A 72,089-nucleotide genomic window follows, 5' to 3' on the forward strand; every position below is an offset into this window, starting at 1 on the left:
TAATTCAATACGACATAAAAGCAGCAGCTGGTGGATGAATGATGGTGTAATCAGTGTAATCAGTATTTCTAAAAGTTAACTGACATGTCGGGACATGTTCCAGTTATATAGACAAGCGTGGCATCATTGCATTCCTGAAGCTTTAGTCACCTGACGCTCGCCTTTGCCCCATATTCCCTTCATATGATACCAAAAACCGCACTGTAATACAACAAAAACATCCTGCGTGTGTGTGTCCTCGTTATCATAGGGTGTGATATTGTTGGAATCTGAAATATGAGTCTCAATAGTGAAATGGGCCAATGAGCAACAGGTAGGCTTTGTTAAACGCCATGCTCCTGCTGGTGTCAGTTTGTGCTCATTGTCTCTACTCTCATTCATAAATTATGGAGCGCAAGAAGGCCACAATTCAATGTCTTAATTTCTATAAGGATCATTAACTCCATGAACTCCATTAATTGCATGTATATAGGTCCTTTTTGTGCATGTGTGTGTATTTAGTATTAGTATTTAGTGACTTTCTTTCACCTTTAAAGTTCATACAGGAGAAGATTTAGCATTAATGTTAGCAGTAAAGTTCATATAGGAGAAGATTTAGCAGTAATGTTAGCAGTAAAGTTCATATAGGAGGAGATTTAGCATTAATGTTAGCAGTAAAGTTCATATAGGAGAAGATTTAGCATTAATGTTAGCAGTAAAGTTCATATAGGAGAAGATTTAGCAGTAATGTTAGCATTAAAGTTCATATAGGAGCAGATTTAGCATTAATGTTAGCAGTAAAGCTCATATAGGAGCAGATTTAGCAGTAATGTTAGCAGTAAAGTTCATATAGGAGAAGATTTAGCATGAATGTTAGCAGTAAAGTTCATATAGGAGAAGATTTAGCAGTAATGTTAGCATTAAAGTTCATATAGGAGAAGATTTAGCATTAATGTTAGCATTAAAGTTCATATAGGAGAAGATTTAGCAGTAATGTTAGCAATAAAGTTCATATAGGAGAAGATTTAGCATTAATGTTAGCATTAAAGTTCATATAGGAGAAGATTTAGCAGTAAAGTTAGCAGCAAAGTTCATATAGGAGAAGATTTAGCATTAATGTTAGCAGTAAAGTTCATATAGGAGAAGATTTAGCAGTAATGTTAGCAGTTAAGTTCATATAGGAGCAGATTTAGCATTAATGTTAGCAGTAAAGCTCATATAGCAGAAGATTTAGCAGTAATGTTAGCAGTAAAGTTCATATAAGAGAAGATTTAGCAGTAATGTTAGCAGTAAAGTTCATATAGGAGAAGATTTAGCAGTAACGTTAGCAGTAAAGTTCATATAGGAGAAGATTTAGCAGTAATGTTAGCAGTAAAGTTCATATAGGAGCAGATTTAGCAGTAATGTTAGCAGTAAAGTTCATATAGGAGCAGATTTAGCAGTAATGTTAGCAGTAAAGTTCATACAGGAGCAGATTTAGCAGTAATGTTAGCAGTAAAGTTCATACAGGAGAAGATTTAGCAGTAATGTTAGCAGTTAAGTTCATATAGGAGAAGATTTAGCATTAATGTTAGCAGTAAAGCTCATATAGGAGAAGATTTAGCAGTAATGTTAGCAGTTAAGTTCATATAGGAGCAGATTTAGCAGTAATGTTAGCAGTAAAGTTCATATAGGAGAAGATTTAGCAGTAATGTTAGCAGTAATGTTAGCATTAATGTTAGCAGTAGAGTTCATATAGGAGCAGATTTAGCAGTAATGTAAGCAGTAATGTTAGCATTAATGTTAGCAGTAAAGTTCATATAGGAGAAGATTTAGCAGTAATGTTAGCAGTAATGTTAGCATTAATGTTAGCAGTAGAGTTCATATAGGAGCAGATTTAGCAGTAATGTTAGCAGTAATGTTAGCATTAATGTTAGCAGTAAAGTTCATATAGGAGCAGATTTAGCAGTAATGTTAGCAGTAATGTTAGCATTAATGTTAGCAGTAGAGTTCATATAGGAGCAGATTTAGCAGTAATGTTAGCAGTAATGTTAGCATTAATGTTAACAGTAAAGCTCATATAGGAGAAGATTTAGCATTAATGTTAGCAGTAAAGTTTATATAGGAGAAGATTTAGCAGTAATGTTAGCAGTAAAGCTCATATAGGAGAAGATTTAGCAGTAATGTTAGCAGTAAAGTTCATATAGGAGCAGATTTAGCAGTAATGTTAGCAGTAATGTTAGCAATAATGTTAGCAGTAAAGTTCATATAGGAGCAGATTTAGCAGTAATGTGAGACACTGGTGCATCAGCAGCGGAGAAATCAGCCCTTTCCGGGAACTCTGTCCTTAGGGAATGCAAGGTCAGCAGCTGTTGTGACAGCCTCAGCTTACCGACTCTAGAGCATGCAGTTTTCTGGATCTTTCCTAGGTACTATTGTGCTTGCGAGTAAAAAAAACAGTCGTTGAAACGGATGGTGATATAATTGAGCAGCCTTGTGGCGACGCACTGACTCATCTCCACAGGCATGCGTGCACACTGATGTGGTTTGTGAAGTGAGAGTGACACAGTTAGGCACATGCACCAGCTCCACACACACTTTATAATCTATTTCATAACCCACGTGCAACCTTGAAACTAAGACATAAGAGTATTAGATCAGCGTTTTGGTCCTCCTGATGTTTTTCTCCTTAAAGGTATTCAGCAGACCTGACTGCTGCGTGATGATGATGATGATGATGATGATGATGATGATGATGATGATGGTGGAAGTTACTCGTGTTGTGTAAAAGTATTTGTACTTTTAGGAGGACATTTCAAAGTCCACATTTTCACATTAATATAAGTTTTCATCATTTCGAAATATATATAACTTCTGAAAATGGAGTTTTTATGACTTTTTTATGACTTTTTATGACTTTTACGGTAAATGTTACTGTTACATTCTTTATGCCATTTTTATGACACGCTCTCGTATGAGCAGTTTTATAACATTTATAATATAGTATAAAGAAAATGTTAAATATTTTACATTGGCATTTTTTTTTACATGTTTATGATTTACTACATTATAAAGAAATTAAAATGTAATATGGCTTTTTTAAATGACATTAGAATGATATTATTAAAATATTTAATATTATAATATGGCTTTTTAAATATTTTTATGACATTATAAAAAAATGAAATATTGTAATATTAATGTTTATGATATTTTAATGACATTATTAAAAATATGAAATATTATAATATGGCCTTTTTGATATTTAGGTCTTTTTACTATTTTTATTTAATAATCTTTTTTAAAAACAAACTGCAGAACAATGTTTTTTCGCTTTTAAAGCTAGTTATGTGATGTGCTATTGTTTTATGGTATTATTATCATAATTAAGAACTTATGTACTTATTTACATGAATTGAATGACAACAGATGAACTATTTCATAAACCCCCTGTTTGATGTTTTACAGTGTGAATTTAAATTCCATAATTTCATTTAACATTAGGTTTTATTAAGTTATATACTTTTACAAACTCATCACTGTTTGTTTTTTTAACCGTGACACACTTTTTAAAAGTAGTCCAGTGTGATTATGTGTTCATAGCCTGTTGAAATTGTAACAACCACATCAAACAGCGTCCTTATCTCTTATCTCATAAAAACAAACAAGACAGAGAAGGACAGCTCCAGACCGGATAAGTCATCAGGCGGGCCGGCTCTGTGGTCCACATGAAACTGGACTCACTGACGGTGGCAGTGAGAGGACGACACTGGACAAACTGCTGGACATTACGGACAACGCCAGCCACCCCCTGCACACCGTCATCAGCACCCAGAGGAGCCTGTTCAGTGGAAGGTGCTCCTGCCCAAGTGTAGGACCAACAGGCTCAGGAAGGAGGAGGAATTAAAGAGGACAGAAGGAGTGGGAGCCACTCACTGTGCAATTAATAATCTACTCATACACACCTGGACACGTATCTTCTTTTTGTGCAATAACTTTATCCACCAGTTAAGTGCAATATTTTACTGCTAATGTCATTTATCCACTGTATATAACCAAATGTACATACAGTCATATATATTTTTTCTCTCTACAATTAACTTAGCTGATTTCATTTTTGGGGAATTTTATTTTACTTGTATTCTTATCTCTACTGTATATATATTTAACTAAGAGTTTATTGTTTAGTGTTCGTTGTTTTATTTTCTGTATTTACTAAGTTAAGAGTTTATTGTTGATCTTATACTGTATTTTTTTTTATACCTCGGTGTTTTGTAAGCTGCTGGAAATTCAATTTCCTTGCAGGAGTAATACCAAAGGGATCAACAAAGAGAAGTCTAAAGTAGACCTACCATTTAAACAAACACTAACTACTTTTACTGATTTATTTACTGATTTTTTAACCTCACATGTTTCACCTGGAGGTAAATAAAACACTATATTAATGACAGTAAAGTAGACCTACCATTTAAACAAATATAGCCTACTTTTAATGAGTAAAGTAGTAAAAGTAGTAAAGTAGACCTACTTTTATTGATAAATATACAGATTTTTTAACCCCACATGTTTTACCTGAAGGTAAATAAAACAGTATATAGATGACAGTAAAATAGACCTATTTTAATTGATTTATTTACTTATTTTTTAACCTCACATGTTTCACCTGGAGGTAAATAAAACAGTATATAGATGACATTAAAGTAGACCTATTTTAATTGATTTATTTACTGATTTTTTAACCTCACATGTTTCACCTAAAGGTAAATGAACCCGTATATAAATGACAGTAAAGTAGACCTACTTTTATTGATAAATATAGAGATTTTTTTAACCTCACATGTTTCACCTGGAGGTAAATAAAACAGTATATAAATGACAGTAAAATAGACCTATTTTAATTGATTTATTTACTGATTTTTTAACCTCACATGTTTCACCTGGAGGTAAATAAAACAGTACATAAATGACAGTAAAGTAGACCTATTTTAATTGATTTATTTATTGATTTTTTTTAACTCCACATGTTTCACCTGGAGGTAAATAAAACAGTATATAAATGACAGTAAAGTAGGCCTACTTTAATTGATTTATTTACTGATTTTTTAACCCCACATGTTTCACCTGGAGGTAAATAAAAGAGTATATAGATGACAGTACTTCCACTGGAGGGGGAAACTGTAGTAAAACGTGAACCAGTGGTTTCTGTGAGGAATCCCTGTGTGCTGCTCCGAGGAGGAAACTCTCACCATATATGGGCAATGACGTCACAGCACGTGGTGCGATTCGTGCGAGGTTCCAGACGACAGTATTTCCCGTAAGTGCGGAGGGGCGTGGCGATCATATAGGGCCGCTTTAAGAGTTTACAACCTCACAATTGGTGCCACATGTTGACTCGTAGGTGAGTGAGTCAGGTCGAGAGAGTGGACTGAATCTCGTTTTCCCAAGTTTGGAGGCGATTTGAAAAAAAAGCGAGGAGTGATTTCCTTCCTTGTCCCCCCTCCGAGACGCGCCCGTTTGGACTCTACCGACTTACCGCAATAAGGTGGGTTTACCCAGAGTTTGAATTGACACACGGGAGCCAAGCCGAAAGTTAGTTGCTGGGACTTGAAGAGAGACTCATCTGGGTCCAATTTTTTGTTCATTTAAAAAAAAAAGAAAAGAAAGGATGTATCGAAACTTCGGGAGTCAAGGGAGAGGCAGCCCGGCGTACACAGGCGGCGTCTCTGGGTCCAACACCCAGGGAAACACCTCCACTTCCACCACACAGCAGGAGCAGGTCGGTGTCTCATTCATTCATCTATTAGGCTACAGGTTATTATTATTATTATTACACAGTGATAGGAATCAAATCACAGTATGTAAGTATCTAAAGTATGAATGTAATCTAAACTGTAGAATTAAAATCAAATAAAAAGCAGTGGTAGAAAGTAATTCATTCATTTACTCAGAGGTACTTGAGTAATTCATTTTAATCTTCATTTATTTGGTGACTTTAGCTACTTGTTTCTTAACAGATTAAGATTAATACAAAATATTACCAACAAATGTAACAATATGGTTTTATTAGAAGTATATAAAGTTCATAAAAGTAGCCCCACCTTTATCAGCTGCATCATTAAAGTGATTTTACATGAATCTATCACTCATTATAATCTAATATTCTGAAATGAGCATTTTTGTTTTGCATAATGAGTACTTTTACTTTTTGTACTTTAAGTCCATTATGTACTTTTACTTAAGTGACAGTTTGAATGCAGGACTTTTACTTTAACAGAGTATTTCTACAGTGTGGTGTTACAACTTTGACTTAAGTGAAAGCTCCTTCCAACACTGATGTTATGTTATAATAAAGCAGTAAATCTGTAATACTGTTAATGTCACATATGCATTTTCTGTGTGTGTGTGTAATAACTCAAACTCAATATAAATTAACATAATCATCATCATTTAAACAATTTCCCCTGGGATTATTAAAGTATTTCTGATTCTGATCATAAGTTATGTTTTACTTTAATTATTTAGCATTTTGACCATAGAAACCATGTGTTCTGCTCAACTTTATCCTCATATTTCTTTTTAATCTTATTTTCTCCAGAAGTTCACGATGGCTGGCAGCAGTCAGTTCGTGCCCAGCCTTAACGCCATCACCACCAACCAAGACCTCCAGTGGTTGGTCCAGCCCTCGCTCATGCATCCACCGGCCCCTTCACGGTCTCCAGTGCCTCCCTACCCAACCCTCTCAGGGGCACGGCCGCTGGCACCGCCACCTTCCCATCACCACCACCATCTTCTCAGACCAGGGGTCATAAGAGCGGCTGCAAACACTACCGCTTCAACGAGGCGCAGGAACGATGACCACGTAAGAAAGTTCTCCTTAAATAAGTCTGGAGCTTTACGAACACTGACATAGACACTGGTGATTGTGGATTTCTTGCGTTTCTGCTTTGTCAACCTGAGAGAAAATGAGGGAGTCATATTTTCCCTAGAGGGGGTGCAGATAGAGAGGTGTGGACAGTAGCTCAATCATTTCTGTGTAACTAGTGTGTAATATCCTGTAATACCCTCTGTGTCATTTCCTTTGGACTTACACATCACATGAACCCATTTAGAAATACGGTGAGATTAGATTAAGGATATATGTTATTTGATACACATGAATACGTTCTTTTAAAAACAGACAGGAAACAGAGGCAAACACACACTGTTTATGTTCTTTGATGTTTACTCTGAGTCAATATTGAGTCAGAGAAATGCTCACCTGTGACACACTGTCGCTTTCCTTTTTGTTACGTGTCGAATGAGACATGACAAAGACGTTAAAGTGACCCGGCTAACTTGCAGAAGCATCATCATTATCACGTTTGTCTCCGCCACAGTGTCCTCTTTTGAGGTTTCCTCAGTGGCACAAGAACCCCATCACAGTTTTGTTCTTGGAGTTGTAACCTCATGATACAGGAAGTGGATTGTCATGTGACTCACAGGGGCAAGTCATGTTCGGTGACTCACACCTGAGTCACCGCCGGGGTCCAAGTGTGTGACTCATTGCCCCGAAAGGGCGGGAAATATTTGATCAACTGCAATTATCCAGTAGGGCGCTGGATGAAGTCAGAGTTTGGGTGTTACAAAAGCTCAGACATTTCCAAATCAGTCAGCCGTCATGACTGTGATGACTCATTGCACACACATGGTGGTAGTATTTCTCCGGTGTCATGTAGTCAATGGTGGAACACGTCTCCCTGTACATTTGATATTTTTTATTTTTTTGCCCAAAGCAAGAAGGTTTCACGATCCAATTTTAGACAATACACAGGGTTTAGTGTTTCTCACTGTGTTGGGTTAACTTTGAAGAAAAAAAGAAATGTATTTTAATATTAATTCTTCTCTTTCTCCTCCAAGTTATCCCAGGAAGAGATGGAGAGACGCAGAGTGAGAAGGGAGCGGAATAAACTGGCAGCAGCCAAATGTCGCAATCGGCGTCGGGAGCTGACGGACACTCTGCAAAATGTGAGTGAACATCGTACAAATGCCATATCATTAAAGCTTGAAATAGGAGGTCTCAGGGAGACAGGAGAGAATAATAATCTAATCGTTTTCCCCTGCCTTTCCCCTGGTGTAGGAGACCGACGAGCTGGAGGATGAAAAGTCCCGTTTGCAGAAGGAAATAGCTCAGTTAGAAAAGGAGAAAGACAAGCTGGAGCTGGTCCTGGAGGCTCACCGTCCCATTTGTAAAATAGAGGACTCAGATTCGGATTCCGACCCCAATCCATCAACCTCCTCTTTGGGAGGCATCAAACTGGAGCCGCAGGACTTCAGCAGACCCGGACCCTCGGCCAAACTGCCGGCAAAGATGGAGAAGCCCAAACCGAAGATAACCATCCCCACCAACCCTGTGAAATCGACCGCCTCCGCTGTCACCACTGAATCAGAGTCTCTCCACACCCCGGTCCTCACATCTACTCCGTCTCTCACACCCTTCACCGCTGGTATGGTTTTCACCTATCCCTCTGCCTCTTTAGACAGCAGCTCCTCCATCACGTCCCACGCTTCATCCCATCAGCACTCTCAAGCCCCACAGCCCTGCGGGGTAGCTCACCGCCGCAGCAGCAGCAGCGGAGACCAATCGGATCACTCCCTGCACTCCCCGACCATCCTCACTCTGTGATCGACGGCCGTGTCCTCCCGGCGAAACACTAATGTTCATTTCATCGCGTGCGACAGAAAGGAGGGAAATGAAGAAGATGACGTGCATCCGCTTCATTTCTTCTCTTCGGAAAGTTGATAATATGCTAATTAGTGGCACTAACAGGATATGAATGTTACACTCTTTTTTAATACTGATATAAAGTCTTTATATTTCTGATTTTATCAGCTAGAATGAGTATTTTTGAGGTTTACTATGAAAGCACTGCATGCAGAATTATAGAGTTATACAAGATTTCTAGAAATAACTGATATCTTATAGAAGTAATTCAGTGTGATGTTACATTTAATGACATTGTTACGTCATGCGTAACACTTTATACACTTCCTCACAAAGGGAAATAGAGTACTTATGAACTTTTATATGAATCTTTTAAGAATCCTAATATTGTCTATGCAAATGATTGACCACTAAGGCTGGGCCGTAGGAGTTGATGTAGATTATATAATCACATATTTATTTCTGAGAGTGTAATATATTTTTGCTAATGTTTTTAATTGTCTCTGACAAATGAACTGTAGTGTTGGGCAGTGCCTTACTTTTATATTTTGTCAAAGCTTCACAGACAATAAAGAGCAAAAGTTCAAATACGGTGTGAAATTTGTGATGCCCTGTTATTATTAATATTATTATTATTACTAAAACAAACAACAGGAGGTTTTAATTAGACTGAAATGCATCTTAAAAACACCACATTCATCAGATTAAACTGAGAATGGATCACTGATGTTGTTTCAATGTTGATTAGTTAATTAATAGGAGATTAATCTGCAGCTAGTTTGCATTTAATCAAGCAAAAACGAGAACTGCAGCTTCAACAACGTGAGGATTTGCTTCTGTCACAGTAATCTAAATCTCTTTGTTTTACGACTGTTGGTCGGGGAAAAAACAAGTGATTTAAACACAAAACCTTTACCCTGAGAAATCATAATGGTGATATTTTTCTTTTTTAACATTCTTTAAATGAAATGACTCATCGAGAAGTAATGAAAACAGTCACAACCCTTTTACTGACACTCAGTGAAAGGGTTTGATGGCTGCAACACACACTGGCCACTTCATTTACACACTGATGATGTAATCCAATGCAACATTTACACTGTCACAGAGGTATTCATTTAAATACATGTTTATTATTATTATTAGTGAGGTCGTAGTTTGCAGCCTGGATTATATTGAAAGGTGTTTCTAATATTTCTACCACCAAAATATTAGAAACAGCTGTCAATATGATGCTTTCCAGTGCAACAACAACACCACCCACTATGACCTCAATAATAAACATAAAGAACGTTCAGACAATGTCAACAAAAACTGAAAAAGGTAAGTAAGTTCAGAGCTCTTGTATTGGATTACATTATGCGAGTGTGTATATATGACTGCTCTTTGAGCCTCAACTGTGAACACTTAACATTTTACTCCCATTTCCCAAAAAATGAGGCATATCTCAAGCTAATACATTCATGGCTCAGAGGGCATCGGAGTGCTCTGTAAAATGGGGTTAGAGAGAGAAACAGAGATGGAACGAGAGTGAGATTGAGAGCCAGAGCATGAGGGAGAAGAACATCTGTGTGTGTGTGTGTGTGTGTGTGTGTGTGCTGTCAAAGGACTGTCTGTGCATCACTAAGTGGCTAAAAGCATTACTGCCCTCTTCAGCTCTGCAGACTGCAAATAGGGATCCAAAAATAAAACTGATGAACATCCATAAAGTCATTCTGTGTGACATGACGGGAGCATCAATCAAGAGCAGTCGCTTTGGACGCGAAGGTCAGAACAACAAGTGCGGAAATCAATCCTTCGTTCTGTGTCATGTATATGTGTAAATGCTTGTTTCTGCAAAGTCAAACGCACACAAAGAAAAGGTCAGGAACAGCACAAAGTGTCATATCCACTGTATTTAAAGCTCTTCAATGCACTACGAGCATAGCCCACCAATAAACAGCTAACAACAAAATAAATCTGTTCTAATCCATGTGCATTATCTATGATTTAAACTGAAGTCGGTTAGTAGTTAATACAGATAAATCAAGATAAAGAAGGGTTGAAGTCAAGATTATCCCTAGTGTTACAGGGTAAATACAAAGAATGAGTTACAGACGACAAAGCTGACCGCCGCCAACCTAAACAAACTGAGATATGCTAATTAAACACCAACAACAATGTATTTAAAAAATGTAATACGAGTGAATTCAAACGGTTTGAATAGAATAGAAATCATTAAAACTTGTAGACCTTCCAGTTTGATACAAAGTTTCCAGTTGGGTTTCAGTTTTTTGTTAGAAAAAAAGTGACAGAACTTGTTGAGTTCAGCTCTGAGTGAGGTCCGAGGACATCTAGGACTATCACGTCTGATCCAGAACCTTAACACGCGTGGCGCCGGCTCCGCTCAGACTCTACTAGCACGTGTACGTAATGCACAGCAGTCCCACCCACAGTAAACCTGAAGGGCCTTCACATCAGACTGGTTAACAGGCCTGAAGAAATTGTGACAATCATCATGCATATATGGCACTCCAATCCTGTCCTGAGGAAGAGAGTGCATAAAATATTACACATTATTGGGCATCTAGCAAAAAGTAAATATCAAATAGTTTCTTTTCCCACCCCCCTCTTTTATCACAACTCATCTATTTCAGTGCTATCGGAGATTCAGTGGACTAAATATGGCTCAAAACTGGATTGAGATGAATCTTTAGATCTGTGATTTAAGAGATCCACGGTAACGCTGTCCAGTGCAATAGAAAACAAGGCTTCTACCAGTGTAGGCTAGTCCAGTGCATGGGATAAATTTATATATGTGACCCACTTTTTTGGTCCCATTTCTTTTTTCTTTTCTTTTTTTCAACAACAGACCACTGAAAAAGGAGAATTTCCCCCCAAACGGAGGAGTCATTAGAAAAAACACTGTAAAATTTAGATACATGATCATCTGGCAAACATCTATTAAATGTCTTTGTAAAGTCCTGAAAATGTCCATATTGGAGGATTCTTTGTCAAGTCGAAACCTAGTGGCACACAAATCTTAGCAGCATTCAGAAGGCCCTAATGCTTTTTGCACCAAATTGATTTGTCTGACAAGTTTCTGTGTCTCCATTCTGTCAATCACATCACCCCCTAGTCTACAGAGTCCTTATTTGAGTCGGAGAAGCCCTGCTTACTGACATAAAACCTGCATCAGTCATCAGGTGAGCACACCAGGTGGAGCTGGTCCGGGCTTCCCACGCTGCCTGTGCTTGAGCTCCCGTCCCCCAGGTCCCGGGCCACCATGCAGGGCAGGTTGAGCTCGGTGGACCCTCCGGGGCTGGAGTCGCTCCTGCTCACACACTCCTCCTCCAGGACCAGACACAGCTCCTTCAGGTCCAAATTCTCCTTCACAAGCCCGTCCTGCATGCGCTCCAGGTCGGCGAGCTTTTTCAAGTAACCGCCCAGGTCCTCCCGCATCACTTTGGCCGCGTGGTGCCCGAACAGCTGCCATTCCCTGGCCAGCTTCTTCACTTTGAGCCGGTCGTCGTCCAGGAAGCAGCACAGGTCCCGCAGCTCCACGTTTTCCTCCTGCAGGCGCTGATTGATGACTTTCAGTTCCCTGATTTCCAGGAGGTGTCCCTGCAGCTGTTTGTTCACCTCTTTTATCAGCCGTCCTCGCTGGATGAGCGCGGATATCTTCTCCGTCTCCTCTTTACGCAGCCGGCTCACCAGCTCCTCTTTGGAGCACGACAGCAAATCCTCGTCAGACATCTTTGACAGCTCTCTATTTATGATCTCACCCTCGCTACCCATTTTATATATTTTTTAAAAACCTAAAGGGTACCTGAGAATCTATTGGGCTGAAAACACTGAGATGTAAACTGGGTGCTTTAATGTCTCAACGCGGAGCCATCACGTCCCCTTCCTCTGCATACGGTGTTTTCCAGATGTCATAAGCGATCAAAACAGCACCGGAGGCCAAAATCATGGCATGAGCATGTGATTTCTGTATGGCTTTCTTCAAGGCGTTGTCTGTTCGGTCCTGATTTGTGCTGAACCCGGTGCCTGCTCTCCGCGGAAGATGCCTTAATGAGGTCGTGTGTGAAAAACGCACCGCAAACCCCCATTAATGTCAATCTGTCATCCTCTCAGCAGCAGGCGGTGTTCTCCAAAGGCCTCCTGGAATTCAACTGTCCTTATTTTACCTCCTCTAGTATTTAAAAAAAAAGAAAAGGCAACAGCCGTGCTCTTCTGCCGGCCACTGTACGTACAAAGGGCCCGGTTGATCCACGGAGGCTTAATCCAGCAGCCTCGGATGCACACCCTGCAGATGTTGTGTTTTTTACGTCGCTGGCATCGTCGCACCAGGCTGTGCTCCGCTCGCCTCGGCTGAATGAACTCGCTTCCGTGGCTGGAGTACCGTTATGAGTCCGCACACGATGCAGCAGGGTTTTTAAAAAAAATGTTTCTATAAACGATTCATTCTCTAGGTTAAAAAACAGCAACAAGTAAATGAATAAAAAACTAAACAACCTCGCCTTCTATCCGCTCAAAATAAATGCACCACCTCTGCTCATCCTCTGGGGCTGGACGTTACCACAACAATGTCCGCCTCCTCCGCCACTTTCACGGCTGTGACTCCGTTAAGCAGCGAGGTGCGTCAAGCTGCGGCGCTGCAGGGAGTCCGTCTTTGCAGCCTTTCAAAATAAAAGCACGGACTTGGGAATTTTTTAATGAAAGAATTGAGAACGAAAGCTGTTGAATTCAACTAAGACAGAGAATCATCACATCTGGCATTTGTTTTTTTAACTTTTATTGATGGAGACTTTCTCGGGTTTCAGTGCGATCACGTTCCTCCATAACATTGATTTTATTTTTGAGTGATTTTCCACCCGGAAATGTCCCTTTTTATGAATGCTGCAGCTTGGACACGTCGGTTAGATAGTAATGAGACACATTTGTGGTTTCCTCTGAGGTTTACAGTGGCACTGATGGCACAGGAAACGACAACACGAGTGGAGCAGCTCAGTGGTACAGCTGAAGCAACTAAGTATCCCATCTATATTATGGGAAAACACCAAGATAGTGGGGGTGCAGGTCTCCCCCGTGTGCCCAGTGTGCATGCAACTCGTGCGCCCCTATTTGGATTGAAGAAAACACACTTTTCTTTATCATGCTGTGAAATAAAAACATGTAAAATTCTCAAAGGAAATGAGACGGAAAGGCAGTTTCCTCTGTTCATTTGAATAGTCTCATCCTGACAAACTAAAGGCCACATATTTACCCTTTGTTACACAAACACATCAATAGGTGGGACATGACTTTGGAGTTAACTACAAAGAAAGATGTACAGTGGCCTACAATGCGGAGTATCATGACTGACTCCTGGTTGTACTCACTGGCGGAAAGTGTGACTGCAGCCTTTTTTCCACGGGTTTATGCTGAGGCATTCAGCCACATCCTTCCGCCCTCTGTCCCACCTCCATTGTTTCACTGAGGCCATAACAATGCTGGGTGTTAACCGTGCAAGAGGGAGCCGGGGCTGGAATCAGGGTGTCATGTGGGGTTAGAAGCGAGAGTGTCGGTGTGCAGCGACACAGATCCGACAAAAAAAGACATGTTGACCGAGTGGTTTTCCCTTATGTTGTGATTTTTGAAGGACACATGCAGAAGCACAGGCGGGGAGGGCGAGGACAGGGATTTGCAGGGATTTATTTAGATTAATCGCCGGAGGAGAAGAGAGCAGATTGTGTGCACGCAGCAGGCAAAGCGCGGAGAGCACACGGAGGCCTCTCCGGGCTGATGTTGGACAAATAAAGAGCACAAATGAAAGGGCAGAGATCAACAATTGGTTTTTATTGTTATTGTTATTGTTATTGTTACATAATCGTCCATTGTAGTTTGATCTTCTGGCCATTTATGGATTTCTCACTTAAATGAATTGTCCTGGTTCAATATTCAACATTCATTTGATATTCAGGATAAAAACTATTATGAATTTAAACCATTTGATTGAATTATGTCAAACGACTTTTACTAATATTCATCATGTATCACAGGGCTTTTTCTTGAAAAATATATTTTTTAATGATTTTTTATGATCTATTATGCTGCCTTGTCTTTTGACCTGGGGATGTCAATAATATTTATAATAATATAAAATAATTAATATTAATATTCCTCATGTAGCACAAGGCTTGTTTTTATATAATATATTTTTATGATTTTTTAAAGATTTTTTATGGTTTTTAAAATATTTTTTTATGATTTCTTTAAAGTTTTTTTTAATGATTCATTTAAAGATTTATTCATGTTTTTTTTTTTTTTTTACAAAACTCAAATCCATTATGCTTCCTTATCTCTTGACCCGGGGATGTCAAACCACTTGCAACATAAAGACTATTATTCCTCAATTATCACAAACGCTTTAATTATTTTTTTTTTTTAATGATTTATTCAGATTTTTTGCAAAACTTAAATCTATTACCTACATGATACATGAGGAATAATAGTCTTTACGTTGCACAAGTGGTTTGACATCCCCAGGTCAAAAGATAAGGAAGCATTATAGATTTAAATTTGCAAAAAAATCATAAAAAATATATTAATCAAGAACAAGCCTTGTGATGCACAAAGAATATTAGTTTGTATGTTGCACAAGTGGTTTGACCTAATTCAATGAAATGGTTTACATGCATAATAGTTTTTATTCTGAATATCAAACTGACTTCATGGTGATCGGATTTGGGTCTGTAGCCCACTGTGATATACTGCAGGTCCCAGTTATGGAGTCCTTTGGGTTTATTCTCCTCTTGTATTTGAAGCCACTGTCACTGTACGGTGGTCTACAGCCGTAACTACAGGACCGGAAACTGACCTCACTCAGAGTCAGCCAGAATCAGAATGCGCCCTCGGTTGTGACCTTTTATACAGTCTGTGGTTGTGACCAGTGGTGGATTAAGGTGGTCCTGGGCCCCTAGGCTACTGTTAGTTTGGGCCCCCCACAGTATTAATCATGCTTTATCAGAAAGACCCCCCACTAGAACAGATGAAGAGTCCGCAACCTTGAAAAATCCTGTTAATTTAGACATTTTCTTTAGCAGATCTTGCTCCATCTGTTCTTTTCAGCCGTTGTGCTTTTCTTATTCGCGCATTTCCTTTCTGACATTTTGCTGCGGTACTGTCTAGTGACAGTGAGTGAGGTGTCATTTGACAACAAAAGTGACCTCATGAACCCGGCCACATGATGGCAGTTGATTGGGTAAATGTGTCCCATATGTATCCAATCAGCGACTTCATTTTTAAAAGTGTTTCTAAGGACCCCAATAGGAGGCAAGTTTTTTCCCCCAACATTGTAGTAAATTAAAAAAAGAAAATAATCTGGCCAATCCGGGGCCCCTGCACACCTGGGCCCCCTGGGCTGCAGCCTAGGCCAGCCTGTGCATGAATCCGCCTCTGGTTGTGACTCTGTTTTTTGTTTTAAACATGTGGCAGCTGACTATGTGAGGAAGGCCACAAAAAAACTCTCAGCTGCAAGTTTGGGCACAATGAAGACAAGCTAATAAAACAAAACAACCCGAGGTAAACCTTGGGCATACACTTGTATCAATTCAGCAAATATGTAAAAATAATAATAAATATATATATAAAACAAGTTATCACGCTGTCGTAGGCCCACTAATGGTGTTCTGACAAATGACTATATGCACTATCCCTAATTAAAATCAATTTAATTTCATTGAAACCTACATAACGGTGTCCATTAGGCGACTGCTTTTATCTTAGATTGATGTTCAGTTTTTAATTTTGTCTACACTGCAGTTTTGTCTGCACCCCGGGGCTAAATTCACTGGGTCAGAGAAAAAAATGCACTCTCTTTACACTTTATAGTTTAACACAAATGGCCTATTACTGTTAGCTGTGATTTATTAGTGTCGGCACTGTGCCACAGTTTAACTATAAAGGATGGGGGGGGGGGGGGGGGGGAGAGAGAGAGAGAGAGAGAGAGAGAGAGGGATGGAGAGAGAGAGACGGAGGGAGAGAGAGGGAGGGAGGGAGAGAGAGCGAGATGGGGGGGAGAGAGAGAGAGAGAGAGGGAGAAAGAGAGGGAGCGAGAGAGAGGGAGAGAGAGAGAGAGGGAGGGAGGGAGAGAGAGCGAGATGGGGGGGAGAGAGAGAGAGAGAGAGGGAGGGAGAGAGAGCGAGATGGGGGGGAGAGAGAGAGAGAGAGAGGGAGAAAGAGAGGGAGCGAGAGAGAGGGAGAGAGAGAGAGAGGGAGGGAGAGGGAGAGAGAGAGAGAGAGAGAGGGAGAACGAGAGAGAGAGAGAGGGAGGGAGGGAGGGAGAGAGAGAGGGATGGAGAGAGAGAGACGGAGGGAGAGAGAGGGAGGGAGGGTGAGAGAGAGAGAGAGAGAGAGGGAGAGAGAGAGAGGGAGAGGGAGAGGGAGAGAGGAAGAGAGAGAGAGGGAGGGAGAGAGAGAGGGGAGAGAGAGGGAGAGAGAGAGAGAGAGAGAGAGAGGGAGAGAGAGAGAGAGAGAGGAGCGAGACAGAGAGAGGGAGAGAGAGAGGGGAGAGAGAGGGAGGGAGAGAGAGAGGGAGGCTGAACAGTTGAACACAGCACCGTTGCTACGCTGTTGCTATGATAGAACTTTGGAACGTTCTTTTTTTAGATGTAGCGACAAAAAGTGTAAAAAGAACGCATCAATAAGAACGTTGATGAGATAAAAGAAGCAAAAATGACTCTACCGCTATGGTAGTTTCAGAATAAAAGCACCATATCTACAATTAAGGCTGCTTGACAAAAAAGAAAAGAAAAGAAAAGCTTTATCGGCATGCATGGTTAACAACTTTGTTTCCAAAGCAGAACCATCAACAGTAAAACATATTACATTTACTAATGTTCAACACAAACCAGCACTGTTCCCAGTAGACCACACATACCAAAACAATAATATAAATAATGACAATAACTATAGTGTTCACCAAATGGGTTCACTTCTTACTTACTACTGAGCTCAGGTGAATTCATTCTCATTGTGCAGTAGCAATATTGTCCCTCAATGCCTTAGTGTGTTTTTAAAATATTGTATATATTGTTCCTGTTATTCTTATTTTTTATATTTCCCTGTGTTTATATCATATTATATATTCATATTTTTTTCTAGAATTCCTCAAATGTATTTTTTCTTACTGATGCTTCTTCTATGTTTGCTTTCCACTTTGCTGCTATAAAAAGGAATTTCCCCTTTGTGGGACTAATAAAGGAATATCTTATCTTATCTTACAGCCATAAGAACATCCAGACCTCTCAGATCCTCTGGGACAGGTCTGCTCTGTGTCCCCAGAGTCAGGACTAAACATGGAGAGGCAGCGTTCAGTTTTAATGCTCCACAAATCTGGAACCAACTTCCAGAAAATTGCAGGTCTGCTGCAACTCTCAGTTCTTTTAAATCAAGACTGAAGACTTTTCTATTTGTTGCTGCTTTTCAATAAATTGCACCATAACTTCTGTAACAATCTTTTATATGTTTTAAATTACCTTTTATATGTTTTAAATATTTTCTATGGCTTTTTTGCATTTACAAATAAACTTGCCTATAGGCCTAAATTAAGTATAATAAAATGATGAGTGAATGGTCAAATTTATAGTTTGTCAGTAATGATAATGATAACGATAATGAGTAGTTCCAAGCCTTGTCTTTTTTGAGTGATCGATCAATCCCACAAATAATAATAATAATTATTGAGCTATAGGCTTTTTTGTAATTTTAAAATGTGTGCCTGGGTGCAGGTTTTGGTTTACTACATATACAGCATCTTTTATTTGTACTGTATGTGACATTTCCTCTGAGCTGCACTTAAATAATATGTGATGGTATTAATAATAATAATTATAATAAATGTTATTCATAAAGCACTTTTAATTGTTAAAAGCAACCCCAAAGTGCTACATTTAAAATGATGATTTCGTATAAAACATGAGATGAAGCCTGTTGTCAAACATCAAGAACATTACAGTAAACATTAAATTCAATTTCAACACATCCAGAGGTAAACATGTTATGAAAAACGTTTAAAAAAGAATTGTAGTAAAAATAAAATAGGTATAATGCAATAAGATAATAATATAATATTTTTCTAATATATGTTTAGTCCGTATAATATTTGTTGTTTGTATATCTGGAGTTTTGTAACAAAAATAATGATTAATAATTATTAAAGTATTTCTGATTCTAGCGTTTGTTTTGAAAGGATGGCTAACATCTTCCTGTGTCTAACCGTCTTCCTGTGACGACACAAACCGGAAGTTCCTGGCTGCTGCTGTTGACACTGAGCAGCACAGCAACGATCCAGTTTGGTGGATATTGGTGTTTTAAACCTCGTGTTTTCATCACCAGACCATCCCTTCGTGACACTTTGTTTTATTTAATGTTTTATTTTGTGATTTTTGGTTAAGTTTAACCTTTAATGGAGGAAGTGAGAGGATTTACGTTCAGCCAATAGAGTTTAACGTTACACTTTACATTTCCGCTTCGGGACAACATTCAAAACAAGGTAAAATGTGCGTCTGAGCTCCTCTGACAGCTGCTTGTTGACGTATTTAAGGTAAACAGTGTAATGTGACTTGTTTACCTTCCTGCAGATGACGATGGAGCTGGACGTGTTCGTGGGTAACACCACCATCATGGACGAGGAGGTGTACCAGCTCTGGTTGGATGGATACACAGGTGGGGACGAGTCCCCGCAGATTTAAGGCTCACAATAAAGTGGAGCAGGGAAGAGGTCTTCAACAGGGGGTCCGGGGTCCCCAGGGGGTCCTCATAGTTACTGCAGGGGGTCCTCAGAGTTACTGAAGGGGGTCCTCAGAGTTACTGAAGGGGGTCCTCCAAATTGTTTGATAATATACAAAAATATGTCGAAAAATTAGGCATCAGCTTTTAGCCGATGACCGACAAGGACTGCCGATATTTGGAGCCGATATTTCTACTTTTGCTCCCTCAATTTACATCATAAAATTACACAGTGATGATAACAAATCATATGAGTCTCAATTTTAAAAAACTTAACATTTATTGAACTTAAAAAGGCGTCTCCAGCAACGCAGAGCTGCCTGTGGACGCCTGTCTGTAAATAATGCTGGAAAAATAATCGGCGAACGCAGCTGCGTACATCGGGCATACGATACACCTAAAAGACGCAAATATCGGCTGTTAATATCGGTCTATCACTATAATAAAATATACATTAACATGAATGCACTGTATTATTAGCAACAATACATTTGTGAATAAATAAATACATTAACAACCGTGATGATAGGCTTACTGGCACTAAGGTAGACAAGCACAGATACAACTGAGCTGAAGGACTCAATGTGCCTTCATAATGTATGTTTAACATTAACAAATGATGTATAAATATATGAATATGTCAATGATCATGGTAATATCTTAGTATTGTATGCACTGTAAAAAGCTGTGTGTACAGGCTTTAGGTCCCCCTAGCTGTTAGGACCAGTGTAATATGCAACTCAATTTACTATATTATGTGTGGTAGGGGGTCCCTGGTTCGCCTCTCTTTCAGTTAAGGGGTCCTCGGCGTAGAAAAGCGTTGAAGACCCCTGCTGAAGGGGTTGTGCAAACTTGATGGTGGTGGTAGCTGGGTTACTTATTTTAAAGAGCCTCTGCATTGGCACACCAGGGTGAGCAGCTTCTCTCTTTTTTTCGCTTCTCAAATAATGATTTATTTACAGTTAACGATGCGGTGAAGGTCCGAATGGACGGGGGAGTGATGGAGGAGTGTGAGGCGAGTGCAGACGTTCTGCTGAGTGACACCATGGACCAGTACAGGACTTTCCAGATGTGTGAGCGTCTGCTGCACAGTCCATCCAAACTCGCCAACCAGCTGCTGTTCCAGATCCCACCACATCGACAAGCCATGCTCATCGAGAGGTGCAGTAATGACGCTGTCTTTAGTTCTCCTTCATCCATCTTTCCACTGTCTGATCTGACGGTATCTGACACATCTCAACATCTAATCAATGTATTTTACGCCCCCTTCCTTGAACGAGCTTATCCTCCTCTCCAGGCAGATGTTATGTATTTGTTAAAGATGAGAATGTATTTTTACAAGTTCCCTCTTTTGCCTCTGTGTTGCCTTGTTCAGATACTACGCCTTTGATGATGTATTTGTCCGCGAGGTCCTCGGGAAGAAACTCTCCAAAGGAACCAAGAAAGACTTGGACGATATCAGTGCCAAGACGGGTGTGACATTGAAGAGCTGCAGACGACAGGTAAGAGCACACAGGGCGCTGCAGGGATGATGTATTTTTGAAGGTCACCCCGGAAGTTAGCATCGCCCCGGGTTTGCTCATCAAAAAGTCAACGGGATTTTCTCCAGTGGATTTTGGATCATTGCAAAAAACATAAGCTGTGTGGATATTTACACGTTTTGTTCAGCAAAGTAATCTCCATAAATGAACGCCACATTTATGATGGTTAGGCTACAAACAAACTACACCACCCACGAGCTTCCAGCTGGTTCAGTTTGAACGGCGTGATGGCGTTTTGTAGTCTCATTTAGCCACTTGTAGGAAACCACCATGTTAAAGACAAGCACATAAGTTTCAAAATTCACCAGTTGTGTTTTTACTGATGTATTTTATCTCGTAAAGCGAAACATTAACATCTATTAAGGTAGACTTTGAGACGAGGGACCCGTAAGTCACCTCTGGGTTTTAGGACTCATTCCCGCAGCAGTCTACAGGGTCGAATACCCGGAATTTGCATGCGAGTCGATCGAGCGGATGTTTCACTGGCTGTTTTTTTCACCCAGGGGGCCTTTTTTCTCGCCTGAGAGAAGCCCGGTTGCTGATTGGATATAACTCTCAGCGGGATGTGGCGTGTAGTAGTACAGACGCCACAAAAACACGGGGAAGTAGAGTAGACAGTTTTATCCAGTGGTGTAGTTGAACGCAGTGCAAAAAATGATCTGTGCATGCAAATCTTTAAACAAACTTGTTTGTGCATCCGCCGGGTTAGATTCTGACCTGTGGTCCTTTGCTGCGTGCTCCAATATTCTCACACACACACACACACACACACACACACACACACACACACACACACACACACACACACACACACACACACACACACACACACACACACACACACACACACACACACACACACACACACACACACACACACACACACACACACACACACACACACACACACACACACACACACACACACACACAGTACTGCAGGCGGGGTGACAACCTGTCTGTCAACACACTTTTACAGCGCCTGGAATTTTTACTTGTACATAGGTTGACGTTGTGAATCATACGGGCCTCCTTAGGTCGGCTCCAGAGTCTCCTAAATCCCTCCGGGGTCTTTTTTTGTAACGGAAACACGGTGAGTGAGAGGACTTTTGCGAGGGCGTGCCCTGCAACTCTCCAAGCGGCCACATTTCACCCCAATGGAAACACGCCTTATTCTGAACCCTATAATCCCAGTTCATCCCTTTTAAAATTGTCAGTGCTCACTATTTATCAGAGGAGTCCGCAGCAGCTTTAAAAGATGCTGCTCATTTTGTTGTGAAACCACTTTGATTAGTTGCTGGCCCTTATCTGACTTTAGTTCTGTACTGGCTATTGAATGTGACTGATCGATACTTAATCAACAAACTAATTTAATTGTGGTTGCTTTATTTAATCCACCATGGAGGATCTGAAAACACTACCGGGCCGATTATCATGAAACTTGGTGAAAGGGTGAAGCACGGGCCAAGAAGGAATCCATTAAAGTCTGGACCGGATTCAAATCTCGGGGCGGATACACAGATGCAAGATGAGACATTTGTGCTGCGTTCACGTGGTGTTGGAATAGTCCGAAAAACGAGTTCCTGACTGGGAAAATTCATGTGAACGCCCCCTCAAGTCAGACGTTGACGTTACGAGATAGCTCGGGCATGTCCTGGTGGAGTTTCAGTGACGAGCTGAATTTCTAACAATGTAACATTTTAAATAAAGCTTTTATTTATTTAATACAAACGTATTTACATATATATATACACTATGTATATAATGGATTCTATGCATGTTATGTAGAAAGTGTTTTATTTGCTGAAGCACTACTGCTGTAACAAAATAATTTCCCGGTCTGGGATCATTAAAGTAATTCTATTCTATTCTATTATACATGTTTTTTTTTTACAAGTCCTGTTGTAATTTGATTAAATCTTCCTGGTCGTGTGTTTGATTTCAGTTTGACAACTTCAAACGTGTTTTTAAAGTCGTGGAAGAGCTGAAGGGACCTCTGGTGGAGAACATACGTCAGCACTTTCTTCTTTCTGACAAGCTTGCAAGGTAATCGGTGTGAAGAGCAGAGCCAAAGCATTGCTTTTGCCTCAGATCTGTTTTGTTGTAGTTTTTGTGATGAATTAGTACATGGGTTTGTTTTATTAGCCAACTCTAACAAAACCACACGTGAGAAGTCCTTATTTCAGGATATTCAAACTAGTGAAAACATCAAAGTTTTATCTGATTCTCCTGTTTTTTTGTTTTGTTGGCTCTGATAATGTGCCCTCTTCGCATTTCAGGGATTATGCTGCCATCGTTTTCTTCGCCAACAATCGCTTTGAGACGGGGAAAAGAAAGCTGCAATACCTCACATTTCAGGACTTTGCTTTCTGCGCTGGGCAGCTTATCAACAACTGGACCGTCGGGGCCGTCGGTGAGCCATTTGACTTGTTTCCTTTGGCCGTTTGCCGCCATTTTTATCTGAATTTTAAGGGACATGAATAACATTAAATTACAGTTATGTAACAGATACATTAATCATCTGGAACTATCTGAATGTGTCTTAGTTTGAGGCTTACAGAGCAATTAAACATTAGTGGTGAATCCAACAAAAACAGAAAAAAAACATTTGAAACTGAGATAAAATGTCAAAAGTTGGTTTGCTGTCGGCTTTATTATTATGTCCTGTATTATTGTGTTCATTATGAATAATGAGCACTTGGAGCAGTGCCTCCTTCAGTGAGGCCCACTCACCACCAGAGGGCCTTCAGGTTTTGCAGATCCTTGTTACAATGAAGATTAATTCAAAATTTGTGAAAACTGTAATTGGGTTAGGCCGAGTCTGATTATAATTGTGAGAAAAAGAACAAGCAGTGATAAGAAAATGCCTCCTTTACCTGACGTGCTGGTGTGTGTTCTCTGTAGATAACATGGTGGAAGACATGGACGTGGATCTGGATAAAGAGTTTCTACAAGACCTGAAAGAGCTGAAGATTTTAATCACTGACAAAGATCTGCTGGATCAACACAAAAGGTAACACAAACCTTTTTCACGGCCTTTTTCCGCCGGCTGTTAATTACAATTTTATCCAATTCGCTCATTGACAATTTCTCTTTTTCCATGTGTTTAATCTCAGTCTGGTCTGTACTGCTCTCCGAGGGAAAACCAAAGCTTTTAATGAGATGGAGGCTAATTTCAAGGTGAGGAACATTACAGCAAGTAGACTTCAAGTTTATTTTTCTAACTTCAAGCATACTTCCCCACGTTTATATTATATTAATATCAATGTACTATTAATATACTGCTAACTATACCACTTTAGTACTTCCTGGGACTGAGTTGGACAACTTTTTAGTTAATAAAAGTTTAATTTTAAATACTTTAAATGTAAAGGTAGAACACTTTTAGTACACAACTGGTTTACATATAAGTTTTATTGCAACTATACAACAGGTGACCTTATAAGTATACTGTTAGTTTACTAGTTTTATACGTGTCTCCCGGTTTTGAGTATAGAAAAGTATTATTTTTAGCAAAAGTATAAGAGTGAACTCACTACTACAATATTTCAAGTCAACTTAACCGTTAGTTTACTAGTTTTACACCTGTATGCCACTTTATAGTTAATATTAGTGTAAGACTTTTGACAACTAATTTAAAAGTAAAGGTAGAACACTTTTAGTACACAACTGGTTTACATATAAGTTTTATTGCAACTATACAACAAGTTAACTTGTACTCATACTGTTAGTTTACTAGTTTTATACCTGTATGCCACTTTTTTAGTAATTAATAGTGTGAGACTTTTGACAACTACTTTACAAGTATAGTTATATCAAAGTGATATACGTGTAAGTGCACTTTTTTATTTACTGCTTGTGACTAAATCGAACTACTTTAAGTGTAAAGGTAGAACACTTTTTGTACACAACTGGTTTACATATACGTTTTATTGTAACTATACAACAAGTGAACTAATAAGTATACTGTTTTGAGTATAGAAAAGTATTATTTTAAGCAAAACTATAAGAGTAAACTCACTCCTACAATATTTCAAGTGAACTTAACCGTTAGTTTAGTTTTTGCACTACAGAAATTGCACTGACAACAAAGAAAGTATTCATATTACCTCTTACCCTGTTACTGTGTCTTGTTATTTTCTTGTATTTTATTTATAATATGTGTACCCTGCCATTCTATGGAACAAGCCTTAAGCTCTCTGCACTTTATTGTATGTTTTTGCACTTTACTGTTGTCATGTCCTGTCTGCCCTGGTGGTGTCATGTCCTGTCTTGTCTGGATGTATGTCTACGCATGGGATAGCGGGGAACGTAATTTCGATTCCTTTGTATGTATAACACATGTGAAATATTGACAATAAAACTGACTTGACTTTACTAGTTTTATACCTGTATGCCACTTTTTAGTAAATAATAGTGTAAGACCTTTGACAACTACTTTACAAGTATAGTCATATCAATGTACAGGTGATATACGTGTAAGTAAACTATTTTACTTACTGCTTGTGACTAAATCTAACTACTTTAAGTGTAAAGGTAATACACTTTTAGTACACAACTGGTTTACATATAAGTTTTATTGCAACTATACAACAAGTGAACTTGTACGTATACTGTTAGTGTACTTGTTTTATACCTGTATGCCACTTTATAGTTAGTAAAAGTGTAAGAGTTGTAAACTTTTGAGTTTGACTTTTGACAACTACTTTACAAGTATAGTCATATCAAAGTAATAAACTTGTAAGTGCACTATTTTATTTACTGCGTGTGACTAAATCACACCACTTTAAGTGTAAAGGTAATACACTTTTAGTACACAACTGGTTTACATATAAGTTTTATTGCAACTATACAACAAGTGAACTTATAATTATACTATTAGTTTTCTTGTTTTATACTTGTCTCCCACTTTTGAGTTTATAAAAGTATTATTTTAAGTACAACTATAAGAGTAAACTCACTACTACAATATTTCAAGGGCTTAACCGTAAGTTTACTTGTTTTATACCTGTATGCCACTTTATAGTTAATATAAGTGTAAGAGTTGTAAACTCTATTTTGACAACTACTTTACCAGTATAGTAATATCAAAGTAATAAACTTGTAAGTGCACTATTTTATTTACTGCATGTGACTAAATTGGACCACTTTAAGTGTAAAGGTAATACACTTGTAGTACACAACTAGTATACATATACATGTTATTTTGTACTTCATCTACACTACGGGTGAACTTATAGATATACTGTTAGTTTACTAGATGATAATAATACTCATAATATCTAAAACAGTTAGTTATAAAGTTATAAAGATGAAAGTAATGTGATTCTTTTCTTGTAGAATCTGTCCAGAGGTCTTGTCAACATCGCCGCAAAGTTAACCAACACTAAAGATGTCAGAGATTTCTTCATTGACCTCGTGGAGAAGGTGTGTGCTCCTCCGAAAATACACTACTTTTACGTTTATCCTTATTTGTTTGTGTTCTTTAAGCAAAGACGGACGATTGAAGCCGTTTTTCTGAGGCCAGTTTTAAAGTGTGCCTTGTGTAAAGGGTGTGATGTAACGTCTCCTCCCCTCCCTTTTTCTCCCCCAGTTTATTGAGCCGTGTCGTTCAGACCGATGGACAGCTGCGGACATGAGACTCTACCTCACTCACTACAACAACTCTGCGCACATACTCGACACATTCAAGTGAGTTAACGTGCCTTCTTTCTGTAGAACCAACCAATAACGGAATATTACATAAACGTTGGCAGTCGTTACAGCTGCTGAAGCATACAGTTGTATAAAATCCTCTCTAATATTGACGTCTCTGTTCTGCCAGTGGGTGTCACCCTATCTCGGCCCTGATTTCTTAAACTGTAGTTACCTTGTTTCTCATGCAAACACTCTGGAATGTAGTTAAGGGTTTACACAGCCCTGCACCACTACATGCTAAACAAAGAGATATTCATAAAAAGAAACATAGACATCCCCCACCGCCACCCCCACCACCGTTACGCTGAGTGGACGAAGATTGCCTCATTTACTCTCTTCACCCAGATTTCACAATTACAGTTTGTCACGAGATGTAAAGTACCTCTTTGCTCCATTTACTTACAGTTTTCTCTCTTTCTCTCTCTCTCTGTTTTCCGCCCCTCAGGCATCAGGTGGTGTGGGACAGATACATGGTCGTCATCAAAAGCTGTATCTTCAAAATGTATCACGACTGAAGCGGTTTCTCTGCGACTCGCCCCCTCGTTTCTCTCCCCCCCCCTGCAGAAGCCGTTATCTTAGCCCCTCAGTTCGGGCTTTCTCTGTTTTGTTTTTGTCAGCGGTGATGTGAATCCTGCGTCCTCCTAGTTCCTGCAGTGTCTGTAAATTTGGTTTGTAAATAAAATGAACATATTTACATCAAAATTTCCTTCTGTTTTATGTCATCGTTTGATCTGCTGGGTCATACCGAAGAGTTTTTATTAACTGATTCCAGGGACAAGATTTACTGATGGCGTGCGCGTTGAATGGAGATGAGAGGCAGAGAGAGAGAAATCAAAGTGCAACAGTGAGGATGGTAGATTTGTAAAGCCCCTGCTTCATCAATCTTAACGATTGAAGTGTTTTAGATTTTAAACATGGCCGACAGATAACATGTGAGGTGTGCCCGTGTCTGTGTGTGGTCATCATGGGAATAAGGGACCAGCCAGGGGGGCACAGTTGGTCCAGCTCGGGGGTCTTCAGTGTGACTTTTAACAACGTCCCCTGTAATGACAGCTGCCATCTCCACCACCACCCAGAAAGACAGGACAGATAAACAATCTGAGGCTAAGTAAAGGTGTTTAAAGCAAAGATTTACTGAGAAAAATGCAATAAATGCTCCCATATTGTTAGAAACAGCACGGCCGCGCACCCTGAAACGATAAAGATTAGTGTGAAAAATATTTGGTTGTAAACTTTAATGCATCCAGTCCGTCTGTCGTGGGTGTTAAATGTCTCAAAGTATCTTGGATTGATGTCTGCAACGATGATAATCAAGAGGCTTATATTTTGTGGGAAATAAAAGGATAACTTTAAAGTTTGACTTTAAGTTGAGTCATACTTAAAGCAATAAAAACTCGGTTAAGCAACATCTCAACCAGTTTGATACGTAACAGCAAGAAAAAGTATTGCCGGAAATGATTGTGCAGTAATGGCTTAGTCATGTATAAGCAGAGCAGCAAAGCTGGTCAAGAATAATGATAGTATTTTATTTTAGCCTCCAAAGTGGCAGCAGTTTATTCTGAGAAATACGCTGACAATTTTTTCCGAATAGGTCTCTCTCTCTCTCTCTCTCTCTCTCTCTCCCACTCTCTAATTTTTGTCCACATTCCATTAACTTCTCTCTCCCCGGCTATAAATATCCCACATGTCAGATTGGACGAGAGCGAGGGCTTTAGTCGCTTTATGGAAAAAAAAAAGGGGGGGGGGGTGAAAGATGGAGGAGGTATAGATAGATGGGGGGTAAATGGGGAAAAAGGAGGGAGGAAAGGGAGGGTGAGTTTGGGTTTTTTTTTGCGGGGGTTTAGTTTTAAATGAAACCAGGTGTGTTGTGGGACTCGTAAGAGGGGGCATTGGGTAAGAAGATGGGGGGGCAAGTGTGTGAATCTGTGAGTTGTTGTTCCGCCTGCGATTTGGACAGATTTCGCTATTTGGGCCGCAGACCAGGAATTTGCATCCTGGGGGGTCAGGGAGAGGGGGTTTGGAGAGGGGAGGATGGCAGTGCAGGGGGCCAGATGGGGGAGGAGGTGTGTGTGTGTCGAGGGGGTAAGAATGGGCTGTCCCTCCCTCTCTCTCTCCTCTCCGTCTCTCGCTCTCTCTCCCTCCCTTTGCATGTGTTCAGCTGCTCCAGCTGTCGGTCTCCCCACTCACTCTCTCAGGGTCATACAGGCAGGAGTTTAAGGGACCACTTCTGTACGCCAGCTCAGCCGGGACGACCGCAGCCAGCGAGGACGACACACCGGGCAGAGGGAGAAGACCCATCTGAAACAAGATCCATCTGTGAGTTCCCCCTCTGCCTTTCTTTAATGTCTAACATCTGTGTAAGAAGAGATATGTGTCCAAAAGAAAAAGAAGAACCGGTGGAAGACTGATCATGATTGTGAGAGTTTTTAAGGAGAGGTATCGGAGGTGAGACGTACCTCTCACCCACTTTTCTGGTTCAGGCCATACACGTCACAGCTGCACCACTGCTCTGCTCTTTCAGCTACACTTTGCTTCCTACCAGAGCCAAGATCATGTGGCTCACAGTCTGTGTAGTTTGCTTCTTGGCTCTGAGTTTCAGAGACTGTAATAAGGGGATAGACGGGAACAGATTCAATGAGTCACAGGGCATGTATCGTACCGTATGTTGCAAAAGCTCTTCCACCTCATCCCTCTTGTACAACACTTAAAGGTCAGTGTCACAATCTCGGTTTAGTCACTCGGGTTGGGAGCTACATCGAGACCATTTTAACTTCTGAGGGAAAGCAGCAACTCCTATTGACCAAGCAGAGGAAGGAACAGGTGGCAGCTACAGGGACACACACACAAAGCACTCTGGATAACATCACAGACAGTGAGGGATGCTGCCTTACTTCTATTTGACAGGTATTTTATCACTGTTTATACAGTGCGCTCTAATAGTTAACATGTGACAGCTCCACCGTCACTGTGATGACTCAGGTGGGATTATAAAGGCAACAGGAAGGAAGCCCTGTTCCCCTGAGAGCGGCCCATCATCTCGTGCCACATTTTATGCGTACACTAATACATCACAGCCCTTTTTAAAACCCTTTAAACTGGGAGACAGAGCAGCATCAACTGGGGAACAGAACCGCCCCGCAGGGATTCATTACAGTTACAGCGTGTGAATTTCTCCTGCAGGCCACCATCCATCACTGACTGTGAGGTATCCCAGAACAACAGTTAGGCTCTGTGTGTGTGTGTGATAATGACCCCCTTGGTTGAGGATTTGCAGGTTCACTGCCACAGCGGTAACAAAGCGCAGCCTGAGCCCAACGGGCCACCGTGTTCTCAGGCTGCTCCACGCACAACCGAGCAGAACAACACAAAGTTAGCCGTGTATACACTACAACGCATGATGACCATCCTGCTGTTTAGTGTTACTGTTCAGTGTGTGAGTGTGTGTGTGTGTGTGTGTGTGTGTGTGTGTGTGTGTGTGTGTGTGTGTGTGTGTGTGTGTGGTCCCCATGTGGTCACTTTTATAAGCCGCCTGACATCTTGCTTGTTAAATTGTGAGAGTGTGAATTTGGAAAATGGTCAGCCTGCTGTTACTGAGGTTAAGACAAATGGTCATTATATCAGAGGTATTGTGGATGCGGATCACAACAGGTGTTGGAGCAGTAATAGTCTGACATTTCTACTCTTATGCTATTTCTAACAAAAAACAAATTCCCTGGGTCCAAGGCGATGTCTTCAAACGTCTTGTTTTGTCTAATCTGACTCGCCGCATGTAGAGTGCTGGGATAAAGCCTGACATCTCAAACTGGATGTCAGGCCCTTTGCACTATTTTTTAAGGGCGCCATTGCTGCATTCTGGGCTTAGCTCCACCCAAGAAGATTGTGATTGGTTTAAATCATGTGTGTCAAACTGATCCAGTAAAGGCCCTTGTGGCTGCAGGTTTTCATTCCAACCAATCAAAAACACACCTGGTCCAACAAATCAACTGTGTGAAGACAGTTCAGGTGATTGAGTAAGTCGAGTCAGGTGTGTTCTTGCTTGGTTGGAATGAAAACCTGCAGCCACACGGCCCTTTACTGGATCAGTTTGACACCCCTGGTTTAAATGAATGTAATAAGGCCAGAGCGTTTTATTCTCTCTATCCCAGAATGATCAGTCAGTGAGGCCCGACCATTACTCCAGCACTGACACAGCCCAGCGGAAAGAGATCTGGCTCTGGGAGACTGTTTTGTCTGAAAGCAGCCTGAACCCCAAACATATTTCATTTGCTCTCATTTATAACAAGAAAAAAGCAGCAAATCCTCATATTTGTGAAGCTCGAACCAACAAACTTGTCGCATTTTTGATTAATTGAAAATGAGAAACGCTTAATCAGATCGTTACTGATTAATTCTCACCAGGACGCGGTGTCACAGTCAACCTGTTTTTCTCTCTACGTCAGTTCAAACCCAGACGATGAATTCCTGCACTCGGGTCACATTCTCTGGCGTCCTCCTCCACAATGAGGGGAGATGAGAGGTTAGGGGAGCAGTGGCTGGAGGTTTGGCACCAGCTATCCTCTTATATGAACCATGGGGGGTTTCCCAGAACCTGATACTCTGGGAACTACTGCCGTGGCAGGGCATCCCAGCTGGGAACTGGCGCCCACATCCTTGCCACGGGCATTCCAGAGGTCCACCGCCAGTTCATCTCCTGCGGCATCAGGGCAACACCCATGAATCCCTGCTGCCCACTTTCAGTAGCCAGTGAGTGACTGGACCCTGGACTGATGGTCAGTTTGTTTTTGGGTGGTTTTGGGTCACATTCTTGCTGGTTGTAAGTGTCCGCTCGGCCAATTCAGAGAGGTCACGTACTGCGGCTGTCTGATTGCACAGTGGTATGTGTTACCGTCTGTGCTTACAGGGTGAGGGTATGTTTTGCTGCTTTTTACCACGTAAAGGTCACAAATGGCCGGTGATGTCACCCATCAAGTATTTGAGTGTGTCCACGTCACCCTGCGGCCTTCTGTTTATCTCAACATGAAATACAACAATAAGCAAAGCCAGCAAATGTGGCCTCTGGTTTACATCCGAGCCTGTGTCTGTGCACGTAGACAGCCCGTGATTATAACTTTCCTGCCATGTATTTGAGCTGGAGCTCGCTGACATTGCTCACAACAATCAATTGGTCTGTTTTTTACCGTGCAGGAGCTGGAACAGGTGATTTGTTTATGTTAAGAGTCAGCTTAAACACTTGTGTGTGTCTGCTGGGAGCTCCAGTCCACTCAGCAAACATAATACACTATGATTCCACCTCAAAATACTGGACAGTGTACATAGACACAGATCCTTTTCTTACGTAAAAGTAGCAAAACCACAGTCTAAAAATACCCCACTGCAAATAAGCCCTGCATTCAAACGTCTGCTTGACTTCTACATAAGTAGTACCAGCAACTCATTCAAAGTGAAAATACTCATTATGTCTAATGGCTCCTTTCAATATAGACTTTCAAAATGTTAACGGACCGAATGGATCAAATTCTGACATTAACAACCTGACTGGTACTAACAGGGTCATCTCTATGTTCCAAAGGGCCTAGCCATGTGTTGAGTTTTGAGCACGTGTCTCTTTATAAGAGAAAGGTGAGAGCTGTCGTCAAAGTTAAAATAGCAAAACAAAACAAAAACTAAGGGAGATGGACGTTTAAAAATGCACTTTGAATGGTAAAAATCTGTTCAGCCACTGTGGGGAAATCAATGTCAAGTCAAGAAAACTATCTTGCCCTCAAATTGGGTGGCATAGTGGGTGATTTTAACATAATGACCCAGGGAAACACATCTGACATAGTACAAACATGGATAAAATCATTTGAAATGTCTCCTTAATGTGTCATATGAAGAGGTTATTAAGCTGGTAACTCAGGACCCTGTGAGCATGGGTATGCTCCCACACCAACTTGAGTTGTCAGATAAATGTAGTATATTTCTGTTGAAAACAGCAAACTCCAGAAGAAGAAAGGGCCAGAGCACATGGATAAATGTTCAAACAGACACATTTCAACTCAACTGTCTTCATTTGAGTAAAAAAAACATTTCCCTAAGCTAACTAGTATGCTAACAACGTGCTAACGGGGTCATCCCTATGTTCCCCGGTCACATAAGCCTCTGCCTTCGCTGATGTAATTCAGCATTTTGTTAGGGTTAGGGTTCACGGTTAGGGGCAGGGTCAGGGGGTAGAGTTAGGGTCTCCGTAGACCTCTTTTCCGGGAAGTTCGGTACTGATTGTGGAAAAGAATAATAGACTGAAAACATATTTGCTGTTCCCCGGTCACAAACAAAGTGGCGCGTACGCTCCCGTTTAAACCACCTAGCATGCTAGTTAGCACTGGGAGTGTACCTGTGATCCCCAGGTCCTATGTTCCCTGGTCTGTTATTTTTTCCATAATCAGTGCCGAAGGGCCGAATAACCGTAACCTCTAACCCTAACAAAATGCTGAATTAAATTTGAGAAGGCAGAAGCTTATGTTACCGGGGAACAAAGGACCCAGGGAACATAAGGATGACCTCGTTTAAACATGCTTGTTTGGTCTAGTTGGCTAAGGGAGTATGCATGCTAGCTAAGAACAGTGTTAGCATAGTATTTAGCTTGACAGGATAGTTAGTTTAACAGTTTGTTTGGTTTATTTGGAGGCTTAAGAGGTATTTTGATCCCATGCCCTTTAATTTGGTCAGACAGGTCAAGGAAATAAATCCAGAAAAGTTTCTCTTACCAGAGGGTTGCTAAGTAAGTAGCTATGTGTAAGACTGGTGGTTGGACTACTGAGCCACTGTAGTTTAACCTGAGCAGATACAACAGGGTTCAGTAGATTTGTGAAGACTTAGCCTGATGCCCACCTGAGGCCTAGCAGGCAAACTTACCTGACTCCAAGTCAAGTCCATGACCGGGTCCAGTCGAAACCAAATCAAGACCAAATCCAGAGCAAATCGAGTCCTGTTCAAGACCATAATAGGTAATATGTCTTTCCAATGCTAATACAGTGATTAAGGAGTTCGGATGGATCTATAAACAACATTGATCTATCTTCTTATATCAAACTAATCAACGTTGGGAGAAAATATTAATTATAGATGCATGCAAATGTCATCACGACTCTGGTTTGACGTTCAGAAACCTTCAGTGTCTGAATGGCTCGCATGTGAGGGGGCTCCACATGTCTCGAGGTTAAGGTAAAATAGTCCTGATTACACGTTATTCTGGCTGAATTTATGGTTTCTGTAAGTTTTTGGTATGACTGTGCTCATGCAAACCTGCCGCACCAAGAACAAGGGCACCCTCGCTGCATCCAGGGCGAGACCATTGTTGTTGTTTTACATAAATTATTCACACCAGAATGTTAACGGGTGCAGCCAGACCACACTCCACCACTGAAGTGTGGTCTGACGATGCAAACTGGGTTCGGTTAACTTATATATTCATGTCAGGACAACTGAGGCTCATTGAGTTATTATTCTATTCATCTAAGTGAGGTATGTACACGTTTGTGACCAAGTTTTTCTATATCACATAGAATTTAGGCAAATATTGGTACAACTGATCTCGAATCAGCACACGGGAAGAACTTGGTTCTTAACAGTCGAGTCCAACGAGGTTTGAGACCGGACAAGACGAGCTGTGCAAAACTTCAGACCTGTTTCAAGTGCCGCAATCCTGGGGTGTCTTATTTTTCTTATTGAATTATTTCTTATTTGTCTTATTTCCATTGTTTTTTTTCTATCTCATTGTTGTGTTCTCATTTTACTTCACTGTTTTTTACTAATTATATTTACCTTCTGACTTATATATGTAGGAAATTTGCTCTCGGCGCTTTTACATTTTTCATTATTTGTTTTTATTTCATGCTTTTATTTCATGGATTGCAGCAGTTTGTCGATTCTAATCTGTTCCTTGTTTATGTTTTATGTCTCGATTTGATTTTTCAAATTATGATGGATGTTTGGACTCTCGGCTGCAAGACTAGTTTACCCTTGGGTATCAATAAAGTAACCCGAAACCTGACTATATGGGATTTTAAAAAACAATTTTAGATGGTTCATAGTTCACAGATGACAGATATGGTGAAATTTTGATCTAGAATTAAAATAGACCTTTTCTATCTGGACGGAAAGGTGGTCAGAAGGCTGCTCTCCTAAACACATAACTTTAAAGAATAATATTTAACATTATTATACATTATATATACAATGTATTACATTGTCATAACTAAATAAAGATCACACTGTATGTTCAGTATGAATCTATTGCTGACAAAACTACGTAATGACACCATTTCTACATCACCCCAAGGATCATTTTCTGCATTTTATGATCTGTAAAAATGTTCACATCGACGCATATCGGGCGACGTAGACCCTGATTTCGATATATCAGGCTTGCTTTGATCGAAACGCCATTTTAACGTGAATACTGGGCTTCTTTAAAAAAACTCCCTGCCCTCTGAAACCTCTCTGAAATGTAGTGGAGTAGACGTAGCACCTAAAAATATGTGTAGTGCTTGAGTTACTTTCCACCAATGACAAAGACAGATGCCCTCTTCCATAACAGAGACACAACACAGTATCTGCAGAGGAGGAAAGTTCACTTGGATTTCAGCTCACAGACAGAAGCAGCTGAGCAGGAGATGCCGTTATGAAATATGCAACTAATAGCCAGGATTTATGTGCTCCCACTGACGCTGCTCTGGTAACACTGAACCTCTGGAGGAGACGATCATTCCAGCGAGTTGTAGTCTGCCAGCCTGCAGACACAGTGTGTCTTCTGTGAGCAGCTAATACCAAAGCATTTCTGTGATGTTGACTTTGTTATTTTCAGCTGAAGGATGGAGCACGTCACGGTGTTTATGTTTTTACCTGGCACAGTGATTCACTCCATTTATTCCTGCTGCGATCAAGGGGGAACTGTTTGGTCCAAGACGCAAACTGTTTGTGTTCTGACTACTTAAAAAACCAGCTCCAGTGCTTTTTTGAGTTGATTTATCCATTTCATCTGTGGGAACAGCTCACAGCACCAGTGTGTTTTAAGACTGAACCAAACCTATTTGTGATTTCGAAGTTTCTAATGTTGATTTTTTGTTGTTGTCTCTCTCTCTTTCTGTCTCCCTCTCAAACACAGATACCACCTCTTGGCTGCCGCTCTCATCTGTAAACCAGAGATACCTGTGTGACAGCAGTGTGCATGTTTTACGCGTGTTCCCGTCCCGTCTCCCTCAAATTAGCGCATTAGTATGCAGGGTGCTTGTGTGTCAATCTTGTGCGTGTGCATATGTGTGTCTGTGCTCCTCCGCAGTGCTATTTCACAGCCACCTACAGAAAGTGACATCTACACGGTGAGGATGGTAGAATCTCTCAGCTTCTCCTTTGCACTCTTACTCCTTTTCCTTTCTTTGCATCTTCCTTTCCCCCCAACGACACCTTTTTGTGTTGAAATGTTGACCCCTTTCTTCTCTCTCAGCTCCATTTCTTACTTCCTCCTTCTTCTTGTTTAATATTCCACAGCCGTTTTCCCTTTCCAGCATTTTATAGTAGTCGAAGCTGGTGGTAAATTTAGCTTTAATTCCATGTTTCTTTTAGACCTTACTTCTTCTTTCCACGCTGCTCACAGCAACGTATTTTTTTCCAGAATGATAATGACCCTTTTTTCCAAACAGTGGCCTTAATTTCTTTGTTTTTGGAGTGACATTTGGCTTAAGGAAAGTAGTTTTAAATGTCACAAATCCTTTTAACAGCAGCAGACTTCTTGCCTTTTTGGCCCAGCACTCCTACACGAAAACACAGGAAACAAGTTTCTCTATCCTCTCCTTCTTCTTCTTCTTCTGGGGTTTTATTATGTATTATGAATATATTATGCAACTGCTTGGCTCAGAGGGCCTGTTCACATCCTTCTTTCCGTCATTTTCTCACTCTCTTTCTGTCTCTGGTGCTCTTTATAGGAATGCACAGATGGGTATCACTGGGACCATCAGACTGAGCACTGCAAAGGTAAAGCACTCTTTTACCTGCATTTGTTCCATCTCACCGCCTAATTCTTATGTGCAGTGTCAGCTGTGATCGTCCTGTTGCTCTTCATGCTCTGTCCTTTTGTTGTGTTCCTAACAAGTGCAGTTAGCGCCTAAAGTTTTCTCTCTGCGTCTCCCATCAGACATAAACGAGTGCGAGACCATTCCAGATGCCTGCAAAGGGGAAATGAAGTGCTTTAACCACTACGGAGGTTACCTGTGCCTTCCCCGCTCTGCGTCAGTCATCCCGGCCCCAGAGCCCGCCATCACGCCCACCGAGACCAACCCCTGCCCTCTGGGCTACGAGCCGCAGGGAGACAGCTGTGTGGGTGGGTGTCTGGTTTGTAGGTTTGTAGGTCTGGGGGGGTTGGAGGTGGACAGGTGGCCACAGGACGAGAGATCATTAAGCATGTTTGTGTATGTGTGATTGTGTAAATTTATTGTCGGCCTCGCCACAGATTGCGTGGGACAGGTGGCCGTAGCAGGTGTTGGGACCGGAGGGTACGTGTTGGTGCAGACTGTGTGGGTGTGAGTGAGTATGAGTCCGCGGGGGGCAGAGAGACAGTGAAGGAATTTGGAAGATTTCACACGAGGACAGCTGCTGTGTTTTAAGAATCTGACTTGCAGCGTGAAACCTACTCGTGCTGGAGGACAGCGAGGTGTTCATCTGGGACAGCAAACATGACTCAACACGATGTGATATTCTCAGCTGTCGGGTGCAAACGAGGGGAACAGAGTCACCATCGTCTGCCCTCCAACAGTCACGCCGTGGCCTTCAGGCTTGATGAATGATGCTGTGTTTGCTCACAATAACCACATTTTTCTCCCTGTTTCACTTCGCCCACAAACACAGATATCAATGAGTGTGAGCGAGACGAACATGACTGCCAGCCCAGCCAGCAGTGTGTGAACACACTGGGTGCTTTCACCTGTCAGTGCCCGGATGGTTACCGCAAGGTCGGCACAGAGTGCATTGGTGAGATAATCTGACCTTTAACTGGTGAAGTCAAACAGGATGAAACATGACAATTCATTAGTGTTTTTTGGCTCCATGGCTTCTGGGAAAGTAAGTTATAGCTGCAAGAGTGACCTTAAAGGAATGGTTGAGATTTTTTGAAGTGAGTTTGTATGAAGTACAGACTTACCCATAGTGTGTTACCTACAGTAGGTGGCAATCAGCACGCCCCCAGTGTCGAGAAGCAGGCAGAAGTCCTGGCACGGTCGCTAAGCAATGTACTACTGCGGAGGCTTTCCTAAAAAAACAAAAAAATCAATATCACTTTAACTGTTTGCTCTATTTATAATATTTCACTGCTTTACCTTGCCATCAAAAAGCCCTGTTTAACTTTACGTTGAGGGAACTGAAGCCGGGCATTTGTCCGCGCAGAACACAGGAGTTGCTGGTCTTCTGCTGCCTCAATCGGTTGGGTTGTTTGCGTTATTGTGTTACTTTGGTGTTTTAAAAGGGTTAGCAACTAACAATGGTCCAGCAGATGTTAGAAAACGTGTCTTTTCCGTACTCTTTGCTGGAACAGAAGTGTAAAAATGTCAAACGGCAGAGGTTTAAAGACCAGTTCCTGCAGAAGTGGCACTATGAGCCGCAGATTATGCCCTCACGTTATCTCTAAATGCAGATTCTGCACGTGAATGAAGAATCTGTAGGCAACAGGACAGGTGCGGGTTGCAGCAATGGTCTGGTTTGCATTTGTAGTCAGAGTAGTACTGACCGGTTTCAACAAGCTTTGGTCACATGCAGCTAAACAGTCCCTCTGGAGAGCAAAAGAGGTGAAACACATCGGTTGTCATGCAATCACAGAACAGTTAGCTTATCATTTGCTTTTTGTTATATGACCGTAAACTATGACTGCTGCTGGGAAGAGGAAGTCTTGGCCCGGATATCCACTGGCTACACCGGAAAGCCTGAAATGTTAGCCTTTGCCCCAGAGGCTCAGACAGGTAGCTGATGGGTTCCCAGATTGGCCTTTTAAATTCGAAAAGTATCTACTTTGTGAAAACAAGAGGGAATGTCCAGGAAATTTGTAACCTTGGAGTTTCTAATAACGGGATTCCTAGAATAACGCAAAGACACAAACGTTCTGGAAAGGAACCAAAGGTTTTTTTAATCTTTGAATGAACAACAACTGTCCGGGGGACGAATACCACGTTTTATTTGAATGCAAAAATAGAAGTGTTGTGGAGAACAGAGAGAAATAACACTAACTTGAACGGGGTTTCAATTATTTAATCGTGCGACACTTCTTGCTAAATGTTATTGGACCGAATGAATCAAAGTCTGACATGAGTTATTTCATGATGGTCAGGGGACTGGGCTCGACAGTAACAGCTGCCTTTCTGAAAATATACAGTTTTCAACATATTTAAAACAGGGACTGCAAACATCAAAATATGCACCTCAAAATAAACTTAAAGTTTATAAAGTTTTGTTGCATTAGTGATATTTAAATGCTGTTACAGTCAGATCTGAAACAGACAGTGTGTCGGTGAGTTTACTCGCGGGGGATCAAGCATCTGTTGCAAAGACGGTGGCAAAGCAAATGAAGTTGTTTGACTGTGGGGTGAAAAGTTTGACTACCCCGTCAACATCGCAAACGAATGTGCAAATCGATTGAACTGACAAAGAACCCGATGAACCTGAACCAAAAACAAAAAAGGACATTTGTGAATTCTGCAAAAAGTATCAGATAAAACACAAACGGTTACTGTCATAAAGTTCGATGTCACATTTTCATTAACGCGTAACTGCAAAGTATTGCAATCACTCAAAATATAAAGTGATTAAATATGGCAACAAGAAGATGATGCCTACTTTTAAAGTTGGTTTTGGCACCTGGAATGAATCAGCTTGCGTTAAAGATTAATTCTGGCTCTTTAGCTTTGTACCCCTGTTGTATGTTTTGTACTCCGTACCTTAATGTGTTCTGTAGTAAATCAAGAAGTCTGACAATATTTAAAATAGAGCTTACACTTACACTGATATTGATCTTTTCTAGGCCTTTTTTAAGGTGTCTAAAATATCTTCAAAGCAATTTCAGTCAAAAGCAACTGGACAGATTATTTGTCTAGGAAGACGTTTCACCTCTCATCCAAGAGGCTTCATCAGTTCATGTACGCATCTGACCAGGCTGGGACTGGACCAGGACCAGGACCAGGCTGGGACTGGTCCAACTAACTGGTGTGGAGATCCAGGTATTTACCTCTCACAAGGCCGATGATGTCAATGGGAACCTATAATACCTGGATGTCCACACCAGTTAGTTTGACCAGTCCCAGCCTGGTCCTGGTCCTGGTCCTGGTCCAGTCCCAGTCTGGTCAGATGCGTACATGAACTGATGAAGACTCTTGGATGAGAGGTGAAACGTCTTCCTAGACAAATAACTAAGTCCAGTTGCTTTTGGCTGAAATTGCTTTGAGGATAACGACGACCTGGACGAATGAGAACATTCACAGGGTGTCTAAAATACATTTATCTGCTGCACTGGTCCACAGTAGTGCATTTCTTTCTTCTACCATCTATCCATCCATCCATCTACTGTAGGTAACTCACTGATGGATAAGTACCTCATACAAACTCTCCCTTTAATACCCTTTAGGAATGTGAATATCCGTCCTCTGACTCTCTTTCTCTCTCTCTCGCAGACATCGATGAGTGCAGGTACAGGTACTGCCAACATCGCTGCGTTAATGTCCCCGGCTCCTTCTCCTGTCAGTGTGAACCTGGTTTCCAGCTGGCAGGAAACAACCGATCCTGCATTGGTGAGTGACGCCCTCTGCGACCGATTATGAGGCCCACAACAGTCCGAGCCAATGTTTTCACTGGAATCAGGCAAAAGGACTGCGCAGGGTAGCGACAGCCTCCAGTCATGATCTTTGACATTTGGCTTTACAGACTTGACGCAGTAGGTCAAAAGCAAAAGAAACGCCGGTGAGACATCGTCTTGAAGCTCTCCTCTCGTTGTCCTGAGACAATAGGAACGCTCTCTCTCCCTGAAATGACCTGTGATTGGCTAAAGTCTCCTGTCACGGGCTAGATTTTCTAAAGCCTGTAAACACAGCCAAGAGGAGGCGCAACAATGCCAACAAATAAACTGCCTACTCCAGCTTTAAAACCTGGTTTCAAAAGGGGAACTCCACTGACTTGACACTTCAAAGTCTGTTTACAGGTCTCGAGGAGTACTAATGCATATGTGAAAAGGGTTGTATAAAGCCTTTTGTGGCTCCAGAGGGAGCTGTGTGAAATATAATAAACTGCCTCAATGAGTCAGCGTCGGTTTAAAGGAAGACAGAAAGAAATGAAAGAAAATCTGGAGTGTGGAGTTAGAAAGAAGTGAACTCCCCAGACCTCTGTTGCCTGCTCCTCCTCTCTGCTGGAGGCGAGCAGCACGAGGATACATCAGCAGCTACCAGAACAGAAGGTTGGCGGCCGCAGTGCATTATGGGTAATGTAGGCGTTTTTAGCAAGGAAGAAAAAGGTGTGGGATAAAAAAGATGATATCTCTGGTTCTGCTGCACCGATTTTTATCTTTTTAAAACTGTCCATTTTTACAGTGGTGCAAAGCTAAACCAGTCCACTTATAAGGCAAGGCAAGGCAACTTTATTTGTATAGCACTTTTCATACACAAGGCAGACTCAAAGTGCTTCACAGCACAACATGTCATGAATTAAAATGCATTACAGAAAGACAAAGAGAGATAATAATAAAAACAGTGCAGACGTTAAAAGTGCAAAGGTTTAGCAGAAAGCTAAGGTGAACATCAAAGTTTTCAGTCTAGTTTTAAATGTTGTCAGAGAGGGTGAAAGTCTCACATCTTCAGGAAGTTTATTCCAGCTGTTTGTTGCATAATGACTGAAAGACGCTTTCCCTTGATTTGAGTTTATAAGCATAAATCTTCATGACAAGGCCACGACTACACAGATAACAGAGTTAAGATTTACTGCCTCATCAACGGGAGTTTGATTACATGTGATCGACAGAGACCCGGGAACGCCAACGACAATCCCACAACTCTCATTACAAATTGATTAAATAGTGATAAATTGTAATTTGTAGAGTTAGTTTTCTGTTTTGCATGTTGATTTTGGACCCCGTCACTCACAGAAGTAAGCTGTTTGAGACAATGTTTCACTCTGACTTCTGATCCAGCAACTTTAAATGTTTTTTTGGGATGTGATGTGTGCTCTTTGACGCATTTAAGGTTTATCTATAAACCGCCCCTCGTTTCAGATGTGAATGAATGTGAGATGGGGGCTCCCTGCTCTCAGAGGTGTTACAACACGTACGGCACCTTCCTCTGTCGCTGTGACCAGGGCTACGAGCTGGGCCCCGATGGCTTCACTTGTAACGGTAAGAGACCCACTGAGCACGCAGCACCAACAGTTTCAGTCAATCTGCCGTCCTGTTTTATAAAAACCTGGACTTTTACCTCGACAGACATCGACGAGTGCAGCTACTCCAGTTACCTGTGTCAGTACCAGTGTGTCAACGAGCCAGGGAAGTTCTCCTGCGTGTGCCCAGAAGGATACCAGCTGCAGGGCACCAGGCTATGCCAGGGTAAGCATAACACCTTCCTCTCTGTGCGTTCAGGGTCACAAACGCTGCACTGAGTCAATACTTTGACAGCCGCTCTATTCTTGTCCTGTTCTCATTCAAGCCAGGTGTGAAAATGTTATACTTCAATTATACGTGTTCAAGAATGTGCTAAGTACACTTTTACTTTGTGCATTTTGTAAAAATCGCCTTCAAGTAAACCCCAGTGTGCTCAAGTTGTCTTTGAGTTCACTTTTCAGCAGGAAACTTGCCACTTTAAGTATTTGCAATGAGTTTAAAATATACTTACAGTATATTAAAGGCACTTTATGTAAAAGCATGAAAATAGTGTGTTTACAAAATGACTTGGAATTAAGTACTTTAAGTATCACTCTAAGCCTTCGCAGCTTAGTACACTCAATATAAAATACACCTTAATAAATCATAATAACAGTGTATTTACAAAAGGACTTAAGTATACTTTGTATCAGCACACTAAGTTTCCACTATAAGCCTTTACAGTTTATTATACTTTTTAAAAGTACACTTACAAGATACTTAGAGTAAAGTACACTTTTTTTATTATTACTCTGAAATACAGTTTACAATAAACTGATATTACAGTGCAATGTACACTTCCAATGAAGTTAAATTAAAGTACACCTTAATAAAGCATTATACAAATGTCTTATGAAAGGACTTTAAGTAATTAAGTAAATTAACTATACTGACTACATGTCCACTATAAGCCTTTGCAGCTAAGTACACTTTTAAAAGTACACTTACGGACAATTTACAAGACACTAAGAATAAAGTACATTTTTTATAAGTGCACTGTCTGAAATACAGCTTGAAATAAACTTATATTAAAGGCTCCTTTTGTAAGTATACTTAGATACACTTCTAATGATTACACAGCGTGAAATAAACTTATATTAAAGGCTCCTTTTGTAAGTATACTTAGATACACTTCTAATGATTACACAGCGTGAAATAAACTTTTATTAAAGGCACCTATACTAAAATACACGTCTAATTAAAATACACCTTAAAAAAGCATTATAATAGTGTATTTACAAAAGGACTTAATAAGTACACTTCCATAAGTACACTGTCTGAAATACAGCTTGAACTAAACTTATAATAGAGGCACCTTTTGTAAATATACTTAAATACACTTCTAATGATGTCAAATTAAAATACACCTTAATAAAGCATGATAATAGTGTATTTACAAAAGGACTTAATAAGTACACTTTCCATAAGTACACTAAGCTTCCACACGTACAACAGGCTTAGAAAAAAGTACACTTTTTATAAGTACACTGAAATACAGTACAGCTTAGAATAAACTTATATTACAGTGCACTTTTTGTTGTTAAATACACTTTCAATGAAGTTAAAGTACACTTTCGTAAAGCATACTAACAGATGAGAGTTCCCAAAAGTACACTAAATTTCCACTATGAGTCTTTGTAACTTAGTTTACTTTTTAAAAGTAAAGTTAGGTTCAACTTAAGCTCTTTTCACAAAACCGCTTCTAAGGCGGTGAGTTACTGTGCGCCGGTGTGAACGCAGCTTTACAGGACACTTAGAATGAAGTACACTTTTTATGAGTACACTGAAATACCTTTTCAAGTGTTTAAGAATTTATTTTTAGTAAATTTAAGTTGTACCTAACGTCATCTAATGTGAAGTACACCTTTTGTTTTTTAAAGTGTATGCTAAATATACTTTATATTAAGCACAAAAGGTAAAAGTATACTTCAAAAACCAAACCCCATGAGCTGTTTTTCTTCTGCAGATATAAATGAATGTGAAACGGGCGAACATCAGTGTACCGACACACAGACCTGCGTGAATATCCACGGACGATACCAGTGTGTGGACTCGAACCGCTGCCAGGAGCCTTACGTACAGGTGTCCGAGAAGTGAGTGGCACCTCGTGAAAGCTCGTGTGTGCGTTCACACACACCTTTTCCCAATTACTCAAATATGTGCTGGCCATCAGCGCAGAATATAATCAGCCCCTGTATTGAGTATGGCTCAAACTGCAAGATTACCCCAATTACTTTTTCCACGTTTGAGTCCAACTCTGCAACCTTTTCTTGTGAACGTGGTCCAGAGCAATAAGAAAACCATTACGCTGTTACAAGTGTTGGATTGGGAACAGGTGTGGGTCACTATTAACATCTCCCACATGATTTGGTATCATAAAATGTGTTTTTACAAAAACATGAGGGAAAAAATGGCTACTGTTCAATATTTGTTTAGAGTTTAGGACTTTTCCTTTCAGGGATGTTACTCCCTCTGCTGGCTGATTCATGAACTACTGTGAAGGTTTTCTGCACTAAATATGACTACAATTTACATTAAAGTGGACTTACTTCTGTTTGTGTGTGTGTGTGTGTGTCCAGCCGCTGTGTGTGTCCTGTCAACAAGCCCGTCTGTCGAGATCTGCCTTTCTCCATCGTCCACCGCTACATGAGCATCACCTCGGAGCGCTCCGTCCCCTCCGACATCTTCCAGATTCAGGCCACCAGCGTCTCTCCGGGAGCTTACAACACCTTCCGCATCCGCTCCGGAGACGAAAACGGAGACTTCTACATCAGGGTGAGAACAAAACACAAACCCGTGCTCACAGTGAGGACTTTAAAGTGCAATAAAGATCTTTTTAGGGTCTCATCATCTTAATCTGACTCACCCATCCCACACACACGGCGGCCTTTTTCCCACTTTGGATGCTGCTGAAAGTTCAAAGTGCTGTGACACAAAAGTACAGAACAGGGTCAGAATCAAAGTGTTTCTGCGGCACAAAATCATCCCATGGTCTTTTTCGGCACTTACAGTCATCAAAGAAGCCATCGAGACCACTAATTCTGCTCAAAATAACACCAGACCTCTGCAGCAGCATGAGAAGAGTCCTAACACATTAACCAAAGCATCAATGGGCTCCTTCCTCTTGGATTGACTTTGGTAATTGTCTTTAATGGACTTTACTATGAGAGAAGCTGGTACCGGGGCCATTAGATAAGTCTTTACAACACTCTGTTAATAAACTCCGGCTTCACTAACTACGTTGTTGGTGCTGTTGGAGGTTTGTTGTTATTTTGAGCAGTATTAGTGGTTGAAAAGACGTTTTAATGCCTTTGCCTTTGACGTTTTAATGCCTCTGCCCCGAGCTAATCGGTGTTAGCCGCGTCCGGATGTTAGAGACTCTCCCAGATTTTTCTGTTAATAGTTGTTACATGAAAAAAAACTGTCTCGATGGATTATTTGATGAATGTAAGTGCCGTAAGTAAGCGTGGTTTTCTGATTATGATTATGAAACAGACCATGGGATGATTTTACACTTTAGGAGAAAATAAGAGGAGGAAGATCATTTTATTTATTTAGCATTTTGAAAATAAAGTCGAAATGTCGAGAACTTTTTACTTTATTCTCAAAATAGAAAAAAAAAGAATCCTCCTCTTTTTTTTCTTCTTATGTCTGTTACTAAAACTGAAAATTTGACTTAATTCTCAACATTTGGACATTTTCAAATGCATTATCCTGAAGCTTAGCCCTAAAAATCTTCCGTACAAAACAGACTTGACAAAAAAACTGATTTTTGTCAAAAAAATATCGGGTCAGGTGAGCCCTTGATTATATTTAAAAAAAACCTAAAAACTAAAACTGCACATGGTGTCCTTTACGAAACACCTGGTTGTGAGCTTAGCTGCGTTTCCATCAAACACTTCATTGTATCTTTTGACCCCGACGTACCTGAACACCTGATCTGTTCTGTTTCCACCACAGACGGTGCTCTTGACTGTCGGTGCAGATATTAGACGATATTCTGAGAAACCAGCTGCAAAACCCTTTCATTCCTCACTGTTTCCTCTTTACCGATGATGCAGAGGAACATCTGCACCCACCAATGGACTAAAGTGTTTCTAGCTCCACCTTTTAGTGTCGGATCAGTGTGTTAGGAACCTCAACAGAAGGGGAGTAAAAAAAGAAATTGGTGCCGTCCACAACTTTTGACAATGGAAACACAAAAATATCCGTTCTAATGTTTAACAAACTGAACTGAACTGGACTTTAGAGGTGCTGGTAGACCGCGCTGCGCTGTTTCTGAGCTAAAGTACAGTAAAAACTGTCTGCATCTTTATGAATGAGCATATTTTCCAAAATGTCAAACTACGACTTTAAGTGCTAATAATAATAATATTAATAATAGTAATAACTTCATTTGTATAGCAACTTGAAAACCAGAAGTTTACAAAGTGCTTTGACATAACACAAACCAAAATAAACACATAAATACACTATAAAGAAAACAAAAAGTAGTAATACTAATAATAATAGCAAAAAAATTATATTTAAGCAGCATTAGAGGACAATTATTAGCTTATTAGTTAATTAATTTAAGGTGCTTCAAGAGCAAAGAGATGAGAGGATAAAAAGACGGCATCACAGGGAGGCAAATCCAAAAAAATGAGTTTTAAGAAGTGACTTAAAAGAGGACACAGACTCTAAAAAGTTTACTCAGTGATGTTGTTGTTTTCTTCTGCAGCAAATCAATAATATCAGCGCCATGCTGGTGCTGGCCCGCGCCGTGTCGGGGCCCAGAGAGTACACGTTGGACCTGGAGATGGTGTCAGTTAACCCTCTGCTCAGCTACCAGGGCAACTACCAGACCAGCTCCGCCCTCAGACTCTCCATCTACGTCGGGCCGTACACCTTTTAAAGAAGAAGAAGAAGAAGAAGAAGAGGAGGAGTGGAGGGACACAGAGAAAGGAGAGAGAGAGAGAGAGAGAGAGAGAGAGAGAGAGAGAGAGAGATGGGGAAGGAAAAAAGGAAGCTGTAAAACAAAGTTCAACCAGTCACTGTGATGTTACACTCTTTAGCTTTTTGTACTTCCAAAGAAAGCCACACATTTTTGTTTGAAACATTCAGTGTACAAATACGTTGTAGCAGTGATGTCAGCTTTAAAATGATTAGTTAACTCCTAGGATATCATGTTTACCGTCTTCTTTTTTTAAAACACCTACCCGACAGCATCACTCTGTGGTCAACATGTCTGCACATCTGTTCGGGGTGATACCAAATCTGTGTGACATATTTTCCGCCTGCCTTCAGGTGGAGTGATTCACGCCCGCGTCACTAGATTTCTTCACCAGTTTACATCCCTATCCTGGGCTCCCCTCCGTTTGTCACTTTATCCTGTTTCCTGTTGACAGTTGTGATTCAGTTAACCACTCAGATCAGACCTCAGCAGCTCCTCCCTCGCCCTCCACTGCTCGTTCCTATGTTTCGAGCTCTCCGTCACTGCCTTGTGTAGGTTTGTCACATTGCTGATCGTGTTTTTTTTTTGTCTAAGATTTAAACCCAAATAAAACGATACACCTTTTTGTCTCTGTGTCACAGTGAAAATAATTACAATGTCTTTCTTTTAATCTCATTCTCGATGTTCACTCGTTATAAGCTGAATATCTTTGGGATGTGATGTCTGATGTCATTCACAAGGAGAGAGGGAGGGGTAGGGGAATATGAACGATGAGTGAACTCAAGTGTTTAGTGGGTGATATACCCAAATGGGGAGTGCAAAGACTGGATAACTGCATGATGGGATGTGAGAACACTTCCTGACATGGGAAAAAGGAGGGCAGTGCAAAAGTGCATATGGAAGATAGATTAGCGTTATATGAGAAGCCTCCTCTTGAACTTATATCATAAACTTCAGATACATCCTTCTGAACTTGAATCAGACAAAGTCATATAGAAACTGCGAGCAAAGATTTATTTTATCATTCATTCATTCATTGGTCTTCAACCGCTTGTCCCTGTCTGGGTCGCGGGGGCTGGAGCCGATCCCAGCTGACATTGGGCGTGAGGCGGGGTCCACCCTGGACAGGATGCCAGTCTATCTAACTGTATACCTGCATGCAGCCAAAGCCTGCTAAAACATGATCGGTCATTACGACGCTTCTGCTGTCTGTTTCCTGCAGATTCTCTCATGTGCAAAATCTGTTTATAGTGATCAGGAATATGGTAACTACATTCTAGCATCTACCAAAAAAAACAACAACAAGAGTCCTAGAAATGCAATTCTGACACTTGCAGTAAAATGCTCCTCGCTTCAGCTGAAGGCCAAAGCATGTCCAGCTGGTTCACGGTTCACTTCACGGGTCATCTGGTTCACTGGACCTGTTTTACTAAAGAAAGATGGTGGGCATATGAAGTCGTGTGAGTGCAGGTAAGTCCACAGGGGGACTGGTGTTTGGCTGAGTTGACAGCGTGTTAGAGCGATGTCCTGCTTTACCTTTAGGATATATTGGTTTCTTTCCGTAACATCATCAGCTCACACCAACTGGTTAACAGCTCATATCGTCATGATTTCAAACGTTTCTGTCCAATCCTAAAATACAGACTCAAAATGCACAGACAGATAGATCACTGCCCATTCTCCCTTCTTCACCAAAAATCTAAATATGTTTCCTTTCTGCACCAGGATGAGGCAAAAGGAAATCTTGCATGTCTAAATTAGAGAGGAAAGTCAAAATGGCGTCAGTTTAGAAGAAGCCTGAAGCTCTGCAGCCTCCTGTTCTATTTTTATTGTCACAGCACTTCACTTGTGTGTTAACTGATTCTCCTGACCCACTAAAAAATAAGGAAAGAGAGGGGGGGAGAGGGGAAAGCCCTTATTTCACAGTCCACTGCTGTTTGCTCCGCCCAGTCCTACACACAAACACACCACACACACCTCCCATCTGTCCTCACTGGGGGGTGATGACTCACACACACAGCCCTGCTTATGTAATCGGAGCAGACGGTGTTCAGCCACCAGGGGGCAGCAGACCACACAGATCTCCTCCCACAGCAGCAGTCCAGGAATAGCAACAACCTGAGGAGAGAGTGTTGGTTTTATAACCTAATTGACTAGTGAGCCTACATTTTCTCCAGTTTTCCATGAACTCATACACCTGTGGGAGGAAAAAGTGAAGGCAACTTTGTCTACTTTTCACAAACGCTGAAGAACACGGCACAGACTTTTTTTCTGGCATAACTTGGCATCTTGTGATGATGGCGAACAAAGACGACAGCGCCTGGTGATGGTGTTAAAGAGTGCAGTAGGGTAGGAGGTGTGCGTATGTGTGTTCACATTAAGGGAGAGTAGTGGTACGAGTCCCCCGGCATTTCCGGTTGGCGTTCAGACAGAAAGAAAACCTGACGGGCCCCAATGGGTCAGAGGGTCAAGAAGGTTCGCAAAATCATCATAAATATACACAAGACGACCACAAAGAGCCACAAATATACACAAAAATTCCACAAAGAGACACAAAATGATCACAGAGAGACCTAAAATGACTCAAAATTACCACAGAGAGACACACAACAACCACAAAGAGCCAAAAAATTACCACAAATGTACATAATATTAGTACAAAAGACACTCAAAACGACCCCAGGGATTACAAACAGACCTAAAATGACTCAAAAAGAGCACAAGGAGACACTCAATGACCCCTAAGAGATGCAAAACAACCAAAGAGCCACAAATATACATAAAATGTCTACAAAGAGACACAAAATGATCACAAGGAGACCTAAAATGACTCAAAATTACCAAAAAGACACTCAAAATGATCTCAAAAAGACTCACAATGATCACAAAAAAACTAAAATGATCACAAAGAGACCTAAAATGACTCAAAATAAACACAAAGAGATGCAATATCACCACAAATATACACAAAACGACCACAAAGAGCCACAAATATACCAAAAATTTCTACAGACACAAAATGATCACAAAGAGACCTAAAATGACTCAAAATAAACACAAAGAAACAAACAACAACCACAAAATTACCACAAATGTACACAACTACAAAGACACTCAAAATGACCCCATAGACACTCACAAGGATTACAAACAGTCCTAAAATGACTCAAAAAGGCCACAAAGAGACACACAACGACCACTAAGACACTCAAAACAACCACAAAGAGACACAAAACAACCACAAAGAGACACAAAACAACAACAAAGAGACACAAAACAACTACAAATAGTCGCAAAACAACCAGGAGATGCAAAATGACATAAAAAAGACAATTGTACGGACAGTGTGTGTGTGTGTGTGTGTGTGTGTTTGTGTGTGTGTGTGTGTGTGTGTGTGTGTGTGTGCGTGTGTGTGTGTGTGTGCGTGTGTGTGTGTGTGTGCGTGTGTGTGTGTGTGTGTGTGTGTGTGTGTGTGTGTGTGTGTAGGTGTTTACATAGGCATGTGAGTGGCATTGCCCACACAGATGAGTGGGAGGAGTATTTGGGGTGACAGAGGGGAGTACTGGAGTGCCTGGGCCTCATTTCTTTTGGCACCTTTGCTGGAGCATGATCTCATTTCTGGGCAAGTCGTGCCCTGTAGGCCGCAGTGGGGGATGGCGTGGGACTGGAAGCAACGAAGGCCAGCGAGGGGCCAGAGTGCACTAGTACGCTCCAGTACGAAGGAACAAACATGGCGGACAGAAAAGACGCCTTTCCAAGTTGTGTAATCCGGTTTCGTCCCTCAGTTTGAGACCCAACGCCACGGCTGAGGAGCAATCTGTTCCCCAGGTCCGACGCTTTGATCTCCTCCTGTTGCATGACAAAAAGCCCTCGAGGCCTCGCCCCTCCACTACACCACAATGCAGGTATTATCCTTCTGAATGACAGAGCGAGGTGGAGGGTCATTTCCCTCCACCCACAGCCCCCGAGCACCAAGATTAGTTCATTAACGAAAAGAGCCGGCAGTGGAATCCGTACAGCCTCAATAACAGGCTGCACAACACAAAAGGCCCGGGTGTAAATTAGTGAGGGCATGAGGCAGGAAACGGCTCTCTGTTCTGGATATTTGCATACAGCATATACAGATGTATGGAGAGCGTGGGAGGACAATTACACAATACTACGTAAACACAATCAGGGACTGATTTAAAAAACAAGACACTCCTGGCTTCTACTGACACATTATCATAACGTTTGTGTTGAAAAATACTGGTTTATACCATAGAAATATTGTAATAAATATAAAAAATGTGTTAATGTAGAAATAGAGAAGAACTAATACAAGAAAATGAAATATTATTATGATTAAAAAGTGCTCGTCAAAGTTCACCAAAGTTGAACTTGTTTTGCCACCGGAAGCAAATGTTTTATTCGCCCCTTGCACGCACAGAATGGAGGTGAATGTTTACTATTCATTCATTCATCTTCAACCGCTTGTCCCTATCGGGGACGCGGGAGGCTGGAGCCGATCCCAGCTCCCATCGGGCGTGAGGCGGGGTACACCCTGGACAGGACGCCAGTCTATCGCAGGGTCTTTGGACTGTGGGAGGAAGCCGGGAACCAGGAGAAAACCCACGCAGACACGGGGAGAACATGCAAATTCCACACAGAAGCGCCCCAGCCGGGATTTGAACCAGGATCCTCTTGCTTTGAGGTGACAGTGCTAACCACCACATCACCGAGCCGCCCCGAATGTTTATTAATTCAATTTAATTTTATTTATAGTGCCAAATCATAACAAAACGTATCTGAAGACACTGTACATATAGAGTAGGTCTAGATCACACTGTGCACACCAGACACAGCAATTCCTCCATGGGCAGCAACAAGTCGCAATATCTATAATAATAGTTGCAGCCAATTGGGTGTTTTTTAGTTTATTTTTTGAAAGCTTAATTTAGATACTTTGTGTTTTGGTATATGACGTCACAAGGGGCCGTTAACTTGATGGGACACGTCACCAAATTAAGTGATAAATGACACAGGTGTTTAGTTTGAGCGTGTTTGTTGAACGGCAGAGAGAGAAACAGTTCTTACCACATGCACGCACGTAACTCAAAGGCAGAGTATAAATGATTAACACCATGAAAAAAAACTAAAGATAGTTTAAGTGATTTGCACGGTTTCTAACACCTCAACAAGAAGAAGAGGACCGAAGAAGTGAAAAGGTATAACTCAAGGACACACTCTTACAGTTCAACACACCACTGTGACTATCAGCATAGGGCCAATTAGTCACTACAATAATAATAATAATAATAATATCTATATACAGTATTTATCCAGCAATCTTGATCGCACAGTGGCAATGAAAACCTCCCTATAACAGGCAGTAACGTCGGAGAGAACCAGCTCTGTGGAGGACGGACATCTGTCTGCACCGGTTTGGGCCTTAATACGTTTGTGCTTCAGCTCCGAGTCCTCCAGCCAATCAGTGTCCTGTGAGGAGCTGCTGCAGGTGAGGGGTTAGTGACGACGACACAAGAGGCGACCGCTCGTTCAGAACAACAATGGCGGCTCAGAAAGAGGTTAGCTTAGCTGCTGCAGTAGCATCAGTGTGATGAGAGCTGGAGAGTTTTACTGAGCAAAGATGTTTTCCTTCTTCTCCTGATTGACTTTGCCAAGAGTTTGATGGTTCTTCCAATCACCTGCCAGGTATGTTCTGAAAGTTCCTCTTCTTTCCCAAACAGTTTCCAATGAGGAGTCAGGTTAGGTACGGCCAGCCTGGTTGTCAGAAACAAGTTGGCATTTAACGTATGTATGCGACGAACCAGGCTCCCTCCAATATGAGGTAGAGAAGTTACACGTTCAGAGCCAGCGCTCCAAAAGTCAGGTGACGTGGTACAAAAAGCCTCAAACTCTCCCTAGGTAGGAGGTCGTGGTGGATGGATGGGTCTTTCACCCCTCTACGGTGGCCTTCAGGTAACGTAAAAAACTCTGTAGAGCTGGTGTTTGGTGAGTCTGCTATGGGCTGTAGAAATCTGGGCGTGCAGCAAGGAAGAGGGGCTGCTCCTCATGTATGTGAAGGACTCAAGGTAACAGAAACAAAATAATCCGGCTGTTAAGTCTGACTGAGCACCCTTTCAAAATAGGATTTCCGGGTCCTAACGCTCATTTGAAACAGCGTCCGAACATGTGAACAATAACGATCACCTCTTTTGTCAGTTCGACATCTTTTATATCGATAAAAAACAGGTAGAATGCCAATTACATTGCTTTTTAAAAACTTAGATCTGTTCAAATATGGGCAACGCGGTACTGAGGCGTAGAAATACGATGCTTGGACCTGGAAATCATATTTTGAAAGGGCGTTACGCCACGTCTTAACAGTCGGATTACATTAGATTTCTGCCAAGAGACCCCCCTAAATCCTACATACTGTTCCTTTAAATCTACTTGGACTGAAAATTATTTCTCCAAACATAATTACTAATTTCTTTTTTATTATTTAGAAATAAAGCTGTGGGGTTTTCTTCCCTCTTATTTTTTAATATAAGCCAGACCTCAGCATATCACACAGGAGCATCCATGTGACAGGCTCTATAAATTCTCCTCCTGTAATACAACAGCAGTCATTTCTTGTTAGCTCTGGAAATAATTAGCTTATCAGTCCGGTCCAATTACAGGTTCAATAGCTGGGCATGTTCATTACCTCGGGACAGTGTAATCTTCTACGAACACGCTGGGAATTCAGTGCAGCGAGTGGGATATTTGGTCACATGTCAGTGATGAACAACAATGCAATTAAAGATATGACTGTGCAGGTGTCTCAGAGGACGACAGCACGCACTCGAAAACAGAAACACAGAGGCCCTGAAAACCATCTTTATGTAACTTTGCCATTCAAACCAACTCAAGCTGAGATACTGGATTACATGAGAGCCTTGGATGGAGTTATATAAGGCTCTAAGCTAGACCTTCCCCGTGCCTACTCTACCTTCAATTTCTTTACTCATTGCATAAATGTGGTTACCAAGAAACGACAACGTGTTGCTATGGGTGTGTGGGTGTATAGCTGCAAAAGGGACCTATGCTGAAAAGACATTCAGCCCTGAGAAAAATAACAGGAATGAAAAACTAAAAGGTATGTGAGCGGCAGGGAGCAGAAGCTAGAGAGGAATTTTGTGAATCACAAAAACAAACTGATTGTGAATCAGATATCTGGGCTGAAGAGGAGAAGGCAGCGGTGGAAGAAGTATTCACTGAAGTAAAAGTACCAGTGCAACTATGTAACAAGACGAGGCTGAAACCTGCACGTCTGGACCCTGTACTGTACGCCACTGTGTCCATATCGTTACAGTTTGTCAGTGGAGGTGTTTATAATGTGTATTAATTATCTGTAATAACATGTGTTGGTTGTGTACTGAAGTAGCATATCATGTGACTGGAGAAGCTGCTGTTCTGCTTAAAAACATTAGACTTAAAGTTCCTCTCCAGAGATGTTTCAAAGTATTTAAGAACTACTCTGCTTTGATTATTATTTTGTTTAACGTGGATTTCCCGCATAGAAAGTAGAAAAAAGCTGGAAGCACATCTGTTTCTCCCTCTTTGAGAAATGTTACATCTGACCTCGCCCCATCCTCTGCTGCTCGTGCTCACGTACTCGCGGTGGGTTGCGACTCTGCGGTAAATATGTTCTAGCTTCTACTGGAGGTTGACGCGCAGGTCCGAGGTGACAGAGAAGCCCGTAAACTGCCCATCAAGATGATTAAACACATCGGAGAGAATCAGCCTTTTTATGCTCTACGTTAGATGTGCTATGCTCTACGTTAGATATACATACGGATACGGACGGAGCCTTCACTTTCGGATGCGTACCGATACGGACCAAACGTTGCAGTACCGCCATAAATCTTGTGTCGGGCACTGAACTAAAGTATATCATTAGCATTTTGTATCCTGTTTAAGGAAAGTAAAACTATTTTTATGCATCTGAACCCGGTCAGAGTTATATTCTTCTTAATATAATATAGCATTATTATTACTGATGTATAAACATGTATGAAAGCACTTTAATGTTATATCAGGAGCTCATTTGAACAGCTTTATATGAGGTTTAATCTGTCGGAGTGAATTATATATAACCTGATCATTTGTTAAATATTTATCTGTAAAGAAAATACAGAACAAACTAAAACTACAGCTACTTGACAACGTTTCCCTTTGAAATGCAGTGTAGCAGAAGTCTAGTAGCTCAAAATGGTACTTCATAGAGTAAAGTGCCTTAATTAGGACCCCTCACTTCTGACCAATAACTCTCTACAACCTCTCCTAAAATAGATAAAACCTCTAAAACACAACAAACTAATACCCACAACAATCTCAACAGGCTGTTAAGAGACCACAGTATTACAATGTTTCCAAACCTGCTTTCTAATTTAGTGTTTTATTACCGAACCAATGTGATGATAATATCCAGTAAAAGGATTTCCGTCTATTATCTGTTTCCTGTTTTCCAGCTCGTTGACACCGTACAGGTCATTTGTGTTTTAATGTATTTTTGGAGCGCTATAGATAGAGAGCAGGCCTCGATGGGAAGAAGTGAACCAGTAATTGACCCCATCCATTCAGTGAATCAGCCCAGAGTGAACGAATCGGTAAATTGCTCCGGAAAATAAAGTACAATGGAAGTTATGTGAGGGGGAGTCATGTGATGGGTATCAAAAGGCCGGGTCAATAGAGACGTATTTTGGGAGGGAAAAGAGGACAAATGGACCAAACCTAAGAAAAGAGCAAGGCACAGTTATGGTTTTTCTGGCTGATGTGAAGCACATCTGTTCCTCCCTCGCTCTCATCAACCCACTCTCTGCATTACCTCCGCAACACCTCGCCCTATCTGCTCATCTTCAACATACGTGCGGGTAATATATACGTTAAAACCAAATAAATGTAAAAAAAATATAATGCATCGAGATCTTTTGTCTTTGATCTGAACGTGACCTTTTGTTTTTTTAAAATCTGAAATCGAGGATGATAAGTTTGATCGAGGGGAGCGAGACGAACGCGGAGAGAAATAAAAAGGGGAGAGAAAAGGTAGAGAGTGAGTCTCAATGAAAGATCTGCTGCTAGGAGGTCTCTCATGATGTAACGCATCTACATCACGTCACCATGGCAACCCCGCATCAGCACCAACTTACAGTGGGGACAAAGAGTCAGTGTCTGTGCTGGTATGTTTCAGCAAAGTCCACAACAAAAAGAAAGACACATGGGTGCAAAAAACGGCAAAATAAGGAAACCAATCTTGTATAGAAATGTATATTTATGAACATTAAATGTTAATGAAACAATTGCTAAAGTAAAGCTGTAAGACTGATGCATGTTTCACCTTAAAAAGAAATCATTAAATGTATTTTGATCAGCTCTTATCCTTGAGCACCGACACACGTTGCAGGATAATAAAGCCTCTCGTGGCGTGCTCCGTCCTCAATAGAAATATCTTGGCTGTTTACCGAGTTATTGTCCCCGTGTTCTCCTGTGAGTCTAAGTATAATCTGCGGGACCTTGGGGAGACAGAGAACTCTAAACACAATTAAAGAGCTCTAGTGAAAAACTTCTGCCCTCCGTTCTGTGCCCTGGCTGCTAAAAATAAACCTGATATTGGAAAAGGGAAGAGAAAAGGTTCAAGGCTACTGGCTCACACAGCCGTTCGGAGAGAAGGAGGCAGGGAGTGATGGATAAAGGCGGGAGGTGAGGAGCAGGAGTGTGGGTGGAGCTGAGTGTGTGGGTGTTTGTATGGTTCGTATTCACAGGCTGCGTCTGTCTGTCGACGGAGCTTACAGGCTTCGAATCAGACAGAGTGACAGTCAGAAGGAGCTGGAGTGTGAAGTGAGCAGCACATAACATGCATGTTCAAATACCGCAAAGACATTGTCGGCATTATCGTTACATACATGTTCAGTTCAGTTCAGTTTATTTTCAGACATTTCAGACAAAGACATTTCGTAACAAACACAAAAAAATAAATGTATAGGGTCTGAAAAAAGGGAATAGGCAGAAGCTAAAGCTTATAACGCCTACCCTTTAAAATACATAAACTTAGGTAGCAGCTACACACAGGTCAAAAAGAATGGAAGACCTCCACAGACATCTACAGGTGCTGCCATCAAAATGTTATTTTCAGAGTCTATTTAAGCCCTTTTCACACATGACAAACCTGAACTTACCCGGACATCAATCGTCGGGGACGTACGTGTGAGCGCAAATATCCGATTCATGCTCTCGGACCAGATATCAAACGGAGTTTACCCTGCCAGCTCCCTAGTTCAAAGACCGATTCATTTGCATATTATCTACGTAATTGAAGGCCAGGTCGTGCAAGGCTGCCTCTAGTGGCTGCTGCGACAACAGTCGGTGAGCTTCCGCGTTCCTATTTTGTGTGTCCTGCATCATCGGCAGTAGTCTCCCCTTGTCAGCAGCTTTTCATTCAGCATGTTTAATCTGCCGCGGAGCAGAGAGTCGTTGAGAGAAATCTCTCCGATTGGCAGTTCAGCTTAAGCAAATCAGTGCACGAAGAGAAAGCTAAGAAAGTAAACAAATGGCTAAAGTCAAGAGGCTGTGAGAACGAAAACAAACCTGTCATATCAGGTAAGATCTGTTTTTTTTAGCCATGGAGCTGAAACAGTTCATAATTGTTTGTGTCATTGTGTCCAGGCGCACGTTAAATATCTTTTGTTCTTTCAACAATGGGGTGTTTTGTTAACGTGCTAACTGGCTAACCAGCGTCTTGAACCCATCCCGCTGGTCTTTTGGTTTCCCTGTTTGAATGATGAACACAGGCTCCCGCCGCCAGCCCGTGTTGGGAGTTTTTTCCTCTCATGCGGGTGCAGAACGTACGGGGTTTGTTGGTTGTCTGCTGCGAGCAACAGATGCAACTATATCATTATTTATATTATATGGATAATCACATTATCACATTATATGGGACATCGAGCTGAAAAATTTCCAGATCCCAAATCCTGGTTCGCCTTTAAAATTCAACAGCAGATTCAACTTCATGTACAGTATAATGTACTTAAAGTTCACATTATCTAGAGTCTCTGTACACTTTACAAGTCAGTAAAAACCAACAGGAGAAAAGAAAACCCATCATATTACATGTAAAGGAGTACACGCGCAACAAGGCTAAGAATTTGTAAGTGTAGGCCGAATTTAACGATGACAGGCCGAGGTAGCGAGCCCACTTGTCAACAAGGTAACACAGTCAGTGATTTTGGTTCCCAGCTGATGAAATTAGGAGCAATAACAGTGAACAGAGAAAAAAAAAACAGGTTTCCAGCCTGGATTTGAAATAATGGACAGAGCTCGCCTCCTGAATGTGCAGTAAGGCTCGACCACCAAAAGAGTTCTTAGCAAATCAAGGAATGATTAAGAAACAAGGGATCGTAAAGAGCGTGGAGAACATGGGGATAAGGCCGGAGATTTAGAGGAGGGCGTCAGAGCATTTAAAGATGTACTTTGTAAGATTGTATCTATTATTTATTATTTATTCGTCTTTTAAGTTCCTATCTATCAAAGAGTGAGTTAAAACTATGGTGATTGATCATATAAACCACTAATGAAAGCACTTCTTTGCGGAGTATTCAAATATCCGTGTCTCCCTCCATAGATGTAAATACACCGCCCTGTTAGTGACGCTGCTGACAACTCATCACTAACGGTTATGCTGCGTTCACTTGTAATCTGAAATCAGGAACTTTGAAGTTGAGTCAGGCTTGTAGTAAGGGCAGAAGGGCAACAGGAAGTTGTGTGTGTGTAAGGATTTAAGAGGGGAACATATAGGGGGCGGACTGGAAGAAGAGAGGTGAACGTGTTTCAAAGTTCACAAAAGAGCAAAAAATATAAATATTGTAAACTCACATAGTGACCATGAACGTGACAAGATGGAGGCTCCGAAAGAACCAGCTCACCTACAGTTACATCTTACTGCCAAAGACGCCGCTAGAAACAAGATATCTAATGCTGCCTTCACGTGCTCTGTGAACTGGAAATTACCAGTGCGTTGTGTTCAAGTGCTTTTTTTGTGTTAGTGAAATTAATCGTGGTGGACCCACAGATCCTGACCTGCTAGCTAGAATCTACTCTGGGTCGGTAAATCATAGAAGTAGTGCACTATATAGTGTGTACGCCATTTTTTAGTGGTGTTCGAATTCTCCGTGGTTAATTTCATTCACTAAATAGTCCACTATAAAATACCCACAATGCACAGCTAATATGAGTGTACATATGAGGTACGCTACTTTGTAAACCTGTATACCACAGTGCAATGGGGTCGTGTTTTACAAGAGGTGCTAACGGCAGCCAGGTGTGTAAAAGATAACTGCAGTTACCAACTATTGTTACTCGCTCGTGAAATAAATCAGTGGGCTATTACAGCTCGCGATCGGGACGCACAACCATTGTTAACAAAACCACAGTTAAACACCATCGAAATTTCAACAATTCACTTGGGATTTAACGTTGAAATTAAAATGAACATAAATACAACCTTTCACCGTCCTCCTGAGAGCAGGTTTGCATCATAAACAGAAAGTAAAATTAGTTTACAGCTCTGTGTGTTTACATGATGCTGGACACACCTGCGTCCTTCACACATATATCATCTACTAATGTGACAATTTGTTAAAAAATTCCAGTTTAGTGTCCTAAATCTTGTTTGGTCATTCCCTATAGAGTGCACTTTTTAATAAACACTATATAGGGGATAGTGAGTAAGTATCTCACTTCTTATGGAGTACAACTTTAAAGCCTTACAGGGAAGAAGGAGGATTTGGAGGAGACATCAGTACCAGTGTTATATGATCAGACGGATTGGATCTTAGGAGGATTTGTGCGTTCTGGACCAGTTGGACACCTTTTGTTGCTGTCTTAGGAAAATAAGTGTGTTACAGTAATCTATTCTAGATGTTATAAAGGCGTGTACGAGATGAACGGAGAGTATTTGAGAAGAAGTCAGTTTATGTCTATTCTCGATAAACGCATTCTCATTAACGGTTCGTATGATATCTTACAAAAACTTACGCACAACAATTTAGTTTGACATCTTATCACCAAAAAAAAAAACTTGGTTAAGGTTGAGAAACAACTTTGGTTTAGTACTTATGGGACACGAACACTGGTCATTTCACGTGGTTAAAGCCATGTGTTTTGGGACTCATCCACCATCCCATCCCTCCTCCCTGCGTGGATTTTAGGCTCACCTGATGTCCTTCTTTGCTCCAGGTATAATGTCTACAGCAATAAAAACCAGATTACATTTGAATTACAGATCATTCATTTACCTTCCGTGGTTGCATATGTACGGACATTGACTTGATGTGTGGCTCAAATGTAAGAGAGGGATCGAATTCTAGATCCAGGATGAAAACAACAGAACAGTGTCTATTTGCATTAACATAAACGTACCAGCGTAATGCAGCATCGAGCCGTACGTATACGAGTACTGTACGTGATAATCTCTTAGGACTAATGACCATCTTTCAGCTCCACAGTCAGTTCCCCTCTATATCTTTCTCCGTCCCTAAATTTCTCTCTCTTTCTTCATCTACTCTCCTCTTTACGCCACATCCTCTCTCTCTCTCTCTCTCTCTCTCTCTCTCTCTCACTCCCGCTTTGATGCAGGAGTGGGAGGTGTTGCTAGGCGACAGATTAGCTCCTTCCTTTCAAGAAGCGGAGCGCAGACCTCGACTCTCTGGGTGTAAAAATAAACAGAAAGAAAAGAAAACTGTCTTAGAGGGAAAAGGACTAGCATCCTTCACCTCTGGCATGAGATCCACACTTTTTTTGTCTACCCTGAAATTACCTCCCCATCATCATCATCTCCTGCACTTCACCCTGAAATGGTCCATAAATAACTCACTTATTTATAGCCCCATTTACATTTGAGATAAACACAATCTATCGCTCATCGTCAGTGAAAGTGTTGACATTCATGTGTAATAAACTTTCACAAGTCATGATGGAGCCGCTGCAGAGGCTCATGATCTATCCTCTCTGTTCCCTGTGATGGGATGACTAAGGCTGTGGAGGAACATGCTGCTCGTCCCTCATCCGCAGTTTAAATGCGGTCTGTGCCAACGGCCAGAGCTGTGAAAGTCACACCTGTTGTGTGTGTGTGTGTGTGTGTGTGTGTGTGTGTGTGTGTGTGTGTGTGTGTGTGTGTGTGTGTGTGTGTGTGTGTACACAGAGAGCCAGAACACTCCCGCGCTTTGTACATCTGCTCAGTGTGTTTGTGACAGAGAGTAAGTGTTGATGAATGACTGTGTAATCGTGTGAATTGGGAAAATGAGTAAGTGAGGAGGCCAGTGAGAATGTGAATGGGTGAGTTTTAGAGGTCGAGCGAGGTAACGTGAGTGAATGGGGAAGCAAGTTAAACACACTGAATAAGTAAGGGAGCAGGTCGACACAACAGGGAGTGAGTTAAAGCTGGTGTAGGCAGTTTTCTGACCCTCCTCCTGCAGCTCTCTTACCCGACTCCGCCAGATGGATTGATTTACATTTGCTCAAAGCAAAATCCATCTGGGAACTCTAGTTTGGAGATATTTAGGGAAGGGGCGAAAATACTGGTTGCTGATTGGATAAACCATCTGTCTATCACCAACATACGGGCCGAATCAACCAATCAGATCAACAGAGCGTGTGACGTACTAACAGCATCAAAGCAAAGCTAAGAAACTAAACAACATGTCTGTAAAGGATATTTGCCGTTTGTGTAATGCAAATTTACGGATAAAAGGCACAATTTCAGGCGCCCGGTCCATATTCCAACAGAAGGATCCAAGAGTAAAAAGCCTTAGTGAGCGGCTTGCTCCATAGCTGCGCTCATCTCATCCTCGGAAGCCGGCATGTTGTTTACACTAAACAGTCGCTTCTGGTTGCATCACACTTCAAAACCAACACTGATTGGTTCGGTCGCTGGTCAAACTTCTCCAAATTTTCTCTTACGAATGTTACCAGACTGATCTGTGAGTAAAATACAATGGAATAGGTGACCTAAGCCAATCAGGTTTTTTTGGGGGGCATGTAAGTATAGCAGAGATTATCACTGAACTGCAAACATGTGGGCGTGTCTGAGGGGATAAATGAAATCAATAAAAACATTCACTTGTCAAGAGCGAGTGCATGGAAATATTAACGCGAAGGGCCTCGCATCACCAGTTTTTTCTATGGGATGGTCGGGGAATACTGCGACCTGATTGGTTTGTGACCTGTAGAAGCAGTTTGCTCGAGCAGACCAGGTGCCTAGTACAGGCCCTCTCGTCGTATGCCATCATGGGCTTAGCGGCCAAGCGCGGTACTGCAGCACTTGCCTGTTTGTGTGGCGGTCCTGTGCCCGGATTCACATTCGTTCATTCACTTTCATACATGCGGGGAAGAGGAGATTTAAAGGCTCATAATTATCTTCAGACCCTCTACTAAAAAACGTAGGTGGACATAATTTGAGAGCTTACCAAAAGGGAGTTATGGGCAGGAGAAGGAAAATATGCGGCTCAAAAGAGCCATAGCAAACACATCCAGCAGCTTGGGTCCAGTCTCCGTAGAGCCCAGTACAAGGCTCTGGCAGAGACACAACTCTTCTGCCCAAACTTTTGTTTCGTGCTTGCCGCTCAGGCATAGGCTCAATAACGCAAAGATTTCCACATCTGATAAGTCCTCCCATGTTCATGAGAACCTAAAAAAATGGCAGCATCCTTAAGGGATGTCCATGGTGCAGACCAAAGCACTCGGACGCTGAACAGAAGACGCCTCGCCGATTTGTAAAGTGGAATAGCTAATGTAAGTTAATTTAGAGGGAGATGGTTTCAATAATTTCAACATTTTCTGGTTTATCTTAGTTACCCAGGAGCTCTGTTGACACAGGCTTAACGTTAGGTTTTAAATATATTGCTAGAAGAATTAAAGCTTGCTGAAAGAGGTATTGTGTCATTGATGTATAATGTTAGCCAACCCCTGCCCCTTCACACCGATATTCATCTTGTCCAAACACACTCTTTAAGGGCTTGCTTTGTTCATTATGCAGCAGATTGCACTATTAAAGTTGTGCTTTTGTGCATTTGATGAGAGAAGTTGTCAGTCTCATTTCTTATATAATGTGACCATGTATAGATAGATACTTTATTATACATTCATACTCTAGTAATTCTGCTTAATTTTTCTCCCCAAATGCATCAGATGGATGCTTTTAAATATGTAATATTCAAAATTTTCTTATGGGGGAGCATGCACCCAGACCCTCCTAGAGAGGTCGTATCCTTCTCACTTTTTCCACCCCTGACCCGTGTTCTCATGCCTGCTCCCACCGTACAGTATAAACGCACTTCATACAGTAAAAAGTGCAGCTCAGTGGTGTTACAAAAGACCTGGAAACACTTTTTTTAGGAGAGACAGACACTAAAACACACAGTCTAAGGGTGAATAAAGGTATTTTATATATATTCAGACAGTCAGGTTGAGAAAAATAATGTGTTTTTTTACCATTAAGGGCAAGTGTCCACATAGTGTCTTTTTTTCTGACAGAAAAGCAAAGACAGGAGCCCAGGAAAGCTTCATCCCAGCGCTTCCCGTGGGATTTGTTTCTGTGACAACGGCATTTATGTTATAGAGGTGACTACGCAGCTAACCAGGCCTCTCTTTAGAATGAGACCTCGTAACTCAGTGAGATTACCTGCATAAATAAACGTTTAATAACAACATGCTTTTCTCTAGATGGCAGCAGACGCTCTCTCCTCTTTGGGAACAAAAAAAAATGATTCAGTCGCTCAGAAAATAAGCTATGTGAACACGAACCCTTAAAGTATGTAAACGTGTTCTGGTAGAAAGTAGAAAAAGGAGCATAATAATACGAAAATGTTGGCATTGTGATTGTGAACGTGTTAGCAGAGCGGCGCTGTGAGAGAGTTTAACCACTGAGCCGTTAGCGGCCGTAGCCTCTTGTTCCATCCATTACTGACCGTTAGCTCGCCGTGCTAATGCAACACATTCATTACACTCTGTCTGTCTGTAACTTCTTAATAAATGACATTTTAAAATAACAAAATCTAACACGACCCGTTTAAAATGTACCAGACCAGTCCCTGTGAATGAGTGACTGAGCAAAAGATGAATGACTCAGTGAGTGGGAAAATGAATGAATGAGTGCCCGACTTAATGTGCCTGGATGAGTAATTGCGCTAAAGAAGGGTATAAGACTAAATGAGCCTCCGCATGGATATTGAGACAAACAGAGCTTCTGGGACAAAGACGACCTACTAATTGGATTCATTTGAGTCCATTTGCTGTCAGGGAGACGAGGCACTCGTCCCTCAGACCCCTCGCTCTTCAGCCATCCGCCTCTCCACAGCCATGTTCCTCTCTGCCACCCACCTATGATACCAACACTACCCTGTCTCATAATGGCAGGGATTATCATGACAACTGCAACAATGGCAGCGCTTGAGACAAGAGAGTGTGTGGGACACCAGGACAGCTTAAGTACCTTTGAGACTGCTGGGTGGAAAAAACAAACAACTTTGAGTGTTTTTGTTCTGGGAGCTCCTGCATAAAGATGCGTGCTATTTTTGCCCAGGGAAAGTCTGCCAGCGCTGTTTCTTAAAAACACAATATCTTGAAGAAAGTGTTGAGTGCTTAGTCACAAATTCAGTGAAAATGAGATGTACATGTGCAGCAGCTCGCTCTCTCTCTCCTCCTTTACCATGAAAACAATTGATCTGCTTGAAAATGTGCATATTAATGATTAGGTGAGAGTGAAGAGGGTTATTCAGTGAATCACTGTGCATTCACTGGGTTTCATAAGATATTAAATTCATTTAAGTAACTTGTTGTTTTCTGTATTTGTGGAACTTTCAAATTTTACATTATTGTCTTTAGGAGATTAGTGTCTGAAGTTAAACAACAAAATATAAATTATGCCCCTCATCGGGCAACTGAAGTTTTACAACTGCACTTTAGGTTTCCAGGCGGTCGAAAGTGCACTTCCCGCACCTGGGAGCACTTTTCAGATTAACAAAGTTATGTGCGGACATTACATCACATGCACTTTATATGAGTAGTATGTCAGCCCATTGTTTTCTGTAAATGTAATGTCGAAATGTTTCCTGCAAAGTTTTCAAGGAACTTATTCCCTCACATCTTAATTACGTAAATAAACTTTGCTCTTGTTTAGGCCAAAAAGTTGCAGCACGTATACAATTAGCTCAAATAAGCTACGCAACTATGAACAGAGACTCCACAGCGTTCTCATACATCACCAAGTGCATAGATGGATTACTGAACGGCCTACCGGGTACATGCCCAGGGGCCCGAAGTGTCAGGGGCCTGTCTGCAAAGAGACACATACGGACCACGAAGAGATGCAAATGACCACAAAGAGACACAAAAAGACTACAAAAGAAGTGGAAAAAGCATCAAGTCTGTGTCTTAATCTTATGTGGGAAAGACAGGGCACTAGTTCCAGTTAAACTTAGGATTTAATGTGGTTTTCAATTAGAGCATTACGCTGGTACGTTTATGTGAATGCAAATAAACACTGTTCTGTTGTTTTCACCCTGGATCTAGAATTCGATCCCTCTCTTACATTTGAGCCACACATCAAGTCAATGTCCGTACATATGCAACCACGGAAAGTAAATGAATGATCTGTAATTCAAATGTAATCCAGTTTTTATTGCTGTAGACATTATACCTGGAGCAAAGAAGGACATCAGGTGAGCCTAAAATCCACGCAGGGAGGAGGGATGGGATGGTGGATGAGTCCCAGAACACATGACTTTCACCACGGGGACCAGCGTTCGTGTCCCATACGTACTAATCCAAGTTTTTTTTATTTTAATTTGGTGATAAGATGTTAAAAAAAATTGCTGTGCGTAAGTTTTTGTAAGATATCATACGAACCGTTAATGAGAATGCGTTGATCAAGAATAGACCAATTTCACTGTGCAGTGGGACGTCTGTCTTAACTGAACATATGACCATAAACATCTTGAATCTTGAATAAACTGACTTCTCAAATACTCCCCATTCATCTCATACACGCCTTTATAACATCTAGTTTCATAAGATATTAAATTAATTTAAGTAACTTGTTGTTTTCTATTTTTTATGGAACTTTCAAATTTTACACAATTATCTTTAGGAAATTAGTGTCTGCAGTTAAACAACAACAAAATTTAAATTATGCCCCTCATCGGGCAATTGAAGTTTTACAACTGCACTTTAGGTTTCCAGGCGGTCGAAAGTGCACTTCCCGCACCTGGGAGCACTTTTCAGATTAACAAAGTTATGTGCGGACATTACATCACATGCACTTTATATGAGTAGTATGTCAGCCCATTGTTTTCTGTAATTGTAATGTCGAAATGTTTCCCGCACAGTTTTCAAGGAACTTATTCCCTCACATCTTGAGTGTCGTAAATAAACTTTGTTCTTGTTTAGGCCAAAAAGTTGCAGCACGTATACAATTAGCACAAATAAGCTGCGCAACTATGAACAGACTCCACAGTGTTCTCATACATCACCGAGTGCATAGATGGATTACTGAACAGGCCTACCGGGTAGATGCCCAGGGGCACGAAGTGTCAGGGGCCTGTCTGCAAAGAGACACATACAGACCACGAAGAGATGCAAATGAACACAAAGAGACACAAAAAGACTACAAAAGAAGTGGAAAAATCATAAAGTCTGTGTCTTGCTCTTATGTGGGAAAGACAAGGCACTAGTTCCTGTTAAACTTAGGATTTAATGTGGTTTCAATTAAGGCCCTGCACAAATGGGCTGCACCTTGAGTTCAGTTCAGTTCAGCTTTATTGTCCCACTCGGTGAAATGAGGTTTGCAGCCACCGTAAACCCAACAGTCCACACTCACATCCATTATAACAAACAAAGTCAGACCAAACAAGAACTTCCCGCCCCTTTGTTTGTAAAGTGCAGAAACAACAGATGAAAGCTGATAAAGAGTGGTTCTCCACTTCACTGATGATTTGACGGAGTTCATCAGACTACTGGAACAAAAAGATGTTTTAATCTCACGACCTGCATGAGCGGATCGCACACCAGCGTCCCACACATGCAGCATGGAGTTTGCTTATGATATTGGCCATAAATAATGCAATGTTTCATTTCATTTCCTCATAAATGTCATTTATGTTTCTTTTACACAGAGAAGATTGAGATTCTGTCCACAGAGACAAAACAGAAAACGTTTAGTTGAGTGCAAATATCTATATTTTGTTCACGTCTGTGACATACTCAACATATACGCACGTTGAAACTGTAGTGACAGTGCTGTTATGATGTCAGCATGACTGTCAAAAGATCATTCATTGTCGAGCCGCGCCCCAGACGCAGTGCGGCTGCGGCAACCTATAAACGTGGGCGCCGAAGTAAAAAGCAACAGGTTTGGCGACGCCCACACTCCAATCATTTTACTCGCCACTCTGACATCGAGACTTAGAGATAATTAAAGTCAGCTGGCAGGTGGACGCACTATGGCCCTAAATGGGGTGATCACATCTTCACCGTCCCAAATATCTCATATTGAAATCTATGAAAAAAGGAACACATGGTGACTTTAACACATAAACTGAGAGGTTTGTTTCCTCCGTGGCACCGTCCACCCTCGTGTCCAAGAGTGTGTTCATAAAGCGAGGTCTTTTTTTTGGCAGATTTAATGCTCTTTAGGAAAATGAAAAAATTTGAAAGCGACACAGGGGGACAACAACACCCAGAAGCACGTATGATTGAGAGTCTGAAAGTTTGACATATGCATAAATGAGAGGACTTTAGTCTTTAGTAAATGGTCGGTAATAATGGATATTTGGTTTTAGTAAATGCAACGAATCATGTGCAAAAACGGACATGGTCCTTCAAGTTTAAATAGCGTCAGAATCTAAATAATTCACCATCTAATTAACTTGCTGTTGATCGGGACGGCTTTAAAAAGGTCAAACATGGGATGAAAGTAATTTTGTATTCAGTCGTCCTTTGGGAAATAATCCTTTCTTTTTTAGTTAAAGATTGTTTTCTGTCATTAATTACTCTAACGATGGCCAACATGACACCACGGACTTGCTGATAGGCTAGTTAATGATGCAGCAGACTCAAATGAGTTGTCTGCTCAAGTTAATGTTTCTTTTTTCGAGTAGTTACGTTGCTAATGACACCAAGACGCAGAGGATCACATGCGTACAGCTTAGGGAGAACAATTTGTTACCTGTTTTCAGCTGAAGGAACTGGAACTTGGAGATTTTTGGGTAAAAGCATGATGGATACTTTAACAGCTAAACTCCTGCCAAGGTTTCTTAAACAACAGCAGCAACAACAACAACAGCAACCATAATGCAGTGAAGGTCGTTCCTGAGGAAGATGTCAGGATGCTGAGAGTTTGGCGCTTAACTGAATGGTAAGTTCTGTGGGTCGATATACTCGTAATAAACTTTCTTTTTTACTGTAGCAAGACTTTAATGCAATCCAACATCATTACCTGCACAAACAAACGTCCAGAACTTGCAAGAAAAAAACTCTCAGTGAAGAAAATGGATTGAAAACAAAACAAATCTAAGAAAGTTACAGGAAAGCACTGAGAAGGAACCTTTTAAAGGGTTAGTTTGGATTCACCAAAGACACACAATAATACAAACAAACCGATCGAGGCAGAGGAAGACCAGCAGCTCCTGTGTTCTCAGTGTTAAATTATCGTCGTTGGAGTCTGGTGGCTTTGACGAGAGCATTGATGGATATAACGGCTTTTGTTCCCCGTCGGAGAGGGCTGACCGTCAACAGCAGTACATCACTTTGCTTTTGCATCTTCTTCTAAAAACTGGGGTGTGACGACCGCCATCTACTGCAGGTAACACACTGACCACAGATTAAACAAGCCAAACTGTCGCTTTAAAGTTAGAGTGTCATCGTTATTATTGCTTAATCTGATCATTATTTTCTTGATTAGTTGATAGTTTGCTCAATAAAATATGAGGAAAAAGTGCAAAGTGTCCATCACCAGTTCTCAGAGCACGATGTGTTGCCTTCAGTGTACTATCACATCAGTTAAGCAGCAAATCCTCACAACTAAGCCAATATTCGGCTTTTTATATTATTATATTTTATTTTATTAATCATGTTTTTGTCATTCTTTTAACATGCCCTTTATAAAAATCACCTTGTTTTGACTTGAAGAGTTGAGTTGACTTGAGTGTCCATCTGCATTTTTGTGGTGTTATTAATTTAAAAACCCGTCTGTACTTTCTAGCTGAAAATTATTATTAACAAAATGACTCTAAACTCATATATACAGTGTTGCGATAAATTCATCTTCACTAACCTCACTTCCTGCTGAGGAATAACATCTGACACCAAACTCAGGGTCAAACTGAGCCAAAGGATATTAGATGCACCTGAAACAAAAAGCATGAATCAACTTTAGTGTTTCAGGCTCTGTTTGTATTTGTATGGATTTGCACAGCTTCTGTACAATTGCGCCTCCTCTGAGTGAACTGCTCTAGTGAACGAGAGTGACGCTGCATCCAGAATAGCCAAAAGGAAAACTGATGTCACTGTCATGACACATTATGGTCCCCAGTTTAGCATCTGACCGAGATTTATTTCTATCTGCTCTGTAGGCGCTGCTCGTCCATGTGACGTGCAGCAAAAATCAAAAGGATCATTGTAACGGCTTCAAGAGAAATAGAGTAAAAACACTTTGTCTGCTTTTTTTACGTGCTAAAAGAGTTTTGTCTTTGGTTTGCATGCGCAAAAACCGCTTAACATTAAACGCATCATATCACATTCAGACAGGACGCATTCAAACGCATTTATATAAAAACACAACAGAGGCTGCATCAATGGCGAGGACTGGATCCAGGTTAAATAAATAGAAATCAAGTTGTGTGAGCTGAGGTAGCGGGCCGGCTTCAGAAAGTGTCTTTCCTTACTGATTAAGATACGTTATGGCAACAGGGACAAACGATTTTCTATAGATTCTCTTCTTTTTTCCTTGAGCGAGCTTAAGTGAAGCTAATTTAAACTGCACACACTGAAAGTGAAGACCTGGGTTTAATTTTTTAGTGGACAAAAGTCAATATACCTCTGGGTGCAAATCCACAATTCCTCTCTGAGCTTCTGGTAACAATCTGGTGCCTTCGGGTCGTCATCGAACAGGAAGCAGTGATGGAAACACAACTACAGAAGAGGGAAGAAGAGACGGCTGGGCCATCCATGAAGAAATATGAGACAAAAACAAATGTCACACACAGGGACTGAAACAAGAGGCAGGATGATTCATCAATGAGCTGTCTTCTGCATATTAAAGACAACTAGTGCACTGTCCGTTCGGAGTACATACATACTGTACGCAAACAGAGATCCATGCCTTTATAGTCAGATGATGCTTCTACAGCGCCACATATTGGCCAAATGGAACCAAATGCATCATGTCCACTCAGACATCATATCTATACACATTCACTAAATTTGGTTGCGATAACACAAAGCGTTCAGGAGATATGACGTTTTTTTCAAATATAAGCCCACAGCATTTGAGCAAACTTCGAAGGTTAGCTGTAGAAAACATGTGCGGACTGTCAAAAATATGAAGAAATCACTTTTTCTGGCTTGTTCCTGAGATGTTAGGTAAGAAATTTGGTGAAGATTTGTAGGAGGAGTAACGAAAAGTTACGTTGGCTAGTTTCTGGTAATAACAACATGCTCTCATTAACACGTTCGTAGCAAATCCTACGAAAAGTTATACATAGAAATTCAAAGAGAAAAAACACAGACAGACCGCAGGAACGAACCGGAAGTGAAAAAACACTAAACCAGAAGGGCAACAACGCACAAAAAACAACGTTACATGACTGATTTTAGCCAAAGGTTAGGGTTAGGCGTGAAAAACACCTGGTTAGGATTTTTAAAAAAGCTGAAACGGACCAAAAGTCAACTGCAAAAGATCGCTAACCCCGAAGTACAACAACGCACAAAAACACAACGATTATAGCGAACAAAAGGTGAGTTAGGGAGGAAAAACACTTGGATGGGATCAGAAAAAAGGCTGTGGATTCATTTAGTACTGACGGGAATTGAAATCCGCTCCCCCGGCTTTAAATCCTGTGTTTAGGAACCAGACACCACCCAAACCTGCCTCCTCAAGCCGCAGATCGCTGTCTTATACTACGTCACATGCATTATGGGGAATACACACAAATATCTGCCCATTACTTTTCGTTGTCATACGTACGAAATGCATGAGAACAGCCTGGTTATAAACATTTGATGTTTGTCTTACCCGTCTGAAGTGACGTGGAGGCCGACCGGTCATGGTAACATGTTTGAGGGGCCGCTCTCATTACGGGTCATGACCACCCGCAGGGTCTATATTTACGCCCCTGCTGTGGGGATTTTCATTATGTTCCCGAGGGGAACAAGTTTTAACAGTGATGTCCCCACAGCATGAGTAAACACACACACACACATTCACACATACACACACACACACACACTCACACACTCACACACCCTCACACTCTCTCACACACACACACACACACACGCATAACAGCCGGAACAAGCTCTTCAGTTCGTTTTCAAAGGAACATATTTGCCACCAGCCCAAAAAACCTGCAGTCTCCTGTGTGAGTGTGTGTGTGTGTGAGTGTGTGTGAGTGTGAGTGTGAGCATGTGAGCGTGTGTATGTGTGTGTGTGTGTATGTGTGTTTACATGTGTGTGAGTGTGATTGCGTGATTGCGTGACTGTGTGTGTGTGTGTGTGTGTGTGTGTGTGTGTGTGTGTGTGTGTGTGTGTGTGTGTGTGTGTGTGTGTGAGTGTGTGAGCATGTGAGCGTGTGTGTGAGTGTGAGTGTGTGTGTGTGTGTGTGAGTGTGAGTGTGTGTGTGTGTGTTCACACATGTGAAGCACATACTACAGGTCTATTTTGGGGTGGGGGGCTAAAAGTGAAATCTCCTTATCTATAAATAGGAGGATGGGCGCGGGATGCGGGGGCGCGCGCCTCTCAGTCCTTGTGTCGGTCACCGGTGAGATCTATTTTTAGAAACAGCGCTGCTTACCTCACGTGAG

At 41.2% G+C, this 72,089-nt stretch overlaps 4 protein-coding genes across 4 annotated transcripts; 3 read left to right on the plus strand and 1 right to left on the minus strand.

Moving 5' to 3' along the window:
• Nucleotides 1-5,623: 5,623 nt before the first annotated feature.
• On the plus strand, nucleotides 5,624-8,987 carry fosl1a (FOS like 1, AP-1 transcription factor subunit a; the record flags this gene model as incomplete). Its single annotated transcript, XM_083914733.1, has 4 exons — nucleotides 5,624-5,734; nucleotides 6,554-6,817; nucleotides 7,855-7,962; nucleotides 8,075-8,987. The coding sequence occupies 4 exons, from the start codon at nucleotides 5,624-5,626 to the stop codon at nucleotides 8,618-8,620; spliced, it is 1,029 nt and encodes a 342-aa protein (XP_083770859.1). The 3' UTR covers nucleotides 8,621-8,987.
• Nucleotides 8,988-10,667: 1,680 nt separating this feature from the next.
• ccdc85b (coiled-coil domain containing 85B) lies at nucleotides 10,668-12,436 on the minus strand (the record flags this gene model as incomplete). The annotated part of the gene is made up of 1 exon (XM_083914735.1): nucleotides 10,668-12,436. One exon carries the CDS (start codon nucleotides 12,434-12,436, stop codon nucleotides 11,834-11,836), a length of 603 nt encoding a protein of 200 aa, XP_083770861.1. The 3' UTR covers nucleotides 10,668-11,833.
• Nucleotides 12,437-18,946: 6,510 nt separating this feature from the next.
• Nucleotides 18,947-27,295, plus strand: fibpa (fibroblast growth factor (acidic) intracellular binding protein a). Its single transcript, XM_083914731.1, has 11 exons — nucleotides 18,947-19,175; nucleotides 19,264-19,348; nucleotides 20,374-20,572; nucleotides 20,787-20,913; nucleotides 22,898-22,998; nucleotides 23,232-23,365; nucleotides 23,857-23,965; nucleotides 24,069-24,132; nucleotides 26,293-26,379; nucleotides 26,546-26,643; nucleotides 27,095-27,295. The coding sequence occupies exons 2-11, from the start codon at nucleotides 19,264-19,266 to the stop codon at nucleotides 27,162-27,164; spliced, it is 1,074 nt and encodes a 357-aa protein (XP_083770857.1). The 5' UTR covers nucleotides 18,947-19,175; the 3' UTR covers nucleotides 27,165-27,295.
• Nucleotides 27,296-28,838: 1,543 nt separating this feature from the next.
• On the plus strand, nucleotides 28,839-47,619 carry efemp2a (EGF containing fibulin extracellular matrix protein 2a). The gene is made up of 11 exons (XM_083914727.1): nucleotides 28,839-28,965; nucleotides 35,795-36,008; nucleotides 36,612-36,660; nucleotides 36,821-37,006; nucleotides 37,531-37,653; nucleotides 40,335-40,451; nucleotides 41,921-42,040; nucleotides 42,128-42,247; nucleotides 44,028-44,154; nucleotides 44,641-44,836; nucleotides 46,782-47,619. Exons 2-11 carry the CDS (start codon nucleotides 35,907-35,909, stop codon nucleotides 46,953-46,955), a joined length of 1,314 nt encoding a protein of 437 aa, XP_083770853.1. The 5' UTR covers nucleotides 28,839-28,965; nucleotides 35,795-35,906; the 3' UTR covers nucleotides 46,956-47,619.
• The last annotated feature ends 24,470 nt before the right edge of the window (nucleotides 47,620-72,089 follow it).

The sequence above is a fragment of the Echiichthys vipera genome, assembly GCF_963691815.1.
Source record: "Echiichthys vipera genome assembly, chromosome: 6".
Lineage (NCBI taxonomy): Eukaryota > Metazoa > Chordata > Actinopteri > Perciformes > Trachinidae > Echiichthys > Echiichthys vipera.

What these genes read in the sequence shown, in the direction of transcription:
- fibpa (XM_083914731.1), top strand. Translation starts at nt 19,264, where the DNA reads ATGACGATGGAGCTGGACGTGTTCGTGGGTAACACCACCATCATGGAC. An exon ending in TGAAGAGCTGCAGACGACAG is followed by an intron (nt 20,914 to 22,897) that starts GTAAGAGCACAC and finishes GTTTGATTTCAG; the next exon opens with TTTGACAACTTCAAACGTGT. An exon ending in AGATGGAGGCTAATTTCAAG is followed by an intron (nt 24,133 to 26,292) that starts GTGAGGAACATT and finishes CTTTTCTTGTAG; the next exon opens with AATCTGTCCAGAGGTCTTGT.
- efemp2a (XM_083914727.1), top strand. Translation starts at nt 35,907, where the DNA reads ATGCAGGGTGCTTGTGTGTCAATCTTGTGCGTGTGCATATGTGTGTCT. An exon ending in AAACAACCGATCCTGCATTG is followed by an intron (nt 40,452 to 41,920) that starts GTGAGTGACGCC and finishes CCCTCGTTTCAG; the next exon opens with ATGTGAATGAATGTGAGATG. An exon ending in CGATGGCTTCACTTGTAACG is followed by an intron (nt 42,041 to 42,127) that starts GTAAGAGACCCA and finishes TTACCTCGACAG; the next exon opens with ACATCGACGAGTGCAGCTAC.